The following is a 68,493-nucleotide window of genomic DNA, read 5'->3' on the forward strand; positions in this document are numbered from 1 at the left end:
AAAGGCACAATCCTGCTCGTACTTCAGCCAGTAGAAGTACTGCCATTTATTTCAATGGGAAGCAAGATCAGATCTTAGAAAACATTATGGTACAAGTAATTAATTTGTATATATATTTTTAAATACATTTATTTCTATTAATACTGTACCAATACATACATCTTAAGACTATCTGGAGGCTGAAAATGACAGAGAAAACAGCTGCTAGATAGGTAAGTGGAGTGCACTGGCATATCTGATCAAAGAACAGCCCCTATATTATTAATAATAATTATTAGAAATTATTTAGATTGCAGTAGCCCTTGTGACTTATGTGTCCAAACAAATCAACTGAAACTGAAGTATGTAATACTCTGTAGCTTGCAAACAAGCTACAGAGCAAGCATTAATTGCAGACGTTCTTGAATGCCTCGCAAATTATTTACCCATTTCCTCTCTTGTATAAGCCTTGAGCGACTGGCAGTTTTGTGTTTAAAAGGACAATGCAGTTATTGTAGCCTCAGAAATATCTATTTTGTGTTTCACTGGCCACACAGGCCCACAAAGGAGAATTCTCTACTTAACATTATTTTTGTGTTTCTTCCTCTCATTCTTCCTCTCACTCCTGCTGTTTGTCCACTAAGTGATGAATTATGAACTGACTCCCAGTGTGGCGAGGCTCATTCTGCATAGACTCCTGGCATCTCCTCTGGTATTTTTGAAGTCAGAGAGGAAATATTTCCACATTAATGGTGTAGCCTTAGTTGCAGCCATTCTCAGTATTTTGTCAAGATTGTCTGTATTAATTTTCAAATGAGAACCAAATTTTGCTCTTGGTTATCTTGTGTAAATCTGGAGTAACCCCCTTAGGGTCATCCTGATGCAAAACTGGCACTCATGGCGCATGCCATTATTTTGGAAGGCCACAACAGAATATTTGCTGAAATTCACCAGTGTACAGTGCCTGCAGCAGGGCTATGTACTACCTAAGTCCTACTTAACCTTTTAAAAAAGGAGCTGTAAGTGGGAGTTAAGCCTTGTGCTTACCCTCTGCACAGAACTGCATTTGACCCGCACTCACTCTGGTTCATTCACTCTGGTTCATTTTTTGCGTACTTCAAATTACTCAATTTGGAGGGAAATGTGGTGTTTTGTTGATGAGGTAAATGTATCCATTCGAAAGTAGGCAAGTTCTATACTTGCTCTTCTCACTTGATCCTTTCACTGTTTTGTGTCAATGATCACAAATGGTCAGGCCTCAATTCAGGGCTCAGCTTGAGTTTTTATGCATTGGTGTGCTATACCGGCACTTTCCTAGTGACCCCGTAAGTTTCTCTATAATTTGTGCTTCCCTTTTAAATTATGACGGCTGAGACAATCTTCAGAATTTGAACTGATGCAGTGCTGTTTCAGTCTACAGAACAGTAGATAGGGACACTAGCTTTAAGAGAGGTGTGGGTTTCCTCCTTTTACATCAAAGGGGTATTAATGCTGAATGCTAATGATGACAATTTAAATATCAACATTGTTAACTCTTTTGCTGCTGATTTTTGCAGAAACATTTAGCAGCTCTAGGACTGGGGGCAAAGTACTATCACCCTTTCCATCATTCTGACCCCAGCCCAGTATTATCTTTCATCCAAAAATTACCATTTCTAGTAGCAGCATCCTCTTAATACCATGCTGAGACATTCAGGTTGAGAGAACATAGTGCTGAATTGCAACTACATCATTGACAGGTTTCAGAATAACAGCCGTGTTAGTCTGTATTCGCAAAAAGAAAAGGAGTACTTGTGGCACCTTAGAGACTAACCAATTTATTTGAGCATAAGCTTTCGTGAGCTACAGCTCACTTCATCAGATGCATACTGTGGAAAATACAGAAGATGTTTTTATACACACAGACCATGAAAAAAAGTCCAAGTGGGTTTTGGGGGGGGGGAGAAAACCTGGATTTGTGCTGGAAATGGCCCACCTTGATTATCATACACATTGTAAGGAGAGTGATCACTTTAGATAAGCTATTACCAGCAGGAGAGTGGGGTGGGGGAAGAGAAAACCTTTTGTAGTGATAAACACCCATTTTTTTCATGGTCTGTGTGTATAAAAACATCTTCTGTATTTTCCACAGTATGCATCCGATGAAGTGAGCTGTAGCTCACGAAAGCTTATGCTCAAATAAATTGGTTAGTCTCTAAGGTGCCACAAGTACTCCTTTTCTAACTACACCATTGTAATCTCCGGTCCATCAAATGAACCTGCCCTATCCGCCTTAATTTATAAGAGCTGATAACTTCACAACAGTGTTGTATGACTGCAACTGAAGATCATAACCTTCTAAACATTTTCACATGTGAGCAATTGTACTCACCTAACTAGTCCCATTATTTCCAGAATCAGGTTCTAGACTTGCTATACACTTCTACACCACTTTATATTTTCTCTTCTATGTCTAAAAGACAATGCATTTTGAATTAGTGATTTTTATTAATAAAGTATCAGTTATCTATGCAAAAAAAGAAAAGGAGTACTTGTGGCACCTTAGAGACTAACCAATTTATTTGAGCATAAGCTTTCGTGAGCTACAGCTCACTTCATCGGATGCATCCGATGAAGTGAGCTGTAGCTCACGGAAGCTTATGCTCACGAAAGCTTATGCTCAAATAAATTGGTTAGTCTCTAAGGTGCCACAAGTACTCCTTTTCTTTTTTCGAATACAGACTAACATGGCTGTTACTCTGAAAGTTATCTATGCAATTATATTTATCACATATCCTGGGTAAAGTGTATTGATCTCTCTCCATTACTGACGTCACAATTGCTATTGATTTTATATGGAAAGCAATCAGGCCCAGCTCCTCAATGGTATCTAGTTGCCTAACTACCATTGAAATCAATGAGGGAGAGAAGGTGAGTCAAGTATCACAGGGGTAGCCATGTTAGTCTGGTTCTGTAAAAGTGGCAAAGAGTCCTATGGCACCTTATAGTCTAACAGACGTATTGGACCATGAGCTTTCGTGGGTGAATACCCACTTCGTCGGATTCATGTAGTGGAAATTTCCAGAGGCAGGTATAAATATGTAAGCAAGAATCAGGCTAGGGATAACGAGGTTAGTTCAATCAGGGAGGATGAGGCCCTCTTCTAGCAGTTGAGGCGTGAACACCAAGGGAGGAGAAACTGCTTTTGTAGCTGGCGAGCCATTGACAGTCTTTGTTTAATCCTGAGCTGATGGTATCAAATTTGCAAAAGAACTGAAGCTCAGCAGTTTTTCTTTGAAGTCTGGTCCTGAAGTTTTTTTTCTGCTTTAAATCTGCTATTGTGTGTCCAGGGAGGTTGAAGTGTTCTCCTACAAGTTTTTGTATATTGCCATTCCTAATATCTGATTTGTGTCCATTTATCCTTTTACGTAGGGACTGTCCAGTTTGGCTGATGTACATAGCAGAAGGGCATTGCTTGCACATGAGGGCGTAGATTACATTGGTGGACGTGCAGGTGAATGAACTGGTGATGGTGTGGCTGATCTGGTTAGGTCCTGTAATGGTGTCACTGGTATAGATATGTGGGCAGAGTTGGCATCGAGGTTTGTTGCATGGATTGGTTCCTGAGTTAGAGTTACTATGGTGCGGTGTGTAGTTGCTGGTGAGAATATGCTTCAGGTTGGCGGGTTGTCTGTGGGCAAGGACTGGCCTGCCTTCCAAGGCCTGTGAAAGTGAGAGATCGTTGTCCAGGATGGGTTGTAGATCACTGATGATGTGTTGGAGAGGTTTTACCTGAGGACTGTATGTGATGGCCAGTGGAGTTCTGTTGGTTTCTTTCTTGGGCTTGTCTTGCAGCAGGAGGCTTTTGGGTACATGTCTGGCTCTGTTGATCTGTTTCCTTATTTCCTCTTGTGGGTATCATAGTTTTGAGAATGCATGGTGAAGATCTTGTAGGTGTTGGTCTCTGTCTGAGGGGTTGGAGCAAATGCGGTTGTACCTCAGCGCTTGGTTGTAGACAATGGATCGTGTGGTGTGTCCAGGATGGAAGCTGGAGGCATGAAGGTAGGCATAGTGGTCGGTGGGTTTTCGGTATAGGGTGGTGTTAACGTGACCATCACTTATTTGCACCGTGGTGTCTAGGAAGTGGACCTCCCTTGTAGATTGGTCCAGGCTGAGGTTGATGGTGGGGTGGAAGCTATTCAAATCATGGTGGAATTCTTCCAGGGTTTCCTTCCCATGGGTCCAGATATTCCAGTCAAGTAATATCTTTTACTGGACCATCTTCTGTTGGTGGAAGAGACAAGCTTTCAGGTTTAGGATTATTCTTTAGGATTAGCTCAAAAACTTGTCTATTCCACCGCCAGAAGTTGGTCCAGTTAGAGATATTACCTGACCCACCTAGTATCTCATATCCTGGGCCAACATGGCTACAACAACGTTAAAAGCAAGAGGAATTAGGTATCTAAATATATTTGAGGATCTGGGTCTCAAATACTATAGTGATTGGCAAACAGATTACATAGTTTCTGCTGCAAAGCCTACTACTTGTGTCACAGGGAAAGATGGTAGTATACTAGAGAGGAAGACAGTCAGGTGACAATTCGAGGAGAAACTGAGGCAGTGGGTGAGCCCAGAATCAGAGATGGCTTTGTTTCAACTATGGGCAAACTAATTCTAAGATGCTGTGAAAGTGGAAGTGACTATGTATTTCATGATTCTTGATTGAGCATAATTTCTCAATGTTACATTAACGTAATTCTCTATGACACACTCGTTCACAATGCATAGCATGAAAATCTCTCTGTTTCCTAAACTGAGTATTGTTTGTGCTATGTCACTGCCACAGTGACTGTACCATGGAACTGCAGGTGCTTGCATTATCTTGAGGGTGGCCAGACGTCCCGTTTTTAAAGGGACAGCCCTGTATTTAAGCGCTCCTGCAAGTGTCCCAACTTTTTCCTAAAAACAGGCAAATTGTCCCATATTTTCTCTGTACCCCCTCACCCCCCCAATCAGTACTGGCAGGTCCTGCTGCTGGCCGGATCCCTGCTTGCCTGCTGCCCGCCCAACAGTGGTGAGTGGGGGGTCCAGTGGCTGACAATGGGGGTGGGTGTGCAAGGCTGGTGGCAGGGCAAAGCTGCCGCACGTGGGACCAGCTGCTCCCCCTGCTGGTCCACCAGCGCAGCCCCCACTGTATGCCGGCTCTCAGCCAGCAGGGCCCCGCCCAGTGGTGAGCTGGAGCCGGTTCGCTGGAACAAGTTCGCTGGAACCAATCGTTAAATTTAGAAGCCCTTTCAGAACCGATTGTTCCTTGAGGGACAACTGGTTCTAAAAGGGCTTATAAATTTAACTGGCCAAAAGTGGCGCCTTAGGCGCCGGCTCCATGGGTGCTCCAGGACTGGAGCACCCAAGGGGAAAATTTGGTGGGTGCGGAGCACCCACCGGCAGCTCCCCGGCCCCAGCTCACCTCCACTCCGCCTCCTCCCCTGAACGCGCCACCCCCTCTGCTTCTCCACCCCCCCAGGCTTTCTGCGAATCTGCTGTTCGCGCGGGAAGCCGGGGCAGGTTGAAAAGCAAGCGGCAGCTTCGCACTCAGGCCCAAGGAGGTGGAGGTGAGATGAGGCAGGGGGGCGCGAGGAGGGCCGCCCACGCCGCAGCAGGTAACCCGGGGGGGCAGGGACCGCGCAGGAGAATCGCTCCCCACCCCAGCTCATCTCATGGAGTCGGCGCCTAAGGCACCACTTTTAATGTGATCAGTGGGGGGAGCGTCTGCTCCCCGGCTAGCTACGCTCTCCCGCCCCTAGGAACCAGAGGGACCTGCCGGATGCTTCCTGGGAGCTGCCCCAGGTAAGCACCGCCGGGACTCCCCACCTAGTCCCCCAGCAGGTCCCTCTGGCTCTTAGGGGTGGGGTGGGCACCCACTACGGTGGTCCATGAGACCCTCCTGCCCTGTTCTGGGGCCAGTCAGGGGACAGGGGAGGGGGGTGGATGGGGCTGGGGTCGGGGGGGGCATCAAGGAATGCGGGGGGTTGGATGGGGCAGAAGTCCAGGGGCGGGGGTGGGCAATGACCCCCTTGTGGGGTGAGGAGGGAACCGGTTGTTAATATTTTGGCATCTCATCACTGGCACCGCCCCCATCCTGTTTCTGGCCAGCACTGGCTGCTGCCCACCCATCGACCCTTTATGTGCTCCCTCTCTAGCTGTCCTCTCCCGGCTTTGCCCCTTTGTCCCCCCGCCCCCATCCCTGCTGTTCCTCTATATCACCCCCTCACCCTTCCTGGCATGGTGCATCCTGCTCCCAGCGTTCATCAACAGGCTGGCCGGCAGGCTCCTTCTTTCCCTCATTGCCTCTGGCTGGGCTGGCACCCTGGGAAAGCCCAAGACCCTCTGTCCCGGGGCACTGGCCAGGAGGAGCCAAGTCCAGCATGTGCCAAAGTCCCGCACAGTGCAGGCATGGGGAAGCCTCTCCAGCCCTCAGCTAAGCTCTGGAGTGTCGGGGTGGGGGGTGGATTTCCGGCCTGTTCACACCCCAAACCTGCAAGCTCCACAGCAGTCCCCCCAGGCTTATTACCCTCTTCACCTGTTCCCCCCCCCCCCGCCCACTCCCTGGGTCCTGCCCCCAGGGAGCCCGGGGCTGCTCCATCCCCTAGGCACCATCCCCTGCTGAGCCACCCCTCTGGCCAGGTTTGCTGAAGCCCCTGCAGTCAGGTTCCTTGGGCCTTGGTGCGCAATGCATTCTTAAGGTTTAACCCCTTCCTGCCCATGCTGTAGCCAGGGGACAGGAGGTGGCTGGGTTGCGTCAGTGGCCAGCAGCAGTCTGGAGGTGTTAGCTGCCTTTCCACACTGTGTGGGCAGGAAGAGACAAGCTGCTTCCAGTCACAAGTGTTGGGGAGAGAAGAGATGAGCTCTGCAAAGACATGGGTCAGGTCATCCCTTCCCTCCATCTCCCCTGCAGCCTGGAAGCAGCTCCTGTCCCTTCCCTCCTGCATAGTGCCGAAAGGCTGCTGCTGGCCACATTCTGGTGTGAACCCTGGCAGAAATCTGGGCGGGGGCATGTGACCCTATGTGACCACACACACACACGTTGCCCTGGGAAGACATGGCGCCAGGTACCAGGAGAGGCGGGTCTAGGGTGACCAGATGTCCTGATTTTATAGGGACAGTCCCGATATTTGGGACTTTTTCTTAGAGAGGCTCCTATTACCCCCCACCCCCTGTACCGATTTTTCACACTTGCTATCTGGTCAGCCTAGGCAGGTCTGTCCCAGGGGCCCAGCCAGGCATGGAGAACGGAGAGCGCCAGGCAGGGAGGGTCGAGTTGGTCTGTCACTCCCCCTGTGTGAGGGAGGAGTACAGGAGTGTTTGCGTGTAACCGCTCCCTGTGTGTGTGAGGGGGTAGGTGTGTGTGTGTGTGTCACCCCCTCCTCTTTTGAACCCTAAAGCCTTACAGATAAGAAGGTAGATAAAAAGAATCCAACTACACAGTATTTCTTTTTGGCAGGGGCTCAGTCAACTTGATGTTAATTTGAACGTTTCTACAGCATAGTTCTGATTGATTGCCACTGAACTCACTTGAATACCAGTAATTTTACCCGGTGTCCCATATTTAGCATAGGGAAATATGGTCACCCTAATTTTTCATATCAACTGCAATTTTGATTCTGGTTTACATCAGAGAATGTGAACTACATTTAAGAGAGAGGGGTGTGTGCACACCTGCGTGTTTATTTTTTTTTTCAAGTGGGACCAATTATCCCAGCCTCGCAGCCCCTCCTTTTAAAGGGCACAGGCTGACTACGCCTCCCAGGAGCATCTCCTTTTTCAATGGGCTCCACTTCCTAGGGCAACTCTTTGCCTCCTCCCCCAGGCCAAGAAACCAATCAAAAGCAGCGGCTCCGGTGACGTATATCCCTCCCGCATACTTCTCCCCCCCTCCCCGCGCTGCCCTTTAAGAAATGTCACTTTCTGTTTCGCTCCGGGTGATACAAAGTAGCGGGGGGCGGAACGTTGGGGCCCGCTGGCGGGGGCAGCGAGAGGAGCCCGCGGGCGGCGGTTCTGGCAGCCTGGCCGGGCTCTGAGCAGCCTGCCCCGGGCTGGGCCATGGCGGCCGAGCCGCAGCCCGACAGCCTGGAGGGCTGGGTGGCCATCCGGGAGAACGCGTTCGCCGAGCCCGAGCCGCACAAGCTGCGCTTCCTCGTGGGCTGGAACGAGGTCGAGAGCAAGTTTGCGGTGACCTGCCACAACCGCACCCTGCAGGAGCAGCAGCGCGGGGCGGCCGGCCGGGCAGCCGGGGAAGGGGGCGAGGAGACGCCGGCTCCCGAGCAGCAGCAGAGCTGGGCCGGCCTGTTCTCGGCGCAGGCCCTGCTGGGCGTGCACCAGCAGCTGGCGGCGCTGAGTGAGCGGCTGGAGCCCTGCTTCCCCCAGCTGCCCCCAGTGCTGCCCGGCCAGAGCAGCGGCAGCCTGTGGACGCTGCTCTTCCCCAGCGGGCCGGAGCTGGAGGAGGCCGAGCTGGAGGCGCTGTGCCGCGGGCTGGAGCGCTACCTGGGCTGGGCGCTGGAGCTGTGCGGCCGCAGGGTGGTGCTGGACTCGCTCTTCGCCCAGGACCAGCAGCAGGAGGCCGAGTACTTCGAGAACCTGCACGAGTTCCGCAGGAAGGCCCTGAAGGGGCACCTGCTTGGGGCCAAGGAGGCCCTGCGGAGGGTACAGGCTCCTGGGCTGGGTGTTTGGGGGTGGGGTGATGGGACCCTGAGTGGCTGGCACTGGGACCCCCAGGGTAGGTGCCCAAGCAGGCCTGGGGATTTCTCCATGCCATTGGTACGGCACGTGCCTTTGGGGCTGTGGCACTTTCCCAGCTCCGAAGTTACCATTAGTAATCTGGTCACAGGCGCGTGGGTGAAGCCTGAACACATGGGCAACCCAGACTCTCCACCAGGCCCCCCATGGTACGGCCTTTGGGCTGGAGGGACTAGGGGCCGCACCACACGTGGTGGTTTTGGTAGGGTTAGTACAAGCCACTTGCACTCTGGGCTAGATGGACCTTTGGTCTGACCCAGTATGGCCGTTCTCATGTTCACTTTCATTTGGATTTCAGGCTAACACTGACCAGTAGCCAAAACTGCCATTTTGGTTGGTTTTTGGGTGGGGAACATGTGAAATTCAATGGCTTTTGCTTGGTCACCATCCGAAGCCATGAAACACAACCCTGTGCCCTGAAAGGGACTGAGTGACTTCAGCAATGCTTGGCGGGCTTAGCCTGATTTTGAACATAATTTTACACGTCTCTAGACCAATATCCTAATGCACTACAGGGCTCTGAGCTCTACTTCTTTTTACATAGCACTTTTCAGCCCCAAAGTGCCTTTACAAGTTGATATACAAACTATACAGATGGGTCACTTATACCTCATGTCATGGTGGTTTCACTGGAGACTAAAATGCAGTAGCTGTCTGCATGAGGCAAGGATCAGTAATACCACTGGTGGAACCTGTTCATGTGCCCTTTTGGGCTCCTAAGAGAATGTTATATGTCTGCATGAATGTGTGATGTCCCTATAAGAGCATCCACTGAAGGAGATTCATGTATTTTTGATTAGTTAGTTAACGTGTCCATGAAAGACCCACACTGTTCACAGTTCTTTTGGGGTGCTCCAGTTGGATCCCAACCCTTCAAATTTGGACATAGTGTAAATTTACTCCTATCCCGTAGCACTATTGATTCAATCACACCCTCCATGCCATTTTCCTAGGCTGTGCTTTGTCAGTCAATATATACATTGTTTTAGTAGATCTTTTAAATTATGATGACTTCCTCATTGAATCAGTAATGCATCCTCTTCCATACTGTCATCTAGTCTGATGCTAGAACGAAGTTTTAGAGTATGCAAATATGTGGATGTGACACTGTGGAATATTGGACCAGCGTTAAGCTTTGTGTTTACATGAGTAAACACTTGTATATCCAGAAATAGCTAAGCCACCAAGCTCAGGTATTCTGAATATTTGTCAGTCATTCCAAAGGCCATATCTATAAGAATATGGAATGAAAATGAGTTTCAAGTGTCCTATAATAAGTATTGTGCAAGATACTCAAAGTTTTATATTTTTAAAATATGCCTCAGCTAAGAAAATCCACCACTTGTGCCCATAGAACATACAATAATGTCTACCAAAAATAAGAGCACAAAATAATGTTGTGAACTAATTGCCCCATAATCTTAAAACTACATCCTCACCAAAAAGTCTGTGAACATCTAATTTATATATAATACCAACTGGTACATGCATGCAACTGAAGATTTTACAGTTTGTATCTAAGTGGCCTTGTGCCTGTGCCAAATACCTGATTTATGGATGCCTAAGTGAGAGATTTTGGGCTAGTTGGTGCACAAACTAATGGTGATACAAGTTCTTACTTCCTATATGTATAAAAGCACCTTCTGAAAAACTGCCAACTATGATTCATGAACAGACAATTAAAACAACCAAAAAAGGTACTTATCTACTTCAAGGCAATATTATTGAAACTCTGTTCCTTATTATGTTAGGGTCATGTCTATATTTTCAGCAGTGTTAAGAAATCACTTTTTAAAAAATGGTTTCTAGTAACCTAGATGCAGATGGGGTATAACTCTTAAAATAGCCTTTAAAAATAATTTTCAAGACTATTTATGCTGCATCCACACAACCGTGTTTGCAGTAACTAAATTCCACTTCCTAACAGCAATAACATGTGGGGGTTTTAGGACAATTACTATACTTTTTAGGTGGTTAAAACAATGAGCTTTTGGCCTCATTTTTCACACAGCCTAGTGCATCATTGTTTACACAATAATTAGATTTTTCCAGAATGACAAAGAATGTTTATGCATTCTCCTCACAGGAGATGCTGTTTACATTTTAATAAGTAAAAAGGACTGTAACTGGATCACCAGAATCAACCTATCTGCCTCCTGACCCAATTAAAGCACAGTTGAGTCTTTCCATTAAGTTGGAGCGAACCCTGTATAAATCTGTGTTTCTGAACCATGCAACAGCTTTTGACTTTGGCAGGCCTTTAGCATGCTTTGGGAACATGATTAAACCATGGCTCAGTTCCACCTATACTGCAATCTGAGACAATAATTTAGCCATGTCAGGGGATGCCTTAAACAGCACTGTTGTCTCTAGTGGCCTCACAAATTAATGCAACTGTGAGGTGGGTTGTTTATATGCATTTTAGAGGTAAGGAAATTGAGGTTCTGTTGTTTTCCCCCAGGTAACAGCGGACCCCTAGAGCAAAGCCATCAATAAAACTGTCTTCTCCTGACAAGTCTTTCCATTAATGGTGGTAGTTCTAGTGTAGGTGGAACTAGAAGCAAGAGTAAATATATCCTGCTTCTATCTACTGCGCCAATCGGAGCTGTAATACCTTCCTTTCCGGTGTACAATGGGCCCAACAAAGACACATGGAAATATATAGAAACTTCATCTTTTTTTGTTCCAAAGTGGAGTTCCTGCAATTATAGCAATGCCAACTGAACCGTTATAGCTAACAGTCAGCCAGACTCTATTAAAAGAAAATTAGATCTTATCACTGGAGGGTTTTACAAAACTTAAGATGAATTAAAATGTTCTCATGAGTAGTCTTTAATATTCACTGATTATTTCCTCCCAATTATAAATGTTCACCATCAGCGACATGAAACTCCATCTCCCCCATGTTGTACATGAGAATCAGAAATGAAGGTAACCACTGTGCTTTCATTCCAACTTTGTTGTACACTTGGCTAGGACAACGGAAAAAACAGATCATTAAATTGCCAAAAATCACTTGTGGGGAATCTGTCTTAGTTACAGCGGCCTTGTGAGGCAGGCCTATGATCCCGAACACGGTCTGGAATCTCAGCAGTACTATGTGGCCTTGCCCCTAACATGCCCCTCCTGTGTCAGGACATATGAGGTGTGCATTGGGGCAGTTACCTCCTGTCTGAAACTGGGGCTTTTAGGGCCCTTTGAAGCCTCTCCACCCCTTTTACCCAGAATAAAGTAGCCAGAACAGAGTGAGGATTTTCACCTTTTTCAATAGCAACATGATCAGGTCCACATTTTCCATTTATTTTTCCTCCCTGCATAGAAGACTTCGTTTCCCTGTCACATTCCTGAGTATCTCCTCTTTTTTCCTCCTTTCCACACTTTGAGGCTTGGTATCACAACCAGCATCCGTCTAGGTAAGGATGATGGTTCCCTGTGGAGCCGGTCTTAGTTTAATTGGCACACAGACTGGGCTGTTGTCAGGTTCTCTCTCGCAACACGCACAACTGTCAAAAACTTCGGTGGTCTTTTGCCCAAACATCCTGAAATAAGAAAAATAAATGGGGGTTACATTGTGTCATGCAAATGTCATGATTTTGTTTCTATTTTGTGAATAGTGTCTAATATGCACTGATCTATTGGCATTCTGTTAAATTTTCAGTAGCACTTAAAGGCCTGAAATGAGACTGGGCTGCACATTACAGACATGGAGGAGGAGGAAGTCCCTCCCTAAAAAAAATTAAAAATCAAAATACATATTATTGGCATAGTTAAGATTAAGTTAAAGGTTCATACATGCCATTCTGATACTGCGGCTTTAGGAATACAACTATAATATGCTCCAGAAGTTATCAGAAATAAAAGCCTGTATTTTTAAATGAAAGTTTGTATCTTTGTGTCTGGAGTCAGATCTCTGGATACAAAATCCACTTCTTGTTAGTAGGAGTTTAGTAGTCTTAGGGATGGAGGGGAAGATGCAAGAATGATATTTTAAGAAATCCCTTATTTGTCCTTCATGTACATGGTGTCTCATCTACTTACTGTGTAAGCCATCCATATTTATAATAGGCAATGACAAAATCATCTGTGAAAATTTAGAATTTTTTTACAATAAAAAGTAAAATGTCCTAGGCACCAGTGTATAGTTATTCTTCTAATGTAACGTTCAGCAATTAATGCCCTTACGAGTTTGTCCTTGGTGATATTTCCTGCTGGGTGTAATTGCTGAATGCCTTGAGTACATCTCTTGTAAGTGGAATTCTTGACTATTTCATGTAATGATAAGTGACAGATTCTTTCCCCTCACATATGTCAATGGTGACAATACACACACACAGACAGACAAAATGCAGGCTCTGAAGTATAGCAGTGGTGCTCCTTCTGTCCATTCTCCCGATAAATGTGCATGTACTGCGGCTAATGCTAACTTACAAACCTTTTATCCATTAGGTTCTACAGAAGCATAAAAATGCTGACACAATGGTGGCTTTAATGAAGGTTTATGAAGAAGAAGATGAAGCTTATCAGGAATTAGTTACCATGGCAACACAATTCTACCAATATTTACTGCAGCCATTTAGAGATATGCGAGAACTGGCAACATTATACAGACTGGAAATCCTGGTAGGTTTTCCTTTAAGAGATCAAACTTCCTGGCATGTGATATACTCCATCTGCCCCTAGTGCAATTTAGGCTCTGAATTACTCAAGTATGTCCAAGATTTATATTCATTGGCTTTATTCCCAAGTTCATCAACTTGTGAGTAATGTGATAAAAACCTGAAAAATTCAAAGTTAAAGCTGACTTGTTGTTGTCAGTAGCCTGTATAAGATCCATGTGCTAAAGGCTTGAATAGCATCTCATCCACTGGCTTCTGCCAGCTTTAACTTAATGCTCTGTTTAGTTTCCTCCACTGTGGGTGTGGTGGCGGGGTTTTTTTTGTTTGTTTTTTTTTTTTTTTAAAGCAAAAAAACTTTCAGCTCTATGGCATTTTTCCTGGTATTCTGAGTTTACAGGGACTTCAGCGACAAAAGAACACCAGTTGTATTAACTTTCAAAAGGACTTGTGCTCTTTATTCACTTTTGAAAATTCCAACTAATGTTAGTATTTTGTGTTTTTGTGTCAGATGTATTGTATTTGTATTATACTTTGAAGGAACGCAATCATGCATTGCTTTGATTTTTCATTTTAATACACTGTTTAAGAAATGTTAAAATAATGTCTTAGGTGGAACTAACAGGAGCAAAGTAATGATGAGTTAAGGCTATAACATCATGATTAATTCATCATATTGGGCCTGCAAATTGAAAGTCTAAGATCAATGCACAAGGTGCTGCAGTTTCCAATGTGCTGCTTTATTTACTTATTCTAGATAAGTGAAGACTGCAGTTCACGGACCAAACTCTGGAAAAAAATTTGTTCTGTTTATGTTAAAATCTTAAATGGAATATTAGACTAGATTTCAATTGTTTTTAAAGTATTTTCAGGTTCTACACTCACACTTTTCCCCTGCCAATTTTTATGGATTTTACAAATGCACTTTCCTGCTTCTTAAATCTTTCTGTGTACCCTGTTGCTGTGTGAAAGATCCTCACAAACAGATAAGAGTGCAAAGCGCTGTCAAATGCATGAAGTAAACACGTGAGGAAAAAATAGAAAATATCACTGTAACTGAAATAGAACAGAATATATTTGAGTTACTCTTGGTCACAGATAAACATTTTCAGACAGAAGTAACCTTTTTTTAAGATGAAGGTGAACATTACTTTAAGAAATAAATGAATCCAGTGTTTTTCTAACTAGCAATGCTCAAGCCATTGTTATAGAACAAAGGTGGCTCTTTGACAATGAGAACAAAAAATAGGGTAGCTTCGATTAATGAGTAGTGACTCACTTCACTACAGTAGACGTAGAGGTCATGACAACCGTCATGGCCTGCCTTTGCACAATTTCCACTGTATTGTACAGGCTGAGTTACAACACTGTCATGATTGACATTTGGTTGAAAAATAACCTCTCTTTGTAGAAATCCTTACAGATTGATAGGCTGGGCCCTAAAAGAATAGAAGCCTTGCAAAAAGAAGCTGAAGACTGGACTGAGCAAGCTGAAGAAGCGGTGTGTTCCATTCAGGACATCACTGTGAGCTACTTCAAAGAAACTGTAATGGCACTGGCAGGTAATGAGGGAGAACTTACTGAAGAGTTGACTTTAAGGCACATATGCCCTAGTGTGGCTGAGCTGTGTTCAGTACAAGACAGCAGATAGGAAGAGAACACCCTTGAACCACTTTGCAGACCCTCCCAGCTGCACATCTTGGAGCCAGCAAGAGTCAGTCTCCAGCATAAGTAATAAAAGTGTCTGCATGATAACTTGCACCAGTTTGACTAAATTGGTTTAAACCTCACCACTGGTTAAAGCAGTGCAAGTTTGTTTGTAGGCCGGGCCTGAGATTTACAGCTGACAAGCTTCTCAACAAACAACACCTCTTACAAATATTTCCTCTAATTTTTTTCGGTGCAGAGTATTAAGGATTTCATCCTGTTAATTAAATCAGAGTTTTTTTAATGCTGTATTTAATCATGTGCATGGTGGAACTTGTGACCAAAACGTTAGACCTTTATTTATAATACAATGATTTCAGCTTTTCTAGTTCTATAAATTCAAAATAGCACAGTCAATTCATAAGTAGTTCCCTCAAAATATTGAATACCATGCAGAGTTCATGTGCTCCACTGAAGACCTGAAGAAAGTTATTAGTGCCACAGCATTTATGATGCTTTGTTGCAACCCTTTAATCTGGCAGCAATGCACAAACAGATGGAACAAGATCAGAAGAGATTTGGCCAAGCCACCTGGGCGTCTGCTTCTCCAAGACTAGAACACCTGAAGTATATGTTAGCAAAAGAGACTCTTCAGCACATGAGAGCGAGAGAACTGTGCCTGAATCACAAGAGAGCTGACATCCGGAAAAATGTAAGATCCTAGCAAAGAGTGACTTGAATTCTTTTCTGTTACTCCAATGTAAGGACCTCATCCAAAGCCCATTGTAATCAGTGGCAGATGTTTAGGGTCAAAAGGCCCATTTCCGCAGAGTGGTGAAATGCCGTACTGAATGGTAGAACTGTTTAAAAATACCAAACCAACCATTGTTGCCTCAAACAATTTTGTGTGGGGAACCTCCCCCTTCCTCTCCCCCCAACTTATTTGACAAATTTTTAGTCGTTGTTGTTGTTTTAAATTGAAACAAAAAAGGCTCACCTCCCCCTTTGTTTATTTTCAAAACTTCTTGTTTTGAAATTGTGGAGAAATGCACACTTCCTCCCTTTTTTTTTTTTTTTTTTAATTACTACTCCCCCACCAAGTGTGCATGGGATGGGGGAAGAGGTGTGCTTAGAAGAAAGTTACAAATTAAAGTGTTGTTTTTACCTTTTTAAAAGAACTTTCACTTTTCAATGTTAAGACTGAGAAGTGAGGTATTTTCAGAGAGGAATAACTTATAATAATTCAGGATATATTAATAGCACTGCATCAGAAATGGAAAATTTTGTGCCTTGACTAATATAAAAATTCAAAATGATACTGTCTCTAACTACTACAGTTCTCCGATTTTTTTTTTTAATTTTCCAAGTGTAATATACTACACTGTCTCCAGTTGTTCTTAAGACCAATGCATTTGTGTTTTATAAAAGGTCCTTTATAATAGATTTCTGCATAGTGGAGAACTGTTGTTAGCCTTATTAGAGAGGGGGGGAAATTATGAATGGCACAATATTCTATTAATTTAAAAAAATATTTGTGATGCAGAGTCATGCATACCAGGTGGTATTTTTATTGGGCAGAGCTTTTCATCAGTAAAATCCACCACAGACCACTGGAAATAATTAACGACTATTGTATTGTCTCTGATCAGTGTGTGGAGCACTGATTCATAGCACTTGTTTGGCCATTTTTGTTGTATTTTGTTTTGAAATAACACAGGCTTTGGGTTTCAGTCCTTGATCTTGATTCTGTCTTGTAAAATCAAATGCTGCACATGCATGTCCAAGCAAGCAATGTGATACAGGCCCTTGTGACTGGAGGTCATGTACAGACCTTTAAAATTCAAAGCTTTGCTTTTTAAGGACCCGATCAAAAGACTCACCTTGACTTTGATACGTTTTGCATGAGGCCCTAAGAGATTTTTTTTCTTTAAATGAATGGTTAACAGGAACTCCTGGTTAATGAGATTCTATTTTACCCCTTTCAGTTTCTGCTTCAGAAAACCAACCATCTCTGTCTAAAACATTTGTTGCGCCCATCACTCTGGTAGCTAAGCACATGTCATTGTGGTCAGAATTTTTGCACGTGACTGTGCCCAGTCATGTCCCTTAGATCTACACACAAAGCAGCTGTGTTTAGTAGGCATTGGAGTTAAAGAAGTGTTAACAAAAACAAAACATATACAAAAAGTGATGAACAGTCCAACTAAACATACCTTAATTGCTCATCATTCAGTCTCTTGGAACTTGTGATGTCATCATTTCTCTAGCTCTCCAGTTGCCATAGAGAGTTGTCCTGGGAAGATTTTAATTACTAAAGGAGAAAAAACAAGCTGGAAAAAAACCAGGCTTGTTTAGGTCGGTGGGATTTTTTTATCTCTATAATAAGATTCCAGGATTGTCACTGTGTCTCTCTGAAACCTAAAATGTCTGTTGAGTCAGTCAGTGAGAAGCAATGAAACAGCTACAAGCATGGCTGAGAGCTCTTTTAGTTCAGAGTATACCAGATTTAATCACCACTGGGATTTGTGGTTTGTTACTGTCCAATTTTTAAGTTCTCAGCCATTTTCAACTCTTCTTTACACACGACTTGACAAATTCCACCCATGCAACAGCACAGGCTTTCAGCTACTAGTTTATTTATACATTGCACACAGTTCTTTCAGTTGGTCTTCATTCATTCATAAATAAGTGACAAAAAAAGGGCCCAGAGCTATGTCTCATGTCTCCCTTTTGCTGGCCACCTTTAGAATCAACCATCTGTTCTCAGTTGAAATGATTAAGTAGTCAGTCTGTTGTTTTTACTCCTGCTGTTTTCATCTGCATGTTAGCGTATAAAGCTAACCTTGGAGTGTGTTTGTGTGTATTCTCTCCCTGATTCTTTGTTTTTTTTCTCTTGTTCGGAAACATGCAGATGGAAAACCTTGATGAACAAGAGGAGAATATAGCTCTAGTAGAGAAGCTGGAAATAGAGTATTATGAAACCCAACTGGAATTGTATGATGTACAATTTGAGATACTTAAACATGAAGAAGTGCTGCTTATTACACAGCTGGACACTTTAAGGAGACAGATAAAAGGTAAGAAAGAAAATCATGGTTTAAAGAAAAGCAGAAAGCCAAACGTTCTAACACAGAGGTGCACACATCCTATTAAAAAAAAATAGATCACCCTTACTTGGCTCTTGATTCCAAGGGAGCGTTACTGGATTTTCTTGGTGCTGAAGCAACTTTTGATTTGTTGCCTTACTAAGCAAATTTGGTAACACTTTTTGATTAATAGAAATTAAGGGCCCACATTGACAACTTACCGTTACAGTTACTTAACTACCTCTGTGTTGTGTGTGCGCATCTGTTTTGCACGTATAAAACAAGTAACTGTATGTGCATGTGTGTCTCTGGTCCTCCAATTACCTGTTTTGTGCATACAGACTGACAAAATTAAGGAGACCCATTAACAATTGGGTCCTAATATTGAAAGTGTCGAACTGCAGCTGAATTACGGTAAATCTGCAAAACACACAATATTAAAACCAAAAAGAACCGATGATAATTTGATACTTCTCAAGTACTGATGCATTCTTGTTGTTTTTCTAAACTACTGTATATGTTTGACACACCATGTTAGACATTTCTCATGTTCATACCAATCCATGTTAAGTATTCTCCATTATTTGTAAGTACAGCATCAAGTGAAATAATGTTGTCCATTGTTGTTTAATAGTAGAATCAACTGCTTAATGTTTTGTCTCATGACACTTGTTAGTTTGCCACGAGACTCCAGTCAGTGATTGAAAAGTTTTACACGTTATCCTAAAAAAGAAGACATTTTAAATAGGAAACCAAGTGATGGCAAGAGTGGGAGCATAAGCTTGATCCTGCAAACACGAGTAGCTTTACTCATGGGAGTCAAGTGACGTGTGCGCATAAGTGTTTGCATGATCAAGCTGAATATATGTAAGAGTACTCCGCTTTGTTTAAAATTGTTCTGTCTAACAAATTACTTCTTGTCTTTTACAATGGCTTTTAAGGTGTCATTAGCTCTCGAAGTATTTAAACATTTAAGGAACTCTGGAGTTCTCTTTTCTTTTTTTAAATGCTGACTGCCTTTCTAGAGAAACAGGATGAAGTTGTTTACTATGATACCTGTGAAAATCCTGAGGAGCTCCAGGTCATTGAGCAGACAGTGGGACAACATTGTGCTTGCTCATCAGAAATCTCTAAGCTGAGGCTGAAGACTCAGCGGCTGGAGGCTAAACGTGGGACTATCTGTGCGAGACGAGCCTACCTCAGGAACAAAAAAGTAAATGTGCTCCTGGAGCTGTGCAGTTTCTTTAGCTCATGCCACAAGTCCTGCTTGCTGAGGAATAGATGGAAAACAATGAGGGAAGCTTTGGGAGGAGGAGTATACAGGACAGTATGTGACTAGGTACTGGGTCTCGTCAGGAGGCAGGGGTTTGAGACCGCTTCATGCTCCACTGATCCTGGGTCAGCTCTGGGACAGTCTCCCATGATACGTTAGAGTTGCTCTAACTTACGCTGGCTGCTGATGACCCCAAGGGGTTGATAGACACCTGAAGATACTAGAGTGCAGTGAAGTCCCGGCCAGATCCCTTGCCAGACGATGGAAGGAGTATGGGCTAAGAGCAGTAACACTGTCTCTGTGTGTCCAGAGGATCCACCTACATGGGGGAGAATCCTCCCTTGGCTGGCTATGTCAGGTTTAGGGCTGCTTGTTCCCTGGCAGTATGGCAGAAAGCAGCCAAAGGGCAGGAGAGAATCTGGCCCAGACTGTCAAGACTGCAGGTACAAACAACAAATGCAGTGCCGTGGTTCCTTCTTTACCTTTGAGGGCGATGGTCATTCGGAAGGGAGTTGCTGCTGCAAATCTGTCCAGCCTTTTCATTTCGGTGGGTTGTTTGTTCACTCACTGTTTCGTATTTGTGTTAGTTGCAGTGAGAGCAGCACAGTGGAAAGACAATGAGATCACAATTGGCCCTCACAGCCCTCAAAGCTTGCTGGGATACATTTGGTTCGTTTACACCCATGTAACCACACTGAACTAAATTCAGAAAACAGAGTTTGCCCTGTCTGTCCAGCTTCCTATCCCCCTCTAGACTGAGCCATAAGAATGGCCATACTGGGTCAGACCAAAGGTCCATCCAGGCCAGTATCCTGTCTGCCGACAGTGGCTAGTGCCAGGTGCCCCAGAGGGAGCGAACCTAACAGGTAATGATCAAGTGATCTCTCTCCTGCCATCCATCTCCACTCTCTGACAAACAGAGGCTAGGGACACCATTCCTTACCCATCCTGGCTAATAGCCATTAATGGACTTAACCTCCATGAATTTATCTAGTTCTCTTTTAAAGAAGAGCTAGAAAAATCTCATTAGAGATACGTCTGGAAAACAGCGTCTCTTATGACCACTTCCTTGGCAAAGAACATATTTTGCTTCTGTTTTCATTCACTTAATTGCTCTCTTTCTGTTGTTTAACATTGAGGCCAAACCCCAGCTGATTTGTGAATGCCTAACCGACCGCATGGATAAAATCCTCCATGTGGACAGTGACAAATAAATGACTGAATGGTGACTCGGGCAGAATATAATGAACTGTGTCTTCTCTGACCTGTTCCTGTTGAAGAGTATTGTACTGTTAAACGTTCCCCATGCTATATGTGCATGATTCATCTGTAATTTTATATATAAGAAATATCGCGAGGCGGGGTGTCAAGTGGAGGGAAATAGAGGGAGTTTCCATGTAACTTATAGTGCCCGATTCCTTCCGTGTGTCTCCTCCCTCACATCTCCACCATCCCTCTGGCTGAGGCCAGGTGGATACAGTTTCTTCAGCGCTCATCAGTGCTGTTTTTGAATGGATTGCAGGGGAGAGAAGCAATGTAAGATGCCCCCCTCCCATGAAAGGCTGAACATGCTTCCTCTGTAGCATTCCTTAGCCCAGTCTGCCAGCTTAGGGCAGTGAAAGACTAAGACCCTGATCCAAACTCCACTGAAGTCAGTGCAAAGATTCCTACAGACTTCCATTCTTAGGGCCTGATGCATTGTCTGCTGAACTTGGGACTCCTACATGGCAGGACAAGGCAAGGCCCTATGTAATGGACCTTTCAACTCCTCTAATAGCACAGATTTCGCACACGCACTTCTAAAGTGAACTAACTAAGGTTTGCATGCGTTATGCTGTTCCATCAGGATCAGTGCGAAGAGAGCCACCGGTTTAGGCTACAGCAGGCACAAGAAAACACAAAACGCTTCCATCAGCATCACAGCATCCAGCTAGTGAGTACAAAAAAAGGAACATTTCTTGCAGAGACTGTGTAGCTGCACATTTGCATGCACACCTGTTTACTTGCTTGTCTTTAAATGCAGAAAAGAGACAAGATGAAAGAGGAAGAGAGAAAGAAAAAAGCTTGGATAAGCCAGGAACGCCAGAAAACACTGGAGAGGCTAAAAACATTCAAAGAGGCAAGTACCGTAAATAACGTGCTAACATTTTAAAAAGAGATGTATGACTATGAAGACGCCATGTAAGTTAATGTGAGTGGACAGGGGAGGGAAAGAGTCCTTCCTCTTAAATATAGTTTAGTCACTAGTCCTTTACAACATTCTTTAAATATCATTGAGCTGCTTTTGGAACACTATTGTGGACTCTCGTACTTTACCCCGGAGAGGGTAAGAATAGCATTGCAGTGGCTTTTGCTCACTATGAACAGAATTTAAGGCAACAGCTTTTCCTTTCTTCCTCCTACCCCCTAAGAAAACCTCCACAATCACTTATCTGCATCTTTGCTTAAGAAATAGCCTTATAGGGAGGGTTAAGCTGCTCTCAGGAGGCATGTGTCATTCCCATACATGCCAATGGGCACTTGGCAGATGGAGTGGAGACCTGACCCTTAGTGAAGACAGTAAAGTTGATACAGTTGTGGAGAATTCAGGTGTTAAGAAAAGAAGAAATGTGGCACTTACGTATCTCAATATCTGGTTTTCATGTTCTGGTGCACACATAAGCCTGATTTGTGTGTATGCACTGGGCACACAAAAGTGGGTATGTGAGTTTGAAAATCTGGACTAAAATGTCTTGCGTATCTTGTGATGGTAACCACAATTGACATAGGACACGTCTGAAGCTATAAATGTTTGCTATTACCTATACCTCTATTCTGTTCAGTGACTAGTATGCAGAAGTACAGTAAACTCGTTACTGAGTTGTAAGTTAAGGACTTCTAAACCCCTGGCTTTCAGTGTTTAAATGGACAATCTGAGAGAAGAACATGTCTGTAGGATAGTAGTGGATGGTCTTTAGCATTTCTGACCATTGAATACTGAGTGAAATCATTAAGAATTAATCCATCATGATCCATTTGCTGAGTTAGGTGAAGAATAAAACATATACATATATATGTGTGCACACACATTCTTGCAGTTAAGCGTGAATTAAGGTACATCTCACTTTGTTGAGTTTTTTGTTTTGTTTTTACTTAAGAAAGCTAATCATTAGAGTTTTCCTTTCTTGTAAGAACCTGAAATCTCATCTTCTCACCCTCCAGATGGAACCATCTCACACTTTTAAGTAGTTTGCCTATGGTTATGTAAAACCTAGCAAAGAGAAGATAATCTTCCCCATTTTGTTTAATTAGAATACGTGGAACATACTCCTTTCCCCCACTTGTGGGAGGCTAGGCTGGAAATCAGGCTCGGTATCTAATTTAAGTCTCGCTCCTTTTAAAACTGTAAACACGTCTGCTTATTTTTACAGGAAAGACAAAACCTCTTGTTTGTGACACCCACATTAGTTTCCATAGCAAGGATTTTTGCTATCAAAGTGGTTATTTTAGTCCACTTGTATAAGTTAGCACCAGGTTGAGAGAGGAGGGCCAGAGAACCTGTGACAAGCACTAGTGTTGTAAAGCAGTGGCTCTCAACCTCTCCAGACTACTGTACCCCTTTCAGGAGTCTGATTTCTCTTGCATACCCCCAAGATACACCTCACTTAAAAACTACTTGTTTACACAATCAGACATAAAAATACAAAGGTGTGTCAGCATGCTATTACTGAAAAATTGCTGACAGTCTCATTTTTACCATACAATTATAAAATAAATTAATTGGAATGTAAATATTGCACTTACATTTCAGTGTATAGGTTTCAGAGTAGCAGCCATGTTAGTCTGTATCCGCAAAAAGAAAGGGAGTACTTGTGGCACCTTAGAGACTAACTTCACGAAAGCTTATGCTCAAATAAATTTGTTAGTCTCTAAGGTGCCACAAGTACTCCTTTTCTTATTTCAGTGTATCGTATATAGAGCAGTATAAACAAGTCATTGTCTGTATGAAATTTTAATTTATACTGACTTTGCTAGTCCTTTTTATGTAGCCTGTTGTAAAACTAGGTAAATATCTAGATGAGTTGAGTACTCCCTGGAAGACCTCTGCGTACCCCCCAGAGGTACATGTACCTCTGGTTGAGAACCTCAGTTGTAAAGGGACGCAACATTATTAAGTCAAGAGAGCAGACCCACCCTGACTGTGGTCCCATCTCCCAAGGCTTCCCATCTCAATTGCAACAATGTTTGGTCTTTAGTCACCTCCCTGCTTTATCCCAAAGTGTGACAAATCAAAAAAACAAGGTTTTTCTCTTGCATGGCTTGTGTGTCTGGTATTGGCTCCTGCGTGCAGTCTTTTCCTCGGCATACATTGTTTTTACCAGTACGATGGGGATGTTAACTCCTGGCTTCTCATTTTCTTTACAGAAGTGTCCAGCTGAGTTTGTACTAAAAACATCTCTGTCACAGCCTCACATCCCCAAGCAGCCGCAAGGTATTTCCCGTCAGACTCCAGCGCTGTCCCCTCAGCCTGTATCAATAACTCGCCCATCCCCAAAGCAGCTGAAAAGCACTCGGCCAGCACAGGCCAGAGGTTTAAAAGCAGCATGTGGGAATATCCCAGCAGACATCCCTGTCCAGATTTTTGTTCCTGCCGGTGACCCAAAGCAACAAAAGCAGAATGAGGGGCTGATTCTGCCACCACCTCCACCACTGCCGCCGCCGCCGCCTCCTCCTCCACTTCCGGTCTGCCGGCCTCTGCCCTTAAAGACACCAGTGACAACCAGAGATCAGCTGCTTCCCCTCAACAGGGAAGGCTCTATGGAAAGTGCCGCAGCACGGAGACTAGATGACTCATCCAAAAGATCTGTAAATAATTGTACAGGTAACTACACTAATGCTGACTGATCTTTTCCTCCTCCTTTGGCATTCTGACCTCTCGCCCAGCCTCTTGAAGTAAGGAGTATTGTTGCAGGAAGCAGAGGTTCTCCACAGCTACTGTCTCTGCTGTGGGCTAGGAAAATCTTCAATAACTCTGCTCCCAGAGACAAGGGCCATTACCATGGACCTCTCAATGAACCAGCTGTCAATATAAGCGTTTCTCCTGCACTTGTCCACCCAGGCCAAGATTTTCAGCAGTGACTAGTGATTTTGAGGCATCTCAAAAGGACCTGACTTTCAGAGGATGGGTGCTCTGTGCTTTCTGGAAATCACTGTCAAAAGTTGGGCCCCCAAGATCACTGGTTACTTGAAAATGATGTTGGCTTCAGTCTCTGCTAAAATGACAGTTCCGCTCTTGCTTCCCATGCCAGAAGTGTAACTATTAACAGCTTCTTTTAAAAATTAATGTAAACAATTCTTATTGCCAGTTCTGCAGTTCAGATATAATGATCCAAATTCAGCACCTGCTCTTCCTTTCTTATGAACCCAAACTCCCGTTGACTTGTGGGGAGTGGTTCTGGATGTACAGTGGCACTTTTAGCATTGTACGGTGGGCAGAACCCTTTTCTCCCAAACAAGCTCTTGCCATAATCTTAGGAGAAGGCATGTGTGTGTTAAGATTCTTGACACACTCAGGCAGACTGCAGCATTGGGCAGCTTTGTGTTCCCAGTAATCCTGTACTTTAATGTTGACTGTTTATGCAATATGAATGTTTACTGTACTCTGATGTTACCCAAAATCTGAGCTTATGGGGTTCCGTGTTTGTGTGACCAGTTGAGATTTGCTTGGCTTCCAAGTAAGAGTTACTGTAAGTGGTTCTGTACAAACTCCACCCAGGGTCTGAAAGTCAAGTTGTCTGTTTTTCTAGATCGTTCATTGGTCACAGGAAAAGTTCCTGCAGTCAAGTTCTGCTCTGTGTGACACCATTGTCCTCCTTGATGGGGTTGCACAGGTGTAACCAAAGGCTGACTTTTGCTGTTGGAACTTAATTACCAGTTCTGACCAATGTATGAGAACAGAACTCAGCAAACCCCCATAACTGTGTTGGACACTTTTTTGCGAACAGGCTTATTTTTGTAACTAAAGTAAGTAGATATCATATTCTGAGTACTCCCAGGGAACAGATGTAAGTAGGAAGACAGCAGTTCTACAATGACGCTTTACAGAGCTGCACTGCACTTCCAGTGAAGCAATTCCTTAAATGTGGTGCACACCTTTCCTTTTTCAAAATATTCACAATACATCTGTCCAACCATTGTAATCACTCAGTTCACCACAGGCAGGACTGCCTGTTCAGTGTCTTCAGTTCTTCCAAGGTGCTGTGAAAAGTTGTCTTAGCTGCAGGTCCATAGACCAGTAGGGTAAGACTTCAATCAGTAATGTCATGGGATAAATGCTGCCCATGGATGCATGCATGTGGCTGTGATTGGCATCAAGAATTGCATGCAAGAGAAGAATTTTGATCTTTTTCTATAGGAACTGCTTTGCTAAAATCATTCACAGCTAATAATGCTCTATTATTTTTGCATAAACAAAGCCTTGGGTTTTCCAGCTTTAACCACTCAAACTATACGTTTTTGATACGTCCAAAAATTAAAATTCAGAAAAGTTGTAGCTTAGAAGTTGTTTAATCTTACATTTCCTTAAAGAAAAAAGCCAGCATTTTAATTGCTGTAATAGTATCCAAATGAACACTGGGGCATTCTGATAAGGTCGCACTAAAATATCCTGTAGCAACTTGTTTATGAAGCTCCACTTAGCTATTCAAAACCTTTGCATGTAAAATATGCCTGCATAGATTCTTAATATGGAAGGCTTTCATACAATTTAATTCAGATTTTTGGAAGAGTACAGTATTTAGATAGATTTGTATGCAGCACATATGATATTTGGACTCTCACAAATTAGCTCTAAAGTATTAGCATACTTTCCTTTTAAAATGCTAGCAGTAAAATGAGCACCTGTCTTAACATTATCAGTCTAAAAGGCCTTTTTAATCAGGCAGTGTGTCTTCATCAGCAGACTTAGTTTAAATTTGACTTAGAAGGGTGTGTATGAAGTAAAATTAGTGTTTGCTGAGTCCTTACCTGGCATCTGCAGTTCAGTGTCCCAAAGGACTGCACAGAGTTCAGTACTATATTACATTCTCAGTACAGTGTGTGAAGAATTAGTCACACAGCCTTCATTGTAGTGCACATGAAGAAGTACTCCCGACTGTGAGCAGCTCAGCAGAGGGCTTGGGCCTATTGATGTACGGAGACTGCCTCTCTTGAGTGCTAGACAAGGAGACCTCCCCCTTGCTGATTGAGTCTGAGGTCATCAACAAAAAGTCCAACAAAAGAAGAGAAACACGAGCTGATGCCAGAGTCCTAAGAAAATAGGAGAGAAGCATGTAGCCAGAAACTTGCACAATGTGATCCTTAAGTTCAGAAACTAACACTCAGCATTTAAACCATGTTTTCACTCAGATCTGAGTTATTTTCAAAATTAACACACAAAAGATCCCCCTGCTTGCTTAGAACCTGATCCAGTTCCCACTGGGGTCAATGGCAGTACGCCCACGACCTTCACAAGTGCAGGAGGATCGAGCCCTTATGCTGTAACCTTCATCTGTTTTTTTTATCTTCCTTGAGGAAAAACACAATTGGCAGTTACAGCAGGCATCAAAGCAAGCAGGGGGAAACTAGATTGGTTCTCGTACAGAATAGCTTTTTTGTGTTCAGCAATATTATTTTTAAAACATGTAGACGTAAAACTGTAATGAAAAATGTGTCTTCCGTTGTGTATAATTTCTTCTCAGGCACAGCACACGAGCTTGTGTACTGACGAAGGGGGCTAGATTCTCAACTCAAGAGCTTTAGCTGCCCAATTCCAAATACTGTGAGTGACATGGTAGAAGCCCAGGACAATCTATGCCAGAACTGACAGTACTTTTCCCTTAAATCTCTGCTAGAGAAAAAAGAAAACAACGTAAACAGTCTTACAGGGTTTCATATCCCCCACGCTAGCTATTTTTGTCCTTCTGAGTATAATAATTTGATTTGATCTGTCATAGGATCCATGGATGAAGTTTTGGCTTCTTTAAAACGTGGTGAAGTTCTTCTTCGTAAAGTTGAACAGCCCAGTTTGTCACCTTCAAATGCCTCTATAAAAGACAGCATCCTCTCTGCTATACGGCAAGGAGTTAAGCTAAGGAAAGTGAATCAAGATTCCAAGAAAGCTACCAGTAAAGGATCCGACAATGAACTGGAGAGAAGCATAAAGGCAGCCATCCAGAGAATTAAAAAAGTGTCTGCTGACTCTGAAGAGGATGAAAATAGTGATCACAATAATGGAGAATGGGACAGTTAACCGATTTAGAGCACGAGATATATTGACTGGAATGTTGTCTTCATCAGTTTGCACACTTTAGAAGCTGCGTTCTGTCTTTGGAAAAATGAATGCGTGCGCATGCACAGGAGAACTAATCCCATGATAGTTCAAAAGCTCCTGTATATTATTTTAAACAGTCCTGTTGATTTTTTGCAGAGGTTAAGTATTTTTTGTTGATACAGGCAAAGCATAGGTTTAAAATATACTCTCATGTCTTAACAAGAGATTCCAGCTCACTCAGGCAGACTGAGAGTTCTTCCGTGTAGTTACAGGGAGCTAAATCCAGGAACATAATCTCCAGATTACTTTGTGGTGCTGACTACTGCATAGTCAATAAGAAAGCGACCACAAACTTTTTTTAATAATGAAAATTAACAGAAAATCTACTTCAGACTCAAAAAAGATCCTGGCATTGAAAAGGCAAAAACAAATCTAGAGAGAGCATTTTAAAGCAGTTTGAAATTCTTCACATTGTTATCTGTAGAGCCTGTTTTCCTTGAACTCTGTATTGTCCATAATACAGATTACTCTCAACATTTGTGAATAAGGGCTTTGCTACTCATTAGTAAATAACAATTTACCATGACATTATAAGGCCTGCACTAGGGAAGGACTCGGTACTCATGGTTAAGGCTGCGAGTCTGTCACGGAATCATGGATTCTGTGAATTTCCAGGACCTCTGTGACTTCTGCAGTGGAATGTGCAGCTGGCCTGGGGACCACCTGGGCAGCTCGGCTGGTCCCTGGGCCAGCCACACCAGCTGGGGCAGTCTTGGGCCGTGGTGCCCCTCCTCCCCCAGCAGCAGCAGCAGGAGTTTTTTGGAGGGGGCTCAGGGCTGAGGCAGGGGGTTGGGGTGCAGAGGGGGTGAGGGCTCTGGGTGGCGCTTTCCTTGGGGGGAGGGCTCCTAGGCAGAGGCACGGCCAGGTGGCTCCATGCACTGCCTTCCGCCCATAGGCGCTGCCCCTGTGGCTCCCATTGGCAGCGGTTCCTGGCCAATGGGAGCTGCAGCGCAGGCGCTCAGGGCGGGGCAGCGTGCAGAGCTCCCCAGGCCGCGCGTCCACCTAGGGGCCACAGGGACATGCCGGCTGCTTCCAGGACCCGAGCCAGGCCCTCTCCCCCAGCACCCAAGTTTTAGTCAGGGATATATAGTACAAGTCATGGACAGGTAACGGGCTGTGAATTTTTTTTTTTTTGCCAATGACCTGTCCATGACTTTTACTAAAAATACCATGACTAAAACGTAGCCTTACTCATGGTTGTAAAGAATGTTGGATATTGAAATAAGCACTACTGTATTAAATTACTGAAAGTTTGTTTCAGCAATGAGCTAAGAAAATAATGTGCTTTCAAACGTACATGATTGCGTTTCTTTTTAATGCTTAAAGTGTTTTGAAGCACAATGTTTTTAATACTCCAGCAATCATAGTGAATTGTTGGCATAGGAGAGGATGCCAAAATATTTTATGTACTGCGTTTTCTGGGATCCAGAAGTGTAATACAGTGCTGTTGCACTTCTGTGTGGGGAAAATGAGACTTTTTATATCTGTGCTTATAATTTTATAGTAGTTGATACAGCCTTATAATAAGTGGCAAGTATTTACATTATGCCTGGAACCCAACTATTAAAAAAATACAACTAAACTATAGTTATAGACCTTATTTTATCTTGGGTTGATGATGATACATACAAATGAATCAAGTTTTGTTCTTGGGGCTTCTACTGGACTTTGATTAAAAGCAAAACCTTACACTACAGATGGGATGTCGTTTATCCTCATTTTTAAAACTACCAATAGTTTCGTGTAAGTTACTGATTCCTTATTTCCTTCAATGCAAAGCTTTAAGCCTGGTGCCTCAAAATTTTTGACAAGTACCTTTTTTGTAGTAAGTGGCAACCTTACAGTGATTGTGCTCTGCCACAATAAGGGCAGCTAAATGCCCTTGCTTTCTCAAAGATTTTTGTATTGTAATTTGGTAGCAAATGCAGAAGGATGGTAGCCTTAACTCCTTTTTCTTCTGCCACGGAGATTGGTGATGTAGCTCTGAACAAGAGCCACAGGACACCACGTTAATGGAAGCTGTTGACGATTCAGCAAGGCAATTGGGGTGAAGAGGAGGGGAGTGGGATCTTCAATAAGGATGTTGAGGGGGGAGAAAGCTAAAGAAGTTTGACGTGTCACAAATCTCTTGCATTTTTCAAAAAGTTCTTTAGAGTCTAGGTGGCTTTTGAAAAACAACTTATAAAATTCTTTCCCCTTTTTTTTTATAAAGTTAAAAGCATTTGAGTTATATCCCATTATGCCCTAGAAGGTTCTAAATCTGGGTTGAGGCATCATGTGACTCCAAGAGATGCCAACTTTGTGAAGTCTAGGCCTGTATATACTAAGCAGCAAACAACAGCTTGGTGGAGGGGGAACTACTAAAGGCAACTGGTAATGACTCCAGCTGATGAAAATATTGGCATGCCACATCTATGCAGATGAGTTGATTTGTTTTTCATTATTATTACGGCGGACAAAAAGGTACCAGCTTCAGCTTAATTTGTTGTTTTTAAAGAATATCAGAGGCATTGTTAGGAGCAACAGAATCTCCCACTCTGGAGAGGTTGTTTTACCAAAACAAGTCACTTACACACTTTGGATCATAGATATAGCTGGAGTGAATGGATGTAACCCCACTTGATTTCAATGCAGCTATCTGATTTGCAGGTAGCTGGGGATCTGGTCCTTTGCTTTTCTTATTAATCTAACAACTGTGAAAGTTACTCCAGTCAATGGTTAACAGTCATATCCTCTTGTCATACCTTCTCCCTTTCACTTTGTTATAGCAAGCACAAACTTACGTAAAGGGAGGTGCCTCACTTAAGCTTGTGTCCTACTCTAGGGTCTGGTGTTGCTTTAGAACTTGCATCTCTAATATTGCACTGTCCTTTATTTTGAGTGTAGTTCCTCATGGAGAGCAGAGGAAGCTATACCTCTATTATTACTTTTATACTGATATAACTGCATCCACACTAGTGGGATTTAGCAGTATAACTCTACTGGTACAACGTGTGTGTGTGTGTGTAGACATGACCTAAGTATTATTGAAACTCAATGGGGTTTAGGCACCAAAGTCAATTTTAGGCACTTTTGAAAGTTTTTCCCCTTGAGTCACAAAGACGGACTTTATTAACTAATTGCAGTTAACAGTAGTACCAGCTCTTCCATTCTGAAGTCACAGAATGTAGTACCCAAAACTCACTCAAAGCATCCACTGCCCACTTGGGGTTATGTTTCCATTTAGTGGACAGTCCTATCTGGGAGCGAGAGAAAACGCAGTTACTTTTTTACAGTGGGCACAGCTGGAAGACCATAGCTGACATTTATAGTAATGCACCATTGTTTGTTTGTCAAGTTTGTGAGCATGTGAGGATGTTTGTGTCTAAAATAAAAATGAGTCGTGTTCAAAAGCCCAGCGTTTAAGTTTTACAGGCCAAATCCTGATCTGAGTTATGCAAGTGTAAATCATGAATAATTCCACTGACATCAAAGACAAAAGCAGCAGTAGAATTGGCAACGGCACTCTAATGGAACATTAGATGGGTCAGTGGAGTTGCTGCTGATTTAGGCTGCTACCATGATAGCTAAGTACCGCTCAAATTTATGAAGTGCGCACGTAAGATATTTCTCTTTCTCCCATCCAGTAAGCAGATGGTATCTGTGGTGTGTGTTACGAAAAGGCTAGAGTGAAGAAATGGGCTTAGCAATTTTGTCTAAAAGTCCTGAGGTTCTTGATCTCTTCCAGGAGTGAGATCCAGCTTCACTAGCGTGTACGGAGAGATCTAGTGGCTGCTGACACAAGTTTTACTCTTGAGGTTGGTTGGTAGCTCTGTTAGTCTGTGGAACACAGCTAGCCTGGAAGGCCATAATCACAGGGTGAGGCAGGCCCTTGCACCTTCCTGATGTACAAGATGAGGATCAAGGTGTTCTGAACCATTTATCACCACCAGCTGCGTTGGAAACACCACCATTTATATCCACCTTTATCTGACACCAGTAATGCAATATTAGAGCTGGGCCAAGTTTTCCAGTCACAGTTTATTTGCCGAAACATGCACCAAAACAAAATTTTGGGGGAAACTTAGATCGAAGTTTTGTAAATGGTGCCTCACTGGTTAACGCTCTCACTCAGGATGTCAAGTCCCTCCTCCTGATCATCTGTAAAAGGGAGGGGAACTTGTCCCACAGTCCAGGAGACGACCCTAGCCACTGTCCTATGGGATATCCTCATGTCGGGGAGGGGTGTCTCTCCTGTTGAAGCTGTTCCCCTTTGTATAGTAATCACTGAAGCACAGACTTGGACTTAGATCTCCCACATCCATGGTGAGTGTTCTAATCACCAGGCTATCGCATGATTCTCAGAATCTTTCCTGGCACAATGACTGTTTGTTGTCATTCATAATGGTCATTCATTCGAGCAGTCACCTCTTATACAATTCTCTCACTGTTGGACCGGGCCTTACATTGCAGTCTCCTGTGTATCAACTGTGACTTATGTCCAGACCCTGCAATTCCATTCTTTCTGGTGGCAATAACAGTAGTAATCAAACAGCTCCTTAAAACGGATTGTGAATGCTTTGCAATCTACTGCTGAAAAGTATTATATAAGACCTAGGTATTATTTCAGTGAAAACAGATTGTAAATAATAAAACAGACTGTATCTAGCTTTTACTATGGCTTACCAGTCCCTGGATCTGGGAAAGCCCTACTGCTTAGAGTCCTTTTGCAGTCTCTCTGAGTCAGCCCTTCTCTCCACTAAGGGTCTCTCCTGGGAATGGCTTTTAACGCATTCGTGTTCTTTTGAGCGCTAACCTCTCCATCTTCAGCAACATAAACTTGCACCCTATCGGCGACCAAAGACAGGGGTCATGATACTAACAGCATGCCACATTGTCTTTCAAGTGCAGGCTGGCATATGGTGTTGTTTCCTGTTCCCATTGATCTGCTTCAATTGGGTGCTGTAGGAAGACCAGTCAGACAGGAAATTCTAATAACCCAATAGCAAAAGCTTCCCCTTGCTGGCCAGGTCACACTCAATGGTTACACCTCAGTACTGATAACTATTATATAGGGTCTGTCACACCAAGGACCATCACAAACCTCTCCACACCTGCTCCACATGCATTTCTTAGACTGCCTTTGCTAACAAACACATGCATAGCAAGTGTCAATGAAAAAGAAACAAAACATGCGCAGTTCTCCTGCCAGGGAGTGGATGATGGAGCAAATGGCGTACAGTTAGCAGATGTTAGTCACATTGTTTAATGCACTGCAGGATGGTGTGCTGATACTACACCAATGGCATAAGAACCTGTATAAAACAGCTTTTGAGGCTTGGTGGTTTCGTGGTTATATGGTACATAAACTGAATGGTTCGGTTCAATTACAGCACGGTCTTCTGACATTCCCCCCTCAGGCATGTGTTGAAGACTATATTTCTGACATGCTTAATCAGCTCCTCCTATCCCATTATTATAGAAAATATTGACATTAGACTAATTGTGTTTTAACCTCTTCTTTGTGCAACATCCTAGGTACAGCTGGGACAAGCACTCTGCTAGTGTGACTGGCTAGCACCAATATGTGGTTCCCAATGCAGCTAACCAGCTATTCCACAGCCAGCTGCTGCAGGGGCTTGTGCAGCCTGACAGCAATAAAAGTTAATATTCTGTCACCCTGCTGTGTGGCCTGTTATCGCACATTCTACTAGGAGCAAAGTGAACTCAATGTTAATCCAAAGACCTATGAAGTGCCAGTAGAAATTTAAGTATAATCTCGTGCATGTTGCCACTTAACTGCTGGCACCACTTGCTGTGCAGAGCCAGAAAATGCTATGGCTCAATTTAATCCTGCTTTTTCATCATTTCATTGGGTAAAACAAAAGCGCTCATCCACCCTGCCCGAGGTGGCAGCAGTAACTCTGGGTTTATGCAACTCTGCTAGTAACAGCTTTAAGTTGATTCCTCTTAAAGTAGGGCTATAGTTGGCCATTGGTGTTTGTCAACAGTAGAGCTAGGTCGCCTAACCTTTGCCTGCCTAATTACATACACGCGCTCTCCCTGTCCTCCCCCGCTCCCCACACACACACCTTTCCCCCCTTTCAATGCTTCCCTCCTCGTTTGATTTTTGTCTGCTTCTAGGGTTTCCATGCCCTACTCCTCCCACCCGTGCTGGGCGAGTTCTGTGCCTGCAAACACTCCCCAGCAGCACTTTGCCCCTGCCCTGGCCAGTACATCGTGTCTCAAGATGTTGTAAGTTAAGTAGCGTGGCTCAGTGGGTGCAGCATGAAGCAAGCCATGTGGGTGGGGTGCTTGTGTATGAGTTTGCCCTGGTCTTTGGATGTAATGTGCGCATTCAAACTCAGAGGGTCTGCTATGCCTGTTTGCTGTAGGGTCTGTCACACTGTTGCTTTAAATAACTGCTCTTTTAAAAGGCATCATGTGCCAGGGGTTAATTCCAGAACAATGTCAGAGTCTTGCATGCTTGTGTTACGAAGGGAGACTCCCTCAGCTGTAATGGTGGGCAATAACGCTGCTATTTAAAATGCAGATGGGGCAGCCTGACTGCAGTTCCCCCCTACAGCCAAACCCTTTGCAGGTTGAACGTCAGCAATTGTACCCAGTAACAGCAGCCAGAGTAAGAAAGAGATCGGCCAATTCCGGTGTAATCCTGAGCATTCTTTGGCAATCTTTTCTAATGCTCAGGTTCTGATAGAAAATGCTATTGCAAAACATCATCAACCTAACTGTAGTGGAGGCAGACATTAAAAACAAATATTTTTTGTTAAAACCTGCTCAGCGAACACGATTATATTCCAAAGCTCATCTCTCATTTTCATTTGCTGGGCACCTGTTGGCAAGAGGCTTCCCATATGAAACACTAATTTGCTATTAAGACTGATACTAGCTCTTGGAAAAGGCTATCAAACAGCCTTATCAACTGATTCGTGTGTTAAAGCCCAAAGCCTGCAATAGGAACTGCAGGTGGGCAATGTGCCCTTAGAAATTTCAGGTGAGCACCCAAAAATGGATTCACCCTACACTTCAAAAAAAGCAGGGTGAAATTTCCCAAGGGGTCTGACCCATTAAACTCCTGCTCAACAATGGAGTCAACAGATGCTCAGTGGCATGATTCTTCGCACTCTGTGTATGGCAAGACTAATGCACACGCTGCAAAAGCGTGGATGGCTGCATTGCTGCTGAACAGCTCTGTTGGAGCAGGTTAATATTAATTTCCATATCTTCTGTGTGACAGTATTTTGCAATTTAACACCCAGCTATGTATCACAACCAGGGCTAGTAAATGAACCCGTTTGCATGAACTGTGCATTTGCATTCGATTTTTTTTTAACACAGCACTACAGAGTTAATACTGGCCACAAAGATATCTGGTTTACTAGGTAATGAGGTTAAAAAGGCCAATTTATGTTTCAGCAGCCGCCCTGGGTGCTTGCAATCCCTCTAACTAGGAGTGGGCAGTACAGCGCTTAGCTGACAATTTGGGGCGGGGGAGTGGCTTAAAGTTAATATATTCAAAGACTGTTTGGTTTGACTAAGATAATGTCACTTTGAAAGCTGAATGCTTTTCTCGCAGTCAGGGAAGCGTCACTAGTTTCACTGAAAAGAAACATGCACTTGTCCAAGTGTCACCACGACGTTCCTCTCCACAGGAAACGAAAACCAAAGCCATCTCTACTCAAACTACAGCCTCTTTCTTTTCTTGTTCGCTGCAAGACATTTCAAATAGGATTGGCAGATGTCAGGTTTTCGACTGACATGTCTGGTTGAACAGGGAACCTGGCAGTGTCCGGGCAGCACAGCTGACCGGACACTAAAAGACCAGTTGGCCGCAGTAACTGGCCTCCGCCACGTGGTGAGGGGAAGTAGCAGCTGGAGCCACATGGAGGAGCTGCTCTCTGCTCAGCGGCTGACATCTGACAGTGGCTGGCTTCTGGACTGGGCTCCAAGAGGTAGGCGCTGCATCCCCAGAGTGTGTGTGTGTGTGTGGGAATCTTGGCCATCCTCCCTTCTTCCCCACGGAGCCCCAATTGCCCTGGCCCCTTACTACAGGGACCAACCCCTCTCCACCCTGGTCCCTTGCACTGGGGATTGACTCCGCACTGTGTCCCAAATGGGCAGGCTCCTCCCAGCCTGGCTCTGCAGGCAGCAGGTGAGTCCCAGGATAGGGAAGAGAAAGAGTGGAAAGTGAGCAACGGAGGGAGGGGCAGAGGCGTGAGCGGGGTGGGGGCAGGGCTTTGGGGGAAGTGGTGGGACAAGGGTGTTCAGTTTTCAGCAATTAGTAAGTTGGTAACTGTAACGCCCAATTAGAACATTCGGTGATTTGTTTATTTTCGTCTCTGGACAACTAACTAAACAGCACGAGAACAACCGATGTAGCAAAGCCTAATTATTATCATCTACCAGTGCTTGCTAGGCATGCGGTATGTGTTACAGTATGAAGAAAGGCTGCTACTTTTCCACATATTGCCATATACAGTGGAGGCAAAACTAAATTTCAGTACTAAAATAGCCATTTGCCTTTTGGCTGGCATTAAACCCAACAGAAACTGCATTAAAATAACCGTAAGGGGCTGACAGAAGTCAAGCTTGCATTTGGTTCTTGTAGCTTGGGTGTCGTGGTAATGTCACATCTCCAACTAAGCTTTGCAAGGAAGGGACTTTTTTTCCAGTGGAAATATGTATATAAATACATAGGAAAGCAAAGCAGGAACTAGTAGGTGTGGCTTGCAATCTCCTATAGCAATGGCTGGTGTTTGTGGTTTGCATTAACACATCCTGCACTGTGCACACATGCAACATCTCCCCCATCTGCCTGTCGGTTACTAGCATGCAAATCACCTCATTTGCATGTTTGTCAATGGGAAAGGGAAGCAGGCTAGGTAATGTATTTCCTAACATCACACGGTCAGGAGCCCGCCCCCTCCCTTTCACCTCTCCCCCAAGCGATTATGAAGGAGGTAGGGCTCGAAGGGGTGGAGGTAGGGTAGGAGAACAGAGCTGGTAACCCAGTAAGGGACACAAATATGTTTGCTCACCCCAGGTGCTAAAATGCCTAGTTACGACTCTGCTTGTAGGCCTGTTACAGAAGCAGCCTTAGTTCCCACTGAAGCCAAGACAGAGACAGCAGTCACCACCTTGATCTATCAGTGCATACCCGACTACAGTAGCTCTCAGGTTCCCTCAGTGAAAGGCTATTTAGAGTTTATTACAGGTGACTGATTAATAGGCCTGGAAGAGCCAGAAGTACCCACAGAACACGTCTAGCATGGACAGTGGCAGTAAAAGGTTCCCCACACTGCCCTGCAGCTACACCTCAACCCTGAGCTGGAGGATACCAGCTGTATGGAAGAGTTATGCTCCGCATTCTTTCAGTTTCTGGCCTCTGTGCTGAGATTACCAGCAAAGCAAGGTCATCAGGTAGAACCGACCCTCATGCCAGCCCCCGTCAATCAGTACTGGACTGAGACCACCAACTTCTTTCAGAGCGGTCACTGACCACCTATGTGAGTTTCAAAGATAAATCAACTTGGCTGAATTTGAAGTGGCGAGCTGGAGGTGAAAGGTTCTGTGTCCCAGATCAATCCCCTATGCCCATCCCTGTTCTGTCTTGTGTCCACTTTTGAATTTTCTTCCATCTAAAAAAAGAAAAATAATGAATTGAGGTGATAAAAACAGTGTGTATGTGTGTTGTATCCTTGAAGAACAGAAATAACAGAGACAAAGATGATCAAAATGAATGTATTCAGTAGAGTGAGAAAAATAAAAAAGGGATTGTGTTTGTTTTGGGGTTTGGGGTTTTTTTAAGTCCTGCGCTATAAATAGGAGCTCAATAGATAAACACACCCATGTTTGAAAGAAAGGACACGTAAGGTTTCATATTCTCTAGCACGGGGAGCACTTTTTGTTTTTTTAAAACAGAGGGAACAATTGTACACTGGGTATCATGATAATATAGTGTTCAGAAGAAGGCGCTTATTATTTCAGCTAAATCCATAGTTACCAAGAAAGGTGAAGGGTATTGCAGGAATTTTTTTTAAAATAACACTGAAAACATTGGTAGCAAGTACAAATTTACCACAATATGTGAAGAATCCCTAGAGCAAACATGTGAAAGAAGTCTTATTCAGTGAGTGAAGAGAGGATGCTCGCTGGTTCCAGGCATTAAAGTAGCCCAGCTGCATGTCTTTGAAAGCACATTGCAAATGTTTGGCCATAGCAAACTACAGACTTAGTGATGGAAACTGAAAAAGGTTCAGAAACTATGGATACCCCATGTGGCCACATCATCCTTTCTCCCCATGCAGTTCCCTTCTTCCCAACTGGCCCTGTGTCAGACCTCCAACACCTTACTTGGAGGTATCATCTGCCAGAAAGTCCTGGTGGCCGGTTATCTCTGCTGGCTTCATGGTGGATGAACCACTCCCAATCTGGTGTCTTCAGCATGCTGCTAGGAATGGTTAATAGCCCCCTAAAAACTAAGGCACTTGATAAACAGCCCTCCTGCTCTGTAGCAAAATGACATGAAGCCACTTCTTGTTAGTACTGCCAGGTTGGGTTTTTTTTGTTTTTTGTGGGTTTTTTTCCTGGCTGGCTCAGAAAGGGCACTTAATGTATGGATATGCAATCTGAGAAAATACATCCAGATGGCTTCTACTAGCCAGCCCAGTCAACCTGGGGATAGGCTCAGCCAATCAGGGAACTAGAACCACTACCATGTGACTAGCCACAACTAACCCCACTCAAAATTTGATAAAAGGGCAACATGAAAAAAGAATCAGCAGCAAATTTCATAGTCATCCTAGTAAAAACAGAGGGGGAAAAAAAGGATGAATAAAATGTTATGACAACACTTTGTAAATTGGCTCCAATACTGAACATTTTGTGAGCTCAAAACCAGGGAAATTGCAACGAGAGAACATTTAGCTACGCATATTGCTCCAGCTCTACGTCACGCCTTTGCACTCTGCACAAACGTAACTGCGCCCAGGCTACAAACTAGTGCTGTAGGGTGCAAATAGTTGCCGGACGAAGGTATTCACAGACCCTTTCTTCTCTTCTATTCCAGTGTAAGGTTATTTTTTATGTTGTTAATTAATAGGAGACTGTGGTAGAGTCAACAGATCAGTATACAAACAATTTTGCTTTAAGAACAAAAATCACAGGTTTTCCATCATGTTCCCCACTGGAATTAGTTGGGCAGGATAATTAAAACCCACTTCAAACTGGTGAGGAGGGAAAGAAACCAGCCCCGGAAGCTGTATGCCATAGCTCCATGTGGGTGTAACCAATACAAATGGTTGGATGGGGAAACCAATTTGTTCTGCGCCTAAAAACATAACGACAGGTTTACAGCTGGAACCCGTGCTAATCAACATTCATTTGGGAATGAGTCACTGCCATTTCCCAGGTCTCTACTCGCTAGGCCAAGGTGGCTGTAGAAAAGGATTGATAAGCTGCTAGCGCCTACATTTGTCTTCACCCGCAAAGAAACCCTTCACCATCTATTTCCTACAGCGAAAGCTCAGTTAAACGAGCATTAAAAATGGCAAAGGGTGCACACAGAGAAACACTGCAATACAGCAACATTCACAATACAGCAGCCTGGCTGTGTTTAACGAAGAGCTTTGCATGTGTGTTATACACAGTGCATTTGCAGGGAAATGGGCTGTATGATGTGTCAGGTCTTTTCTGTCTCTAAAGGGTCATGTTGTTATTTTTGTATTCCTTATGAAAGGTCTTTGACTGAAAGCCAGCAGAAAGCCCAGTCCTTTGTTTATCCACAGAACTGGTACAGCATGGGCAGCAGTAGTACAAGCTGCCCTGTGTGACCACACCAGGGCACCTCAGTACTGGTTTAGACGGATGGGAAGCGTTATTCAGCCTTTATGGCTCATTCAAGCCTTCATCTCTCTGGAGTGACTACCAACAGAAGTGTCAATGTATTGCAATTATGAAATGAAGAGCTGTCTGCTAGGGACTGGCCAGGTCATTTCGCATAAGCCTCCAAAAAGTTGACAGCTGTCCCTCAGTTTTAGTCACTGGGCACCTGGGCCAGAACTGAACAAGTCGCCTAGAGGCCAAAGGCTCGTGTTCCACATTATGAGTCCCTGAGTTGTCCAGGCCCCATGCTGGCCATTTCTAGTGTAGCAGGTGTACGATGCAGTGTGGATACTGCTTTTCATTTTTATTCAGTTCTGTACAAATGAAACACACACAAAATAGCTGTCTACATAACAAGGCCTTGCATTAGACTTATCTATGAAGAAAAACTTAATCTTTCATTTGACTCTTGGTGATATTCAAATTAGATGGTTTTATTATTTATTTTGAGTAGGGGCAGTAATCTACTCTGTCCTCTGGCTGTATTATCTGTTCAGTGGCACACTGGGACTTATCAATGGAAGATGGAGTGGTTGAAAGCCAGCATACATTTTAAAAGTATTTAAATGTTCTTATTGAGTCTAGCAATAACTTGGATACCAAACCACTTTCCCCCCCTCAATAAAAACTCCATCCCCCACTAAGTTCCATTTCTGAGCTACTGTAAAAGGACAGACATGAAACCATGGAGGAGAATGCAGTAGTTCACACGTATCCGTTCTGCTAAGGTGACATGCAGTTTAGTTTCATAGGTTGTCAAATACTCTGAATGCTAACATCTTCCTAATGCAAGAGCAGTGTTGTATGAGACATGGAAAGAGCCTTTGGGGAATGTAAATGGAAACTTCAGAAAGTGGACCCTACTCACAGATACAACTGCAGAGCTGATGGAATCCTAGCAACCAGTGTTACCATGGATACAACAGTGCAGTGATGGTAGCCTACAGTAACATCTCTGCAACACGTTCCTAATTGTATTATACCAAATCACCCACTCAAAATAAAGACAGCTTGAAATGGTTTGACAGAATTGCGCTTCCAGACAACTCTGAGAATAAGCCAAAAGGCATTCTGTTAGCACATACACTCTTCACACACATCACTAGTCCTCTGTGTGTCTGTGTGCAGATAAGATATCATACACATATAAACAAACGTATGTAAGTACGTAAGAGGCTGCACACATTTTTCATGTTCTATTTTAAAGGACAGCAAACTATTTAGGTGTTCTGTAATTCTGCATGCAGAAACTCTTGGGGAGCAAGTTGAGGCCATTCAGCCAATGTAGGCAGGTGGGAAATAGCCTCAAGAAAACTATTTAGAGCTTATTAAAAATTAACTGCAATTATTTTTCGGGCTGTCCATTAATCGCAGTTAACTTGCGCAATTAACTAAAAAAATTAATTGCGATTAATCACACGGTTAAACAATAGAATACAATTAAAATATATTAAATATTTTTGATGTGTTTCTACATTTTCAAATATATTGATTTCAATTACAACATAGAATACAACATGTACAGTGTTCACTTTATATTATTTTTATTACAAATATTTGCACTGTAAAAATGATAAAAGAAATGTTTTTTTCAGTTCACCTAATACAAGTACTGTTGTGCAATCTCTTTATCATGAAAGTGTAACTTACAAATGTAGATTTTCTTTTGTTATATAACTGCACTCAAAAACAAAACAACGTAAGCTTTAGCACCCTCAAGTCCACTCAGTCTTACTTCTTGTTCAGCCAATTGCCAAAACAAACAATTTTTTTACATTTACAGAAGATAATGCTGCCTGCTTCTTATTTACGTCACCTGAAAGTGAGAACAGGTGTTCATTCGCATGGCACTTTTGTAGCCGGTGTTGCAAGGTATTTACATGCCATATATGCTAAACATTCGTATGCCCCTTCATGCTTCAGCCAGCAATCCAGAGGACATACTTCCATGCTGACAATGCTTGTTAGAAAAATAATGCATTAATTAAATTTGTGACTGAACTCCTTGGGGGAGAATTGTATGTCTCCTGTTCTGTTTTACCCACATTTTGACGTATATTTCATGTTATAGCAGTCTCAGATGGTGACCCAGCACATGTCTTGTTTTAAGAACACTTTCACAGCAGGTTTGACAAAATGCAAAGAAGGAACCAATGTGAGATTTCTAAATATAGCTACAGCACTCGACCCAAGGTTTAAGAATCTGCAGTGCCTTCCAAGATCTGAGAGGGATGAGGTGTGGAGAATGCTTTCAGAAGTCTTAAAAGAGCAACACTGCAATGCGGAAACTACAGAACCTAAACGACCAAAAGAGAAAATCAACCTTCTGCTGAGGGCATCTGACTCAGATGATGAGGACATGTGATGGTCCACTCTGCTTTGGATCGTTATCAAGCAGAACCTGTCATCAGCATGGATGCATGTCCTCTGGAATGGTGATTGAAGCATGAAGGGACATATGAATCTTTAGTGCATCTGGCGTGTTAATATTGTGCAACGCCAAATACAACAATGCCATGCGAACGCCTGTTCTCACTTTCAGGTGACATTGTAAACAAGAAGCATTGGCTCCTGTAAATTGTAGGTGTCAGAGATTGTCTGAACAAGAAGTAGGACTGAGTGGACTTGTAGGCACTAAAGTTTTACATTGTTTTATTTTTGAATGCAGTTATTTTTTGTACATAATTCTACATTTGTAAGTTACACTTTCACAATAAAGAGATTGTACTATAGTACTTGTATTAGGTGAATTGAAAATTCCTGTTTATTTTGTTTTTTTACAGTGCAAATATTTGTAATAAAAATAAATATAAAGTGAGCACTATATACTTCGTATTCTGTGTTATAATTGAAATCAATATATTTGAAAATGTAGAAAACACGCAAAATATTTAAATAAATGGTATTCTATTATTGTTTAACAGCGTGATTAATCGTGATTAATTTTTTTAATCACTTGAGAGCCCTAATTATTTCTCTTTAATTCAAACACACTGATATAAGATACCAAAGCAAGAAAAATTATACAGAGCCATTGTTTGAAAATGCAAGGAGAAGTTTTGTCACCTTCCAGAGAGATTGAGACACTGGAGCTATAGATGACTTTCCTTTGCTACAGTAAATCACATCCCCCAATTACAGAAAACAATGGTTTATAGGACCCAACCCACAGTACAATACCACCTTGTTACATTCCCTTTGTTTGTGGCACCTGTGGTAATTCTTATTCAGGGCCTGACACTACTCCCAATGAAGAAAGTTTTTTGTTCATTTTTACACAAGTTGGATCGAACCCCCTGTGTAGACAAACCAGGAAGGGGAGAGGTCAGATTTCTCAGGACAAGGAGGTTGTAATTATTTCAAATTTTGTTCACACAGAGCAGTCCACTTCCTTGGGAACCTCACCTCAACGTGGCAGGAAGGCTTGTGTGTTCCAATGATGCCAATAGGTATGCTGGCAGGAGTTTTAACTCCTCATAGTGGGTCACCCAAGATGGACAGGTCAAAGGATCGGGAGCAGATGAAGAGCAGTCCACTGGTTCTCCAGGTTAAGGGTTGAGCAATAGATCAACAACCAATCCCCATAAAACAGTTAAGTGATAAAAAAAACCTGGCAAACAGCATGCCCTAGGAATGGACTCTGTCAGCAGAAATAATGAGTCTGGGTGAAAGCATCAGGAAGCAAAGACTGTAAGAAGTTCTTTACTAAAGGTAAAACAAACTAAGAGTAGGTTTTTAAAACATTAGAACAATGGCTGCAACAACAAAAGCTGTGCAAGTGATGAGAGATATAGACAAAGAGGGGGTTACTCACCTGTGCAGTAAATGACATTCTTCGAGAGATGTCCCTGCGGGTGCTCCACTCTAAGTGTCAGTGCACCCCGCGCTGTTTTTCGGAGATTTTTACAGCAGTACCCATATTGGTCGCACATGAGCGGAGCCTGCCTCACAGACCAGTCTTGTCTTAATATTGCACATGTGCGGCCGAACTCCTCAGTTCCTTCTCTACAATGGAAGCCGCCCAGGTGCGAAGTAGAGGGGAGGAGGGTGAGGAGTGGAGCACCCACAGGAACACTCATCTCGAAGAACATCAATTACTGCACAGGTGAGTAACCTCCTCTTCTTCTTCGAGGGGTGTTCCTGTGGTTGCTCCACTGTAGGTGACTGAAAAGCAGTCTCTCTCAAGGAGATAGGGACTTTGGATCTGGGAGGAATGCAGTAGATAGAACAGCTCTGCCCACATGCGTATTGGTGATGGGTCCCTGTGTAAGAGCATAATGTTTTGCAAACATATTTTCAAAAGCCCAAATGGCAGCTCTGGAAATGTCCTTAAAGGGGAACGTTATGTAGAATGGCCACTGAGGCCGCCATGGATCTGGTGGAGTGAGTCCTGATAAAGGTAGGAGGAGTCACGTTCTGTAGTTGATAACAGAGATAATTGCAACTCGAGATCCAGTTGGAAAGCCAGTGGTTAGAGATAAATGAGCCCTTAGAGCGTTCTGCAATGGGGACCAATAGCTTGTCGGAACGCCTAAAGGTTTTAGTCCTGTTGAAGTAGAAGGACAAAGCTCTGCGTACGTCCAAAGTGTGCATCGTAGATTCAAAGGAATTTGCATGTGGTTTTGGAAAAGGTAGGGAAATGGATAGGCTCATTGACATGGAAAGATGAGTGCACCTTCGGGGAATTTCGGGGAGTAAGCATAGGGTGACTTTGTCCTTAAAAGTATGGTGCATGGCAGATCTGCCATGAGTGCTACAATTTCTCCTGTGCGTCTCACACAGGCAATCGCTACCAGAAAAGCAGTTTTCATAGAGAGATGTAGGAGGGAACATGTGGCTAACGGTTCAAATGGTTTTGGTTTAGGCATGTTAAGACTAAGGGGAGGTCCCAAAATGGATTAGGTGGTTTGATGTGTGGGTATAGGGTTTGGAGTCCCTTAAGGAATCACTTAGTAATGGGATGAGCAAAGATAATCCTATCATCGATGGCATCATAGAACACTGTAATTGCAGCCAAGTGGAGTTTGATGGGACTCAGGGAGAGTCCAGATAATTTAATCTCACACTGATAGTCGAGGATTAGCGGGAGAGGCACAGAAAAAAGGAGCGGTGTTTGTGACAGCCCACCAGGGTGTAAATCTTGTCCAGTTATAAAGGCAGGTGGTGCATGTAGAATTTGTTGTGCTATGAAGGAGTACATTTTGAACCTGCTCCGAGCAAGTTTGCTCGGCCTGAGAGAACCATGAAGGAGCCAAACCTTGAGGTGTAACATGGTTAAATTGGGGTCGAGTAGTAGACCCTGTTGTTGGGACAAGAGATTCAGGCGGAGGGTAGTGGGATGGGTGCAGAAAGAGACATCGTGGTAAGGAAAGGGTATCATGCCTGTCTGGGCCACGTGGAGCTATCATTATGACCCTGACTTGGTATATTTTTATCAACAATTTGTGTATGAGTGGTATCAGGGAAATGCATCCATTAGGTCGGTGTTCCACGGGAACATGAACGCATCCCCCGAGGAGTGTTTGCCTAGTCCCACTCTGGAACAAAATCTTAGGCATTTCTTGTTTGCTGCCATTGCAAAAAGGTCTGTGGTTGGGTATCCCCATGTGTGGAATATGTCTATTACTATCTCCTCGTTGAGTTCCCATTCGTGGTCTATGGGAAATCTTCTGCTGAGGTCGTCGCAGTGGTATTGAGAGAGCCAGGTAAGTATGCAGCTAATATTCAGACATTGTGTCCGAGACACCAATTCCATCACTTCATCTCTTTTGTACAAAGGGAGTGGGATCACGCCCCCCACTTCCCTGTTTACATAGAAGATGTAGGCAATGTTGTTGGTCATTATCCTGACATGTTGGTTTTGTATGAAAGGAGAAATTGGAGGCAGGTGTTGCGTATCGTTCAGAGTTCTAGACGTTGATGTGAAGGGACGTCTCAGCATGAGACAAAAGACCCTGGGTAGTGTATTGGGCATGTGTACTCCCTATGCCGTAAGGGATGCTTCTGTAGTTAAGACAACCAATGGGATGTCCTGTAGAAAGGGGACCCATAGCAAAGGTTGTGAGGCAATGTCCACCAGTGGAGAGAGTCCTAGACTCTGGGAGGTATGTATAAAATTTTGTTTAGACCATGGACATTCGGTCTGTAGACAGTGGAATCCAGCTTTGGAAACACCTCATGAAGAGGCGAGTGTTCCGGACTACAAAACTGCAAGAGGCCATGTGGCCTCAGAGTTGTAGGCAAGCTTGTGCAGCCACTTGTGGACTGTTGCACAGCTTGGGAACAAAAAAGGTTGATAGTGTTAAAAAGGTGGAGTGGGAGAGATGTTATTCTTTTGCATGAGTCGAAATGTGCTGCTATGAACTCCAGTTGTTGGGTGGGAGTGAGTGAAGGTTTACTTTGTTCATTTGCAGGCCAAGAGCCTGGAAACATTGGACTGTCCGTTGTGTGGACTGAATGGCTTCTTGGAGGGTCCTGACTTTGAAAAGGCAGTTGTCGAGGTAAGTAAAAATTATGATTCTCTGCCTTCTGAGATGAGCTGTTAAGATTGCGAGGAGTTTGGAAAAGACATGAGGCGCAGTCAAGAGACCGAAAGGTAGGACTCTGAACTGGTAGTGTTGTGGGCCCAGAACGAAGCGAATAAAACATCTGTGGGCAGGATGTGTGGTCACAGGAACATAAGCATCCTGCAGGTTGAGCGCTGAAAATCCAATCTCTCTGCTCCAGTGCTGGAATTATGGTTGCAAGAGTCACCATTTTTTTATTATTATTTTTTAAAATTTTATTTAACAAATGTATTGAGGCATCTAAGGTTGAGACTGGGTCGCCATCCCCCAGTTTTCTTTTGTGTTAAAAAGTAATGGGAGTAGAACCTTTTCCTCTGTGTTGGTCAGGCGCTGGTTGTACTGCTCCTAATTGGAGGAGGTGATGCACCTCTTGGTGGAACAGTTGTTCGTGAGAGGGGTCCCTGAAAAAGGGGGAGATTGGGGGGGAATGGGCACTGAAGTAGGGATGATGTTTTCTATACCATCAGTCACATCTTTAAATTTGCTTATTAGTGGGAGGGGGTTGACATGGAGCCTATGAATTGGTGCGGCAACACTGATATCTTGGTCATGGGCATTGTTGTTCATATGGTCTATGACTTCATTGAGTGTACATTGGGTAGCATGGATGTTGATAAGGTTGGTATCTATATTGTCTCTTCCTATTTGCAGGGTTTTGGATACCGAGAGACCATAATGTCACTCTCGAGTCCTTCATGGAGTGAAGCACTTCGTTGGTGTTACTGGCAATTAGGTTTTCACCATCAAAAGGGAGATCTTCTATGGTATTCTGAACTTCGCAAAGAAAAGAAGACGATGAAAGCCATGAAGCTCGACGCATCACGACTGCTGTAGCAGTGGACCTTGCAGCTGTGTTAGCAACATGTAGTGTGGTACGAGAGATGATTTGCCAGAGACTACGGCTTTAAACTGATGGGTTCCCCCCCCCCCCGGAATGTCATCAATAAAGTCCATGAGTTTCTCATAATTTCTGTGGTCAGATTTTGCCAGAATGGCTGCATAATTAGATATCCAGAATTGTAATGTGGACAAAGCATACACTGTACAACCAAGCAGGTCCAGCCTTTTACTTTCTTTATCAGTTGGGGTAGACCTGGAAACTGGTGTTTGTTCTTTTGGTTAGCTACCTATACTACCAATGAGTTTGGCACTGCGTGAGTAAAAAGGAACTCGGACCCTTTGGAAGGAATAAAATATTTCCAGTTAGCTCTCTAACAGGTAGGTCTGCTAGTAGCTGGTGTCTGCCATATGGTTATGGCAGGATCCATAATGGCTGGATTTATAGGCAAGGCAATCTTGGATGTGGAGAAAGGTTGCGGGATGTCAGTCAACTCATGGTGGTTTGCAGAAAACTTCCTCCAGATTAATCCTCGACTCATTGGTGACTATTTTGAAGAGGTCTTGAAATTTTAAGAAATCATCCAACAGTGTTGGTGGGGAGGCAGTATAGCCTCATCCTGTGTGGATATGGGCTCCACAAGGGTTGGGGAAGCATGTGTAGCGTGTTCATCGAAGTATGGAGTAACAGCTTGTTGTTGTGTCTCATTCGTAGCCGTATGCACTGGTGGTGATGAGGTGGCATTGCTCTTATTTTTGGCATCTTGGCAATCATAGTGGAATCGCTTATATGGTACTCATGGACCCCGTATTGCCACTGACCAGGGAAAGGCATAGGTGGTGCCATCCATGGGTTTGTATACCAGGGAGGGAGGTCTTTGATGAACGAAGACCTAGATTTTCTGTGACCAGTCCTGATTTGGCTCTGTGACTGGGAGAATTGGTATGGTGAAAAGTCTCCCTTCACTATGGCTTTCTCATCACTAGAAAAGTGAGATACAGCTGGAGACAGGTGTCCGGACCGCATGCGAATGTCTGGAGAAAAATAGGTGTCAAGTAGAGGTAACTGTAGGTTAGGTGACACCTGTAGGTCCTGTGAATGAATGGACTGCGGTGCCAGAGAGCCTATGTGAGAGAAACCCTCTGTTAGGAGCACCTGCGGCACTGGAGGGTCGTTCAGCACCGACATTCTCTGCACCATAGCATTCAGTGCATGCGCTGAGGTTGGTGGTGCCGGGAAGGGAAGCGCAGCCCGGGTCTGTTCCAGCAAGGTCCTCTATGAACCGTGTCCATTGCGGTGCCAGATGGTGCCATGAGAGAGGCAGGCAACTTGAAGCCTGAAGCCTCGGCACAGGGAGCTTGCGCTGTCACCGCAGCCAGAGGTGGGATTAGCGTGATGCCGGGGGAACCAGCACACCAAAGGTGCTGAGCTGAGAAAACATCTGCATAGAAGAAATAGACCTGCTCAGCAACCTTTTTGCTTGCAATGTTTCCCTGGGGTGAGGGAGGCAGGCATTTTCTTTTTTTGTCCTTTTTGGAGGTGGGAGGGCTGTGGTTCACGGAGGAGCCCGTACCTGGGTGAGAAGCAGGTCCGAGTGACTTCTGCCCAAGAATCATTTTCAGGCAGAGTTCTCTATCTTTATGTGCCCTGGATTTTAATTTGGAACAATGGGCACATTTTTGAGGAATGAGGGACTCCCCCAGGCATTTTATACACTGGGCGTGACCATCCAACATAGGGATGGCGTCCCTGCACGTAGTGCACCGCTTAAATCCTGGGGAGCCAGGCATATTAGTGTCGGCTGGAGGCTGAGAGGAACAAGCAGGAAAGACATTTTTTTTTACAGGGTTGAACTTATCTAGTAACTAGAGTGCTAAAGTAACGAGGGAAAGGGTGTAGAATGGGTAAGAGAAAAAGTTTTAACGAGTCTGCTATAGGTCCGACTCCGGCTGGGGATGGTAGAGAAGGAACTGAGGAGTTCGGCCAAGCATGCACACTATTAAGACAAGACTGGTATGTGAGGCAGGCTCCGCGCATGTGCGACCAATACGGGTACCACTGTAAAAATCTCTGAACAACGGCGAAGGGGTGCACTGACACCTACAGTGGAACACCCACAGGGACACCTCTCAAAGAAGAATATAATCTTGTTGTCTTTTGAGTAAGTGAATGTTGATGCCCAAGAGCTGATAAAAAGTAAAATAAAAATGAAAATAAAGTCATAATATATTCATAGGCAAGATGGCTACCACTCAGATGGCGTAGCATTAATCATTACTTATAAACCTGAAAAATCACTTATAAACTGGGACCCAATTACTCAAAAGTATAGGTTCCATATGTATTACATGAAAATGAAAATTATACAATGCTATGCACTAACGGACAACTATGATGAGACCACAGATCAATTCTACAGTTGCCTACAAACTGTGATTGGTTATATTTCCAAGCATGACATTTGCTTAGTAACTGGGGACTTGAATACCAAGGTTGGGAATGACAACAATGGAGTAGACAAAGCAATGGCAAACAGCTTTGGTTCCCAGAATAAGAATGGTGAAAGACACATAGAACTTTTCCAGTGTTAGTGGAACACTATTCCTGCACAAACATGTCCATAAAAGTAACTTGGAGTTCTACAGATGGAGTCACCAGGAACCAGACTATGTCCTGGAAGGAATCTTCCAGGAGGTCAGAGTATGTCAGAGGAGCTGACATCAGAAGTGACCATAATGTATGGCAAGACTGAAGATTCAAACTTAAGAAAAACAAAACCCCATAAAAGAAAAGTGATACATAGCAAGTCTAAGGGGAAAAACAATAGAAGACAGTTGGCAGTTTTTCAGAGAGACATTATTAAGGACACAAGAGCAAACTATCCCACTGTGTAGGAAAGATAGGAAGTATGGCAAGAGGCTACCCTGGCTTAACCAGGGGATCTTCAGTGATCTAAAAATCAAAAAAGAGTCTTACAAAAAGTGGAAACTAGGTCAAATTACAAAGGATGAATATAAACAAATAAAACAAGTATGTAGGGACAAAATTAGAAAGGCCAAGGTACAAAACGAGATCAAACTAGCTAGAGACATGAAGGGTAACAAGAAAATGTTCTACAAATACGTTAGAAGCAAGAGGAAGAACAAGGTCAGGGTAGGCCCATTACTCAATGAGGAGGGAAAAATAATAACAGAAAATGTGGACATGTCAGAGGTACTTAATGACTTTGTTTCAGTTTTCACCAAGAAGGTTGGTGGTGATTGGATGTCTAACCTAGTGAATACGAGTGAAAGTGAGGCAGGATCAGAAGAGGCTAAAATAGGAAAAGAACAAGTTAAAAATTATTGAGACAAATTAGAAGTCTTTAAGTCACCAGGGCTTGATGAAATGCATCTTAGAATACTCAAGGAGCTGACTGAGTAGATATCTGAGCCATTATCTTTGAAAAGTCATGGAAGACAGGAGAGATTCTAGAAGACTGGAAAAGGGCAAATATAGTGCCAATCTATAAAAAGGGAAATAAGGACAACCCGGGCAATTACAGACCAGTCATCTTAACTTCTGTACCCGGAAAGATAATGGAGCAAATAATTAAGCAATCAGTTTGCAAACATCTAGAAGATAATAAGGTGATAAGTAACAGTCAGCATGGATTTGTCAAGAACAAATCACGTCAAACTAACCTGATAGCTTTCTTTGACAGGGTAATAAACCTTGTGGATGGGGGGGAAGTGGTAGACGTGGTATACCTTGACTTTAGTAAAGCTTCTGATACTGTTGCACATGACCTTCTCATAAACAATCTAGGGAACTGCAACCTAGATGGAGCTACTATAAGATAGGTGCAAAACTGGTTGGAAAACCATTCCCAGAGAGTAGTTATCAGTGGTTCACAGTCATGCTGAAAGGGCATAATAAGTGGGGTCCCTCAGGGATCAGTTCTGGGTTCAGCTCTGTTCAATAACTTCATCAATAATTCAGATCAGTGGTCTCCAAACTGGGGTGCGTGCATCCCAGGGGGTGCGCAAGATGATCCCTGGGGGTGCATGGCAGGAGGAGCGCCACCGGATGGCAGCACTCCACCGTTTTTTTTCTTCAGTGGCAGCTCTGCACGTCCACGGCTGGTGTTCCCCTCTGGCGGCCTGCCTGCAGTAAGTCTTCCGTTCTTCTTCTGTCGGCGGCACGTCTGCAGCAGATCTTCCGGTCTCCTTCCATCAGCGGCGCATCTGCGACAGGTCTTCTGGTCTTCACCCTGGGGGTGCGTGAGCCAAAATGTTTGGAGACCACTCATTTAGATAATGGCATAAAGAGTACACTTATAAAGTTTGCAGATGATACCAAGCTTGGAGGAGTTGCAAGTGCTTTGGAGGATAGGATTAAAATTCAAAATGATCTAGACAGACTGAAGAAATGGTCTGAAGTAAATAGGATGAAATTCAATCAGGAGAAATGCAAAGTACTCCATTTAGGAAGGAACAATCAGTTGAACACATACAAAATGGGAAATAACTGCCTAAGAAGGAGTACTGTGGAAAGGGATCTGGAGGTCATAGTGGACCACAAGCTAAATATGAGCCAACAGTGTAACGATGTTGCAAAAATAGCTAACATAATTCTGGGATGTATTAGCACGAGTGTTGTAAGCAAGACACAAGAAGTAATTCTTCCGCTCTAATCAGGCCTCGACTAGAGTACTGTGTCCAGTTCTGGGTGCCACATTTTAGGAAAGATGTGGACACATTGGAGAAGGTCCAGAGAAGAGCAACAAAAATGATTAAAGGTCTAGAAAACATGACCTATGAGGGAAGATTGAAAAAATTGGGTTTGTTTAGTCTGGAAAAGAGAAGACAGAGGGGGCATGATAACAGTTTTCAAGTACAAAAAAGATTGTTACAAGGAGGAGGGAGAAGAATTGGTTCTTCTTAACCTTTGAGGATAGAAAGTTTTTCCTAATATCCAGCCTAAACCTCCCTTGCTGTAATTTAAGCCCATTGCTTCTTGTCCTAACCGTCAGGGTGGTTAAGCACTGGAATAAATTGCCTAGGGAGGTTGTGGAATCTCCATCATTGGAGATTTTTAAGAGCAAGTTAGACAAACACCTGTCAGGAATGGTCTATATAATACTTAGTCCTGCCATGAGTGCAGGGGACTGGACTAGATGACCTCTCGAAGTCCCTTCCAGTCCTATGATTCTATGAAAAGGGCTAAGAGAGAAACATTACAGCAGCAATTTCAAACTGAACTGAAGGACAGATTTCAGGTGCTACAAGATTTAGATCCACCACAGGAAGTCAAGATTGACATGTCATGGTCCTCTCAGCCTGACAATATCACAGATGCTGCAATAACTGTAGTTAGTTTCCAGACAAGTAAACCTAAGTTTGAATAAGTGATGTTACATGGAACTGTGTGAAAGAAAGGAAGCAAGTCAAAGCAAACTTCTCCTCAAAAATACCTCCAGAAAAGTAAGCAGCAAAAAACCTGTATAAAACAGAGGACAAAGCAGTAAACAGCAATACAAGAAGAGGAAATACATCGATAACATCATGAAACAAGTTAAAGTGTTTTACATTCAGCAGCAGTTTCATCAACTCAATAAGCTTCTAAGTGACAAGTTTACACCAGTTTGAGGGCCCATTAAGGATAAACAAGGAAAGACCTTAACAGCAAAACAAAACAAAGAGAGCTATAGGCAGAGCACTTTCTAGAAGTGCTGAACAGCCCAATACCTATTGACTTTGAATAACAAACACCCAGACTAGATACCCTAATATGTCACATCACAAAGAAGTGAAAGATGCAATAAACAAGTTAAAACTTAGAAAGCTTCAGGTGAAGACCAAGTCACTGGGGAAATATTGAAATCTTGTGATGATGAGACCATCGATGAAATCACCAAACTTTTCAACAACGTATGGGACCAGGAAAAACCTCTAAATGAGAAAAAGGCATGATAGTCAAAATACCAAAAAAAAAGGTGACCTGTTGTGATAATTGGGCCTACACATTTACCTAATTGTGAGCTCAACTGTAAAAAATGAAAGTTCATAAACTGTCACAATAATCTATAACAACAAATGTTGATGGGAAAAGTTATGAAAGGGAGACAGACTGATATAACTCAAGGAATGTGGTAAGATCATGCCTGGTAAACAAAAGAACTTGAGGACCAAAAATTAATAAACCAAAATTGGTCTGTCAGATATGAGGCCTAATTGGTGGACAAAATAATGAGGTGGATGAGCTTTTGGGGTCCTTAAGAAAGAAACTCTGGGGAGAAAACTGGGGTACTGGAGTGAGCTCACTATTGTGGCTGCCACCCCCACCATCTTTTGAGAGGCTGGGCCTTTATCATGCGAATCCTGAAAGATGTCCTGACCAGATGTGCTAACGAGAGGGAGCCAGATAACATCACCAACTCGACTGGCTCTTGCTGAATCCTGACCACGACCTGGAACGTGAGATTTCGTTCCTCCTCTCATGGGTCCTTTTCTTTCCCCTCCTTACGTCTTCTCTTTCAGATCCCTCTCCTTTTCCCTTCTGTCTAATAAGAGAGTTTGACTTGGCTGGCCAACACTATATATTTTGCAACACCACTGTAAGCCTGTGACCAGAAAGAGGCAGCTAAAAGCAATGACCTAAACAACCCGATGCTTGTATAAGTTTGCCAGGTCTTGGAATAGCTAGTAAGACCATGTGCTGTGCCTGTGTTTCTCCAGCGGTGAGGTTGCAAGTGAAAGTCAATGCCAGAGACAGAAGCTGCATTTTGTATCTTTGCTATTCTTTTCTCTCCCTTTTTGTGTGTGTTTTCTTGTTTTATCTTCTAGAAAACAGAATCTACCTTTAGCACCAATAGAAGCTCCAGCCCATTGTGACACTGCTTCCCATATTTTCCATAATAATATTATATGATATGATTGTAACATAATCATAATGCATTTTATGCAAGATAGACCATGTGAGGTATCATTGGAAAGGTTATGATTTACTGAATATTATCATATTTGTATGCATGTATCATTTTTGTATCTGAAGTTAGGAATAGTGTCTATGCACCTATTACGACCGTTTGCACCTGGGGAATGCCCACTAGACAGAATGTAATCAGTCTAGATGGGTAGCTGGGAACAAGTCAATGGACCATTAGGGAGAACAACAGATCTTAGAAGATGCTAATCTCTCTACAGTGAGCCTTCCTGGTAAGCCTTCCTATGGATGCTGCAAACAGACTTTGAGTTGTGGCTGCAGGGTCATGTGATCATGTCACCTGGTACTGGACTCCACAATAAAATTAGTACTTTACTGAGCGGGGTGGAGTGGGGCATAGGGTAGGGAGACCCACACTGGAAAACAAAGGGTTCATGCCATATGTAAAACCTATTTAAGGCACAAGAGTGACTTAATCAGTGGTCATTCTTCATTAAATCCCCACCCAGGATGACTGCTGTGAACATCTAAGAAACAAAGACAAAGCAGGGGGAGAAGGAATGAGCCCAGGCTGGAAAGGTGTCTGGACTGTGAAAGAAATGGCTGGAGTTTTAAGCTTCAAGCAAGAGCAGCTCACCTTCAAGAACCTCTACAATCTGCCTAAAACAACATTTAGAATGAGACATTACTATGTGTAACAGTTTCTGTAGTATCTTAAGTTTATATTGCATTTTTGTTTTATTTGCTGGATAATCTGCTTTGATCTGTTTGCTATCCCTTATAATCTATCTTTTGTAGCTAATAAACTTGTTTTTGTTTTCTCTAAAACCAGTTTGTGGAATTCATAACTGGGAGGGGCAAAAAGCTGTGCATATCTTCCTCCACATTGAGGGAGGGGGTGAATTTCAATGAGCTTACACTGTATAGTTCTCTGTGCAGTGCAAGACTATACGATTTTGGGTTTACACTCCAGAGGGGGTGTGCACTTGAGTGCTGGGCAATACCTTAGCTGAGTCCTCCCATGCAGGGCTGATTTCAGTATCTGTGTCCTTTTGCAGCTGGGTGTGTCCCTATTAGTGTGTGTGCTGGAGGAGGTTTGAGAGCCTGGCTCAGCAGGACAGTGTAAGGGAACCCAGGCTGGTGGAACAGGCAGGCTCAGTGGTACCCCAGTACATCAGGGGGCACTCCGGATGGGGGTTAACCTGTCACACCCATCTTAACTAACTTCTTCTCTTTTCCCCAGGAAGTATAATTATTACCATCTTTGATACCATCGAAAAGACTGTGAAACAAGAGGTTTTTTTCCTTCTCAAAATTCTGTCAGCTAAAGGGAAAGGAAACAAAGGATGCTATTAAAATGAAAGCCTCTCTTAATGCTTTACATTTCAAATCTTTAACTGTTTTTCCTTCTTTTCTGTATCTTTAATAAAAGATTGAAAGTATTTTCCATGGTCCTAAGCAGGTTGAGGTTTCTGAATGCCAACCTCAAACCTTTTTTAAAATTGTTTAATGCTTGACAGTGACTGGATGATATATTCCATTTTAATTAATTCAACAGATTTCAGCGATCATAACACTCCTTTTGGTGACAGGGAATGTCTTCTGCAGTATCGTTTTAAGCAGAATAAAGGAAGCAGTTGAGGCAAAGTTGAGGGTGGATTTCAACCCAGAAGATCACGTCAACCAGATTTTCATCCTAAAAATAGTTATCAATGAGAGAATGACAAAAATATTCATCATCAGATTTTAAGAAAGCATCTGACAGCCTCCATTGTGATTCACCCTGGCACACCTTGAAGTGTTATGATATGCCTATAAAAATTATGAACATTAAAGCTTGCACAGTTAAAGTAAATGCAGACTTGAGTGAATGGTTTAACAAATACTAGTGTCACAGAAGGATGTATTCTGCTACCTCTCCTGTTTGGCATTGCCATTGAGTTCATTATGAGAAAAAGTGTAGACTGATACAGCACAAACATTGCATGGTTTAACAACAGTGTACGAGAAAATCTAGATTTTTCTGATGACATAGCACTTCTAAGTGTCAGTTCAACCAACATGCAAGCAAAGACTGAAAGACTATCCAGCATTTCAAAAAAGATGTGGTTAATAATCAGTTATGAAAATAAATCTGATAACCCCAGGAATACAAGAGATGAGTCGATTCACATACCTTGGCAGTAACATGCAAGCCAACAGGGAGATCCAGGAGTAAATAATGTCATGAACTGCTAAGGTGGCAGCTGCGTTTGCCAGCTTAAACAAAATTTGCTCTTCAAAGATATACAACTTAAAGACCAAGCTACAAATCTTCAACTCAAGTGGCATTTCCATCATATCATATGGATGTGAAAGCTGGAAATCCACCAAAGGTAGAGACAGACATTTTAATGCCTTTGAAAGCAAATGCCTCAGAAAGAATGGAATTAATTTATAACAACTTCTGAGATTCATTAGTGAGTTCAACAATGTCTTATCTCCAAAGTTATCCAGAAAAGAAGATGGAATTATCTGGGACATGTGTACGGAATAAAGGCAAACCATCTGCCATGGGCCGTGCCAATGGGCAACTGAAGGGACATATAAAAAGAATTCCTCCATAGAACAGTAGTAAGAGAAAATTTATGGGCCTAATGTAGAGGGCGTTCAAAGAGCAGCCCAGGACAGACAGGAATGGCTGAGGTTTGTTTGTGTCTTCAGCACAGGCTGGCACAGGAAAGATTCAGATAGTGGTGATAACTACATTTTTAAAACCAGACATCGACTGTGTTCCTTTTTTGGAATCTTGTATTCTATTTAAATAAAAAAAAAGTCCAGCAAACTTTTGCAGTTCATCTTTAAGCCAGCAAACAATGCTAACATGAGCTTCTGGGGAAGGGAAGCCTACTACTAATGTTGGTGGTAAGATAAAGGACAAGAGCTTAAAATTGGACATCTTTAAAAAACTGAATATGACAAGGTGCCATAAATAGGGCTACAGGTAATTGTGCTATTTGCACTTCCCTGGATGTCCAAAATCCCTTTATAGCATGTATCAAACAAACCCAATCCAGAACATACACAACAAACCAAACCCAATGATAACAATTTGGGAAAATGTGAGTTGTCATTGGTTCTTGATCACAATAAAGCACAGTTCAGATTTATTTTTTTCACAGCTTGCCAGTGTTAATCAAAGGTCATAAGGGAAAGAGAAAAAAATTCCAGTAATAGAATTAAAAAGATTTGATTTAATATGTCCCATGTACCATAAGTTGTGCCTGCTTATAAATTTGACTAATTACCTGCACACCAGAATCAGGGAATTTTGTTGAGGACATTTAACTCCTGAGGTGAGGTGCCTGTTGTATACCAATCATATAGGGAGACATAGAACTGAGGAGCTACATGAATTTAACACTGTGTTATTAAATACAAAGGTATAGCGAATGTCTACAAGGACCCATGTGTTTATATGCAGAAACACTTTTTGTGTCAACAGAAGAACAAACCATAAAGCTACAGCTTGAACAAGACTGACAGTACAATATATGTAGCTGCTACTGCTATGCTCAAATGCGGCCGCCATGGCCACCTCATTGGCAGTGATTGGGGGAGGGGGAGGTGGCAAAGCATTCACCCCTTTCCTGGGGCACAAGTAGAGGTTGAGCCCTGCCCCACTCTGGAGCCACAAACACCAGAGGAGCAGGCAGCCAGACTGAGTTCCCCCTTTCCCAAGGGCAGTGGGGCTTGGGCTTCCAGCTTCTGCCCTAGGGCACTGGGTGGCAGGCTCCGGCCATGGGGCTTCAGGTTCCAGCCTCAGGGCTTCGGTCTCTGGCCCCAGGCTCACTCCCCCATCATTGCCCCGGTCCCTGCTGCCTCCCTACCCACCTCTCCAAGAGCTTAATATGTGACCCGGCTTGCCAGGGTTGAGTAAGTCTGCTATGAAAAGCGATAACAACAAACCTACAAATATCAGTTTTCACAAGAGCAGACTTACTAGCTAGTAAGTCTAAAAAAAAAAAAAAAAAAAAAAAAAATCAGCAACCAAAAACCAAAAGAAACAACAACAAAAAATGATAGGAACATGGAAAGCACCTTATTCTATTCTATTCTGTTTAGGTCCAGCAAAGAGTAGACACAACTGTACATTATTTTTATTATTGAATCTGAAAAAAAAACCCTACATAAATAAATTACAATGACTTGGACATGTATCTGTGCATATTTATTTGTTTTTCCTAAAGTTAATTAAGTATTTTAGAAAAAATTCTCAGAGCAGTCACCAGCAAGAGTTGGTGGCTGCAATCTAAGGCCACCAAAAAATTTCTTGTGGGAACCCCAGCTCTAGGTGCCTGATCCAAAGCCCATTGAAGTCAATGGATAGATGTCCAGGCCCTAGACTGGCACAACAGAGAAGCACCAGAAGAAATGTACAGAGAATTTATGCATCTATTTCATCCCATTGCTTTCAGCCCACACAGGTAAGTGAATGGGGGTCATTTGATCTGAAACTTCTCCTAAATAGCTATTGAAATCTCTTTAATTTTAAGAAGAATGTGTTCTGCAGAACCTATAAACACAAGCATTAGACATTAAAGCCAGAGGGAAAAAGACAGTAGAACCAACCAAACATAGGATTTCTCGCTCAAAAATTCACATGACAAGCTTAAGAGTAGTGCTCCTGAGCCTGTGATGATTTGCAAAGTGTTCCCTGCAATGCATTATGTTATTAACATTATGGGGCTTGTCTTGGAAAGAGATCCAGGCTTTTTGTAATTTACCATAACTAAGATCTTTACCTCCTGAGAAGGCCACACAGCTGTCCTTCTCTGATAAGTGCTAAGTAACAAAATCAAAATGCACCTTTGAGGCAACTGTATTGGGCTTTGGTAGAGCTGGCATAGGAGTCTTCTAAAGGCAACTTTCGATGTTGCTAATTGAAACTCAGTTTGGCTGGGTGGTTTGCTGATGGTTCCTCATAAACCAGGAGGAGGGATAGCTTAGTGGTTTGAGCATTAGCCTGCTAAACCCAGGGTTGTGAGTTTAATCCTTGAGGGGGCCATTTAGGGATCAGGGGCAAAAATTGGGGATTGGTCCTGCTTTGAGCAGGGGGTTGGACTAGATGACCTTCTGAGGTTCCTTCCAAGCCTGATATGCTATGGAGTAGTATACATTTTTCCTCTATTAATCCTATATCTGAAATATACCTGATCCACAACCATGGACTCTGAATAGGGCCCAAACTAAACCCAGGTTCCTGCCTTTGCTTTCAAAGATCAGATATATTCATCTATGATTTCCATGTTATTTTTTTGCATATGCTTACGTATTGGTCTAATTTGTGTAGCTGATATGCTCGAAGAGGCTCTGGGTTGTAATGGCTATTATAGGAAGGATATTTCACATTGCTTGTAATTTTTAATATTTATTTACAAGCCCCTAGCATTCAGCAAAGTACTTTTTATGAGTGAAAAAATAGATATGCACACACATTCCTCTACATGTCATAGACAGGGCCAACCTCAGGCTGTATTGAAGTCAACAGCAAAGCTTCAGTGGACTTCACCAGGATCGATATTTAGGCTAGAAATAATACAGGATCTTTCTTATGACATTTTTGTTTCCAAATGAGGAGAGAAAGGGGAATTCATAATTATGTTCTTGGTTCTCAGATCTCCTAACAAATGAAGATAAAGCTAAGAGATTCACCACTGCATATAATTAAAATATACTTTTTTTCTCCCATTGTCTTCAGCACAGACATGCCTTTAGATAACAGAACATTAAAAGTGCTTGGAATACGTGAGAACAGAATGATGTTAAACTTTATAAAACAACTGCCACCAGTGATGTGTGTTAAACAGAAAAGGGCACAGTATATACATGCACATCTCTCTCTCTCTCTCTCTCTGACACACACACACACACACACTTCAATGGAAAGGGCAACGAATTAGGCTCTAGCGTTTCCTTTTTAAAAATAGAGTATTATAAATTATCCACAGATAAACCACACATATTGTAGGTTCCTTTGGAACTTCTGATTACACTTAAAAATATATTGCAGCTTCCCCCATTTTTAGTCTAAATGGTCACTAGAAATCCTGGAGTGGGGATATTTTATATTGTGTACCTGGATTAAAAATGGACTAATAAAGAGAAAAGTAAGAAACTACAGAAATACAAACCAAGCTGATAATTCCATTGAAGTGTTCTAATAGAAAACCCTTAGAATACAAAGATTAAGGTATTAAGAACAATGAGTTTCAAGATGAAATTTCTTTGATTATATTGTTCATGGGTTGTTTCTACCAAGTTAGAATGTTTGTTTTTGAATGTGTTTATATCCCACATTCCGAAAAGCTGTTGTATCGATAGCATTTCGCAAGCACCAATTTTACTATCCGTGGTGAAAACAACATTGATATGAATGTGGTTGTCTGCTGGTCAATGGCAGTTTTCACAAGTTATGCATATACAAAATATCAAGCTATGTGTAACCATTGGAATGAGAGAATTTCATCCTCCACTGGAGAGAAATACCATAATGAGTAAACTGTTGTGTGGAAATCCTTGCACCTTTTCTATTTGACATTTCCTACGTTATGGGGTTTGGGTTTCAGTGAATGAGGCTGGTTTAGGCTAATTGTATGATTTTAATTTTGTGATGGGGCCTATTTAGGGGTAATTGTTAGAACCCTGCACTGATACAAAATTTGTATCCACATCTGATTTGCAAAAATGATCCGCAGATATCTGCATCCATATCTGAGGATGAGGATCTCTGTGGATATAAAGCTGATATCTGCAGACTTGCGGGGATCTAGATACAAAATTTGTATCTGCATCTGATCCAAAATCCGCAAAAATGGTCTGTGGATATCTGCATGCATGCAGATATCCAAGGCTATAAGGTGGATATCCACAGATTTCCAGGGCTCTAGTAATGGTATGATTTTAAATTTTTGATTATGGGAGCTTAGTAAATTTCTCTAATGTGTCATTAACTTTTGCTAAGAATTCAGAATTACTGAAGAGTGGAAAAGATGTGTTTGTTTCAATTTGATATCCTATCTATGAATCACTTGTGATTTTGTTGATGGTTTAGAAACTATAATAGAATTCGATTACTTATGTGTCTGAGATACGGACAATTTCAAGTGTAGAGGTTTATGTATAGGTCAGAAAAAGACACACAGGACAATTTGAGAGCTTGCAACTTGTAATAAAAAGCCACACTGAACTTTATACATTTAAAAACTCTTCTTATAAACTCATTAATTCTAGTTGGGAAGACTATGTTGGTACAAGAATAATATTTTAAAAGCGAAGCAGCGTTGGTGCAAATGAGATCAAATGTTGAAAGTACCAGTAAGTATGTACTAAAGAGACGTACTACAGAGACATGTTTCTCCAATTGGGCTTATCCTCAAACTTTTATGCATCTGATGAAATGAGCTGTAGCTCACAAAAGCTTATGCTCAGATAAATTGGTTAGTCTCTAAGGTGCCACAAGTACTCCTTTTTCTTTTGTGAATACAGACTAACACGGCTGCTACTCTGAAACCTCAAACTAATGGTGCTTAGAGTAATTCTAGTAAAGACCTTGTCAGGTGAAACTGACAGATTCAGAAAAGACTATGTCAAAACAAGGGACTATTATTAACAATTGTCATATGTTTACTCAGAATAGTTCTAATTTCAAAATAGAAAGTTATTTTTGAGTCTTTGTCCGCATCTTCAAAGAGAAATTCAGAGCTTCTCTGCCTGCCACCAGGGGATGCTCTATCAGTTGTGAACATTATGCGTAGCTTTTTTTGCAAGTGGGAATCCATGGAAAATAAGAACCTGAAGACAGTTCTTGAAAGTCTTCCTCTAAAGAAAATCCTTTTCTCACACTGAGCAAAAAGCACAGCTGAAGGTCCCAATCCTGCAAGCACCTACATATGGGTTTAGCTTTAAGCATATTTGTATGTGTCTGTAGGATCAGGGCCATATAAAAAGATTTCTAGGTGCTGTTTTTCAAGTTTAATGCATACATTTAGGACCCAGTCCTGTGTACACTTATACACCTGCTTAATTTTACTGATTTCAGTGGGACTAGTCATGGTAGTAAAATTAAGCAAGAATGTAAGAGTTTGCAGAATCAGGGTCTTACACCATCATCTGCTATAGAGTACTTTTTAGCCATAATTCACCAGTGGTGCAACTCCACTGGAGGTAAGAATGGTAGAAGCTGCAGTGTAGATAGGTATTTTTGCCACCATGTCATCTTATAGAGCAGAAACTTACCACAGTGTAATTCCCTGCAGATACGCATAGATGCATAAATCCAAATCAAGCTCTTATTTTCAATGAAAAACTTCCCTAAATTTAAATTCTTAATGACAAGATTATGCAACTGAGATAAAGGATGCTCATTATTATAAGTTAGACAGATTTTTTTTTTACTTAAACTATATATTTTTACATAAAACAAATGTATATGATACAATAAAATCAGATAAAAACAACAAAGCTATAAGTTCATAAAGAAAAATCTATTTTAATATATAAAAAACACCATTGACTGCTCCTAGGAGAGAGTCCAAATGTTCACATTTACTATTTACCTTTGATTTTAAAAAGTACTTGTTCACAGTAGACAGAATGACGAGGTCAGACACATTTTTACAACAAAATGTAGTAAACACTTCAGCTCAATTAATCATAAATTAAATCAGGATAAAAATACACATTTAAAGCATCGCAGTGTTTTCCCATAGTTGTATATCAATAGAATTGTCAGTCATTCACAAAACCCTTACTTGAAACAGTAAAAACAGTTTGTGTGTATAGCTTTATTACTAAAGACTCATCATACTTCTAAATATTTTGGTATAGTAGACCACACTAAAAACACTCCCATAATTGTTAACTACAACTAAGGGATATATTTAAATTTGAGTTAAAAAATGATGTGCTCCATCATATAGATGAGTTTTATAGTAGATTATGCATTTGTGACTATTAGGCAAATAAAATAAAAACATCTAAATGCTGCAAGATACTTTTTTTTATTGAGCATATCTCCACTTTCAGCCCACACCAGATGATCAATGCACTGCACATTTAGCAGACCTGTTCACAATTCTTTTTCAGTATCAGTCTTCTTGGCTGGTATATGGCTAAAATAATTATTGCTGACCAGTGGTAAAAACAGAAAATACAACAGCAGAGATAGATTTTTCTCTTGAGTGCCTAGGTTTTATGTGCCATCAGAATTTGTTAATTAACTAAGTGACCAGAAGGGGAAAAACGATATTTCAAAACATGCATATAAAATTTTTGGATGTATAGGCACCGTCATTTGAAAGTATTTCGTTTAAACAGTTTTTCAAAAACTAGTGCTAACACAAAACATAGCAGAAGGTCAAATTGTTTAGACATCTCAAAAAATCCCAATTACATAAGCAAATATTTCTTAGTCTAGCAGCATCAGTCCTATTCCTCAGCCTGCAAAAGAACACAGGGTTTTCGGGGAAACACATTCTTAAAATTCTGCAATACATTCCTTACGGTATATTTCACTCAAGGTATGTTGTTACTGAATACAGAGTACGATATTTAAGACATGCAAACTTTTCACATAAAACTGTCAAGTTTATATCCTAAAAGGAATACAAAATATGGACACAAGCCTCAAGTAGCAAGACTCTGCGAATGTGCAATTCATTTCTGTATCAGTTAATGGTGGTTCTCTCCATTTTAGGGTGGATCTGGATCAATAGCTTGTGACTTGCTATTGCTGTGATTGATGCTTTAGTTGATTGTTTAACACAATTCAAAAAGAGAAAGTTACTTTGCGGTAGTTGTGTGTGTTACAACCTCTACGTCATGCCTATAATAAGATTCTATAACAGCCCCACCTACTAGGAAGCAGAGGCAAAAATAATTGCAAACATAAGCAGTATAAGCAAAGCCTAGTGTTCTTCCCTGGCAAGCTGGACCTAAATTAGGCTGCATTATTTCTGTTGTAGCAGACTACAAATTTAGTAGCAGCTTCATTTACATTTTTTTTTCTGCAGCTTTTTACTAAATGTGAAAATGTACTATTCAATCTGTACAGTAACCTCCGTGTTATTTTTGTGTGGATAATAAATTCGATTTATTTTACTCAGTGCTCACATTCAGTTTTTTGATATGCCAAAGATTTTTGTATTTATAACTCATAACTGCATCACAGAAACAGGGACAAAGTTGGAGGTTTTGGCAGTTGAGTAGGGGATAACTGGGACTTTGGGCCCATCAGTAGGTATGCAAGACTTGTCTGGGATTGCGGGAAGATCACGTTAGTTGACATTTCTGCTGAAACAGTCAGCAATGGAACAGTTAAATGTTAACATTTAAATTGTCATCTTTAGAATTCAGTAATAACAACTCACTGAGACGAATTGGGCAGTTCAGCCCCTGGAAAGCTTTTGTTTCAGGCTGTCTGCAGATTCAGGAAGACAATATGGCATTAGTTTACAAATCATTCATGGTTTCAAGACTTTTGCAATCATAAGGGCTAGAAACACGTTAAAGAAAAAAAAAAGTTTGAATTCTGAAGCACAATCCTGTACCCAAGGGAAAAAATCCACACCTGTGAATCATGGAACACACAGGACTCTGAGCATAAACAGGCAGGTTCCACCAATTTCCCTGGATAGCGAAGACAGTAAAGTCATGAGGGCAAAAAGCCAGAAAAGCAGGATGGATGCAGAGAATGAAAAGAATGACTAGTAAACAATTTTACATTGTTGTGCAGTCCTGCTTCCATCCAGTAAGATTCCATAAATGCAACTTGTAAAACAGTGTGAAAAGGCAGACACGGGCTTACCTTGACTAGCAGCCAAGAGTGTTGGGAGGAAAGGCATATTTAGGCCTGACAGAAGCCTGCTGTGGATTTTAAGAATCTGTTCTGATAACATTTAATGGTGTAAGCATAAATAGAACTGTGTATGTGTAAGAAATTGCAGAATAATCATATTTAGTGCTGTGCATGTGTAAGAAACTGCAGAGCAATCATGTTTGTGAGACTAAGAAAAGATAAAGTAACTAAAAAGCTAGAAAATACTGGTGTGAACTAACACTAAGCCTGTACTGATGGGGGTGGAGAGATCTTATGGAATGATGAGATTGTCCTCATGGGCTTCCCACTCATAACTGATCACTACTCAGTGTTTTGCCTTAATAAACATTTGTTAGACCAGTCTGCTGAGTGAGTGAACCTCAATCCAACAAAGAGAATGCTGACCAAGATCATCTTTGGTATCAGCTGGTATTGAGCAATAAAGGAACGAGTGTAGGGGAAAACAGCTGCCACAATACAGTACAGTAGTTAATGCTTAGGTCCTCTCTCTTCATAAATAATAGCAATATTTCACAGACAGACAGCAGTGAAGAACTGTAGAAACTCTTCATATTGCCTTTAATCCACTGAGCAATGGTGGCTTTAGAAGCTTCATTCTAAATTTTAGACATGGAATCAAAAATATATATATTTTTAAAAACACAATCAAAAGGCGTTATCTAGCCTACATAAAACACGGCAACCCACTATCTCCAGACTGTTTTCTGGGCATAGGAGTAGCTGGAGTAAGAGGATTAAGAAAAATAGGAAATTTTGAATGATGATAAACTGAAAGTGAGAGATGAAATTTGAAATCCTTACAGACAATGCAGCTCTATTCCAGTGAACTCACTGATTCATCACTTGGCAAAGGAGATACCAATTAAAAAGGCTACTATGGCAGAAAACAAAAGAAAGACTCTTTCCCCAGGTCTCAAAGGAGGCCGATATAGCATCTTTAAACAGAGGGCCATTCCTGATGATGAAACAGAATTCTGAAAGTCAAGTCTACAAATCAAATGCTCCATAAAGAAAACCTAACAGGAAAGGGGTCTGATGCAAAGGTATTCTCTACAGGACCTGAGAAAGTGGAAATGACAGCCATTCATGCTCAGAGCGCTGAGCACAAGACGATATTAACAATACACTCCAAATACAAGTTCAAGTGATTGATTAGCCACTTTAGGTGAGAAACCTACATCCACAAAGACAAGTTCCAGAGTAGCCACCCTGTTAGTCTGTATCCGCAAAAAAGAACAGGAGTACTTGTGGCATCTTAGAGACTAACAAATTTATTAGAACATAAACTTTCATGGGCTACAGCCCACTTCATCGGATGCACAGAATGGAACATATAGTAAGAAGATATATATACACACATACAGAGAAGTTGGAAGTTTCCATACAAACTGTAAGAGGCTAATTAGTTAAGATGAGCTATTATCAGCATGAGAAAAAAACTTTTGTAGCGATAATCAAGATGGCCCATTTATACAGGTTTCAGAGTAGCAGCCGGGTTAGTCTGTATTCGCAAAAAGAAAAGGAGTACTTGTGGCACCTTAGAGACTAACAAATTTATTTGAGCATAAGCTTTTGGGAGCTACAGCTCACTTCATCGGATGCATCACAAAAGCTTATGCTCAAATAAATTTGTTAGTCTCTAAGGTGCCACAAGTACTCCTTTTCTTTTCGCCCATTTAGACAGTTGACAAGAAGTTGACACCTTCTTGTCAACTGTCTAAATGGGCCATCTTGATTATCAGTACAAAAGTTTTTTTCTCCTGCTGATAATAGCTCATCTTAACTAATTAGCCTCTCACAGTTTGTATGGCAACTTCCACCTTCTCTGTGTGTGTGTGTGTATATATATATATATATATATATATATATATATATATATATACACATACACACACACACATACACACACACAAACTTCTTACTATATGTTCCTTCTTCTTCTATATATACACACATATACACACACATGTACAATCTTCTATCTATATGTTACTATATATTCTATGCATCTGATGAAGTGGGCTGTAGCCCACGAAAACTTATGCTCCAATAAATTTGTTAGTCTCTAAGATGCCACAAGTACTCCTGTTCTTTCTACATCCACAAACTGAACCTTTACATCTTCCAAGCTTAGAGTCAGTACTTGCTTGCATGGGGAAATCCATGTGCGTCTCCAATGTAGACTTAATGCAAAGTGAAAACTAACCAACATCAGAGGGGTGCTGAAAATTCATGTTTGTAAATCATTACTAATAAGCAAAAACATCTGCAGACTGAGGTACGGAGGCTGAAATTAGTGCTTTCAGGACTGTTTGGACTCGGATCCCTCTTTGGTCACCTTGGGATTTTCCTGGAACAAATTAGAGCCCTGGAGGGGCAGGGGTACAAACATTAATTCAGTTTGAGCAGGATTCACCCCTTGAGTCAAACATGTTTGACCTTCCATGGCTATCCCCATATACAGCTCAGCAATCAAAAAGTGCATCACTGAGATAGACAGTAACTTTGCTATTTATGGAGGGGCTGGAGCTCTGCAGATATCAAAATCAGGAGAGATGAGCCAGCACTAATGGCACAGCCTTTGTAAAAAATAATAATAATAAAAAAAATGCAGCATTAAGTAGCACTTTCCTATAAACAGCATAAAGAGGAGAAGTCATGGAATCAACAGAGATCACTGTCTTAGAGACCTCACATATTTCCACTGTAACTTTATATAATACACAATACTTAGTGGGCATAATTGAGATATGACTAAGCCTCTGTCAAACAGACCCCATTCCCAAGATGCAAATGTCTTGAAAAAAAACATGAGGGAAGGGTGCATTGTTGTGATCAGGGAGTCTCTCCAAAATATCCACCTTGTACCCTGACAGTGGAAACATTTTCCAGCAGAGGGCAGCCTCCAGATTTAGGGGGCTCTGAATATGAATCACCAGTAAGATTCCCCGTGCAGGAAGTCACCCTCACATATATTGAAGTTTTCATTCTGCAGGAGCAGTGTCACAGAATCATCCCTCCCCCAAACAAACTTGAGCCTGTGGCCAAAGGACTGGAAGGGTGTGTGTGTGTGTGTGTGTGTAAAAGGAAGCCAGAATGCAAGACTGATTGGGCAATGTATTCCTGTCTGAGGGAGGCAGGCATTGAAAGGACACCAGATAATGGGTTAAGGACCACATACAGGTCTCTTATGGTGACCAAACAGGCTTAATAGCTAAGGAGGGATCTTTATGGCAGGAAGCCTACTGAAAGCTCTCCAGGTTGCTTAGACAGCACGGCAGAAGTGAAACAGCAGAAAACGGAGGGAAAACCTGATACTGAAGAAACCAACTACAGCTTGAGGGAGAGTTCAGCAGTTGTTACCTCAGAAATAGAGGGTTTGGATTCTCAGGGCCCAGTACCTACAGAAAGATGAAGGTGGGCTAGAGAAAGCATAAATGCTAGATCCTTACTACTACCTGAGAATTGCCCACAAAGAGAATGCTTGGTTTCCCAAGGCCCTGCACTCACGGTTTGTTAGAGGAAGGGAAGAGAGGAGAGTTTTTTGTACCCCACCAAGTCCCTGAGGAGCTAATAAGGTTCACATATCTGGCATTGTGAGGTGACTGATGGGCTGCAACAGAACTTCAATTATAAATAAAGTATTTTGCAGTCATATCATTTTTCATGCTAGGAACTCA

The 68,493-nt window shown here is 42.4% G+C and overlaps 1 protein-coding gene across 1 annotated transcript; it reads left to right on the forward strand.

The window, feature by feature from the left end:
- The first annotated feature begins 7,846 nt into the window (after positions 1-7,846).
- WHAMM (WASP homolog associated with actin, golgi membranes and microtubules) lies at positions 7,847-29,302 on the forward strand. Its single transcript, XM_037911739.2, has 10 exons — positions 7,847-8,658; positions 13,198-13,371; positions 14,776-14,926; positions 15,554-15,723; positions 17,923-18,088; positions 19,123-19,310; positions 21,217-21,303; positions 21,394-21,489; positions 23,775-24,231; positions 27,344-29,302. The coding sequence occupies exons 1-10, from the start codon at positions 8,059-8,061 to the stop codon at positions 27,637-27,639; spliced, it is 2,385 nt and encodes a 794-aa protein (XP_037767667.1). The 5' UTR covers positions 7,847-8,058; the 3' UTR covers positions 27,640-29,302.
- Positions 29,303-68,493: the final 39,191 nt, after the last annotated feature.

The sequence above is a fragment of the Chelonia mydas genome, chromosome 10, assembly GCF_015237465.2.
Source record: "Chelonia mydas isolate rCheMyd1 chromosome 10, rCheMyd1.pri.v2, whole genome shotgun sequence".
Classification (NCBI taxonomy): Eukaryota; Metazoa; Chordata; order Testudines; family Cheloniidae; genus Chelonia; species Chelonia mydas.

Excerpts from the sequence above, each read along its gene's own strand:
- WHAMM (XM_037911739.2), top strand. The coding sequence starts at position 8,059 with ATGGCGGCCGAGCCGCAGCCCGACAGCCTGGAGGGCTGGGTGGCCATC. Across the intron at positions 18,089-19,122 it reads TTTAAGGAGACAGATAAAAG|AGAAACAGGATGAAGTTGTT; the intron begins GTAAGAAAGAAA and ends CTGCCTTTCTAG. Across the intron at positions 21,490-23,774 it reads GGCTAAAAACATTCAAAGAG|AAGTGTCCAGCTGAGTTTGT; the intron begins GCAAGTACCGTA and ends TTTTCTTTACAG.